The sequence below is a fragment of the Aegilops tauschii genome, chromosome 4 (genome assembly GCF_002575655.3).
Source record: "Aegilops tauschii subsp. strangulata cultivar AL8/78 chromosome 4, Aet v6.0, whole genome shotgun sequence".
NCBI lineage: Eukaryota > Viridiplantae > Streptophyta > Magnoliopsida > Poales > Poaceae > Aegilops > Aegilops tauschii.
The window spans coordinates 291,510,965-291,583,053 of record NC_053038.3 but is presented as its reverse complement, the minus strand read 5'-3'; positions in this window follow the sequence as shown (position 1 = coordinate 291,583,053).

The window sequence follows — 72,089 nt, the reverse complement described above, 5'->3', positions numbered from 1 at the left end:
GAAGGACAGGAAGTGCGACCAGGACGTGCGGATCGTCAGCTGATCGTACTCCCTCCGCCTTTGTTTATAGGGCGTGCACGTAGTTTATAGGGCGTGCACGTGAGTTGTATGTCACAAAAAGTATATCATTGGATTCTTAAGCGGATGTAGTTTCTAAACATATATTTTCCATCGCATATAATACATATATAGCTAGTTAAATTCCCAACCTACAATGACGTGCATGCCCTGTAAACCGAGACGGAGGAAGTAGTTTTCTTCACTAGTACGTTAAATAAAGAGCCTCCGACCCCTTCTTCCTCGCTGTCGTACATAGTGTGCGAAGATCCAGCCTCCCGCCCCACGCCTAGCCACATGCGGACGACCCTAGGTATAACTTTCTTTGAAACCGTCATTGCTCTAGCTGCATGCGGATCTTTTTCGATTATGTAGTCGAATATAGGTCTTGGTTCAAAGAGGAAAGAAGGGGGGTGGGGTGGAGCATGAATCTAGGACGTGGTTCAATGGGGAAAGGAGGGAGGGAAAGTAGTATAGACTGGCTATCCAGCCGCTTTGTTGGTCGAAAAGGGGAAAAAGGGATAACCCAGTACACACATCTGTAAGGAACCGATCTCTTTGTTGAAAAAAGGAAAGAAACTGGGGGGTCGGGTATTTTGTGCAGGACTAGATTTGCTACCCTCACATAGGAAAAAGGTTCAAAGAGAACAAATATGGGACCAACGTAGATATGCTACTTGGCAACATACTCTGCATCACCCATTTGTACGTGTGGACGCACATGGTGCTGCATGTCACATGTCCCATGTCCCATACAACTATTTTGCTGTTGTTAATCAAAGAATGCTGTTGGAAAATTGAAGTAATGCCACTGTTAAAAGTAAATTACATTTTTAACGAATGCTATTTTAAGAGAATGTCTCTGTTAATATGAATCAATGCAACCGTTTTAGAAATGCTACTGTACTACTTTGTTTTTCGTCAAGATAAGGTAGATGCTTCTTTTTCTGGCCATACTATTCATCCTCCTTTATTGGCCAGTAATTGTTTCTTTTTTTTACCTCTGAAAACAGGGATATCTATTCAACTCGTTGCTATTGCGACCTTTTGCTTCACTACACAAAACACTTCTGTATTAAGAGTGTTTTGTGTAGTTCAACTTAAATGTCACACCGACAACTTTGGTTGATTTATTTGAACTACACAAAACTAGATTGGATTTCCTATTCGTGTTTGCATATTCATATTTGATCTTGTCTGCCTCATGAAAGGTCAGTACCGGCATTCATCCACATGATTGTCCGGTGTGCTTTGAGATGTTGTGCTACTTGTAGTGGTACTTTTTTAAATAAATGTTGAATTGAAGCTATTGTATTGGTGTCTTTTCCCATTAAGTGAACAAAAATGGGACCAACCCAGACATGATGCTTGTTGCTTTGTTACAACAAACTCTGCATCACCTCCTTTATAAGTAGATGGAAGCACATGGTGCTGTTGCACCCACTCTCCCCTGTAACTGTTTATCCTTTTTGTTAATCTAATTCCACTTGTAAAATTAAGCAATACCACTCTCAGAATTAACTACTGAATCTTAGTTCAAAACTGCAACACTTGTTCGGGATCGGCGGGAGTACCATTTCTGTTAGGGGTCGGCGGGAGTACATGTTTAGGTTGTTGAGATAATGTCTCTGTTATTATATATCAATTAAAGTGTTTTACAAATGGTACTATCCTGCTTTGTAGTTCTTTCTACATGTTTAACCAAGGTATTGTTAAGATAATGTCTCTGTTAATATAAATAAGTTGCATTGTTTTAGGAATGGTACTTTTCTTCTTTCTCGTTCTTTATACATGTTGAAACAAGGTATTGTTAAGATAATGTCTCAGTTAATATAAATGAATCACACTATTTGATAATTGCTACAGTCCAGCTTTGTTCCGCAATGACCACAACTTTGATGAGAATACTAAAAAGGAAGGCTGTCCTTTGAATATGATCCAACAAGTTTCAATAGTGTTAATAGTCAATACTCTTGGATTGTAACCGGTAATCAAGGGGGATCTGCGGATGGACAAATTTGCTAATAATAAATTTCGACGGATGATGTGTTTTATATTACCTTTGAAAAGCCTCCTGATGAGAACGCACCCTTAGAAAAGGAGAAGAAAGATTACAATACTCAAAACTATGCATTATGCCTAGCCAGGGGTGTACAACAATAGCGCTAGTTGGGAGGCAACCAAATAGTTATCCTTTACTTTTTGTTTACTTTCTATTTTTCAATAAGCACACAATTATGTTGCTGTTATGATTATGTTTTAGTCTTTAAATTAGTGTTCGTGCCAAGCAAAGCCTTTGGGATGATTTGGGTGATAGTTGCTTTGATTATGTGCATAAATAGAAACTTTTGCGTAAGGAAGCAAAAAAATATAAAATTTGCTGGACATGATAAAATGATGATTTTTTGACACAAGATTAATATAAAAATTGTCGGCGTTATCCTAATTTTTTCAGAATTTTTGGAGTTACAAAAGTATGGTCAATGTTCAGATTGCTACAGACTATTTTGCTTTTGACAGATTCTGTGTTTGATGCATTGTTTTGCTTGTTTTGATGAAACTATGGATTGTATCGAGGTATAAGCCATGGAGAAGTTAGAATACAATAGCTATAATGTAAAAGTAAAATTTAAATGGGTTTGCAATAGTACTTAAAGTAGTGATTTGCTTTATTATACTAATGGATCTCATGAGGTTTTGTTGAGTTTTGTGTGATTGAAGTTTTCATGTTTTGGGTGAGATCACGATGGATGAAGGAATAAGGAGTGGAAAGATCCTAAGCTTGGGGATGACCAAGGCACCCCAAGCTAATATCAAGGACTTCCAAGCAACTAAGCTTGGGGATGCCCCAGAAGGCGTCCCCTCTTTCTTCGACCAACTATTGGTAATTTTACTTGGTTCTCCTACTGTATTATATGAGTCTTTGCTTTGTTTCCTTTTTAGTTTGTCACAATCATCCTTGCTGAACACACATATTTGAGAGATCCACACGCTATCATGATTTGCTAGAATACTCCATGGGCTTCACTTAAATCTTTTGAGCTAGGTAGTTGCTCTAGCGCTTCACTTATATCATTTTGAGATTAGCGGTGGTTATATTTTAAAGAAATACATACTCTCATGCTTCACTTATATTATTTTGAGAGTTGATAAGATTTTATAGAAATATTTACACTCTCATGATTCACTTATATCTCTTTGATAGTTGATAATAGTGATGGTAATTTGCACAAGATATGAATTTGGTCCCAATGTGGTGAATATCAAAGAGGGATATAATTAAAACTACCGTATAGATCATTGGATGTGATAAGCTTGATTCCTTCGAATAGTTTTGCGATATGAAGATGACAATATGTGAGTTATGCTAGTGAGTAATTGTGTTTTAGTAAGAATATCGGTGTTAAGGTTTGTGATTCCCTATGCATGCACATAAAGTCAATAGTTACGCAATGAAGTTACATCATACTTATGGTGCATTATTTAATGTTAGTTATGTTCAATGCATGTTTATGACCGTCTTCATTTTTTGGTTGGTCGCTTCTCAATCCATTTGCTAGCTTCCACTTGTAATAAGCGGAAATACTCCTTGTGCATCCAATTCCTTAAACCTAAAGTTGTACCAAATGAGTCCACCATACCTACCTATATGTGGTATTTACATGTCGTTCCAAGTAAATTTGCAAGTGCCAACTCTAATCGTTCAAAAAATATTTGTTTTGTGTACCCGTACCGCTCATGAAGCGGCAGGGGGTGGCCAATATTTTCCATGCTAGGTATTTTATTCTCACGATGAGTGTTTATTCACTTGTCATTGCACGAGATTGTGGCACGTAATAGGGATGCCCAATCGCAAAATGAAAAAATTAATTAAAAATAAATTCCTTGGAAAGTGTTGGTATGGAAGGCACCCGTGCATTCGGCTAGCCATGGGTGTGAAAGAATGGTGGAAAGGAAACAATCTTTACTTTATGTTTGGGAACCGCCTATAATTTGTCTAGCATGGAAGATATTGGGAATTTTCGGTCATTTTCGTTGACAGGAAAAGCATGCCTATCTCAAAAAAATTATCTCTATTTTAAACTTTGAGCTCTGGCACCTCTGCAAATCTCTGCTTCCCTCTGCGAAGGGCCTACCTACTTACTGTTATGCAATTTTTATTTTTATTTGGGTCTCCATCTTCTCTTATAAAGCACCAACTAGAGAACAGTATTGTCATACTTGTGTGTTTCATGAATGGATCAATGACTGAGCATAATGGGCTAGGGATAATTTTCTTTAGTGTTGATATTTTCAAAGATATGGTTCCTTATTAGCACACTTGAGTATTGATGTTTCCATGTAAAATTATAGACTATTGCTTTGAATGTGATAGGTAGCATTCCACATCAAAAATTCTATTTTTTTCGTTTACCTCCTCGAGGATGAGCAGTAATTAAGTTTGAGGATGCTTGATACGCACTACAAAAAAAGACACATCCGTGACATTATGGCCCAAACGGAAAAAATTATGCCATGGTTATGGCACTTCTATGACGATGATTGTGACAAAACCACATATCATCATAGACGTGGTGGGCTCCTACTTATATGAAAAAACATCATGACAGAAAATGGGCTTTTCGTCCTGGGCAGACTGGGGACGCACCTGCATGACATTCCTTGGGCCGTCCATGACATAAAAAATCATGGTAGAAAATTTTCGCGGAGTTCTTGGTTATGGTGGGTGGTCGGGGCCGTGCAATGCATTGTGGTTCGCGCGTTTCTCTCGTAGTAGGCATGTGTGAGGGAGTCCTGGATTAAGGGGTCCTCGGGCGTCCGGACTATGATAAGTAGGACAGACTGATGGGCTGTGAAGATACAAGACCGAAGGCTCTCTCCTTGGCGTGGAAGGCAAGCTTGGCGTCCCCATATGAAGATTCCTTCCTCTGTAACCGACTTTGTACAACCCTAGTCCCCTCCGGTGTCTATATAAACCAGAGGGCTTAGTCTGTAGAGGCAATCATAATCATACAGGCTAGACTTCTAGGGTTTTAGCCATTACGATCTCGTGGTAGAACAACTCTTGTAATACTCATATTCATCAAGATCAATCAAGCAGGAAGTAGGGTATTACCTCCATAGCGAGGGCCCGAACCTGGGTAAACACCGTGTCCCCTGTCTCCTGTTACCATCAACCTTAGACGCACAGTTTGGGACCCCCTACCCGAGATCCACCGGTTTTGACACCGACATTGGTGCTTTCATTGAGAGTTCCACTGCATCATTTTCAAGAGGTTCGATGGCCCCGTAAATCATCTACAACAATGCTATCCAAGGAGAACTCTTCCTCCCCGGACAGATCTTCGTATTCAGCGGCTTCGCACTACGGGCCAACTCGCTTGGCCATCTAGAGCAGATCGACAGCTACGCCCCTGGACATTAGGTCAGATTTGGAAGCTTGAACTACGTCGCTGATATCCGCGGAGACTTGATCTTCGACGGACTCGAGACCATGGCAGCCGCTCCCTGTCACCGCGATGAATATGACTTAAATCTTTTATCGGACCATACCCAGGAGATAATGCCTGTAACTGCTCTGGCCCTAGATCCGGAGCAGATCGCACCATCCGAGGACGGGAAGCTCAACCCCGCCACGGAAGCTGCAGACTCAGCGGCGTCGGACCCGCACACATACCCAACCTCGAGTGGAATATGTGTCACCGGAACCTCGGACTCATTTCCGGCTACTGGTTCCGAACCATGTGTGTCCGCATACGTCGAGCTTGACCAGACATCGATCGTCAAATTCAGCTCCGCGGACATCTTCCGGCACTCGCCTTTAGGCGATGTGCTAAACTCATTAAAATCACTCTCGTTAGCGGGGGACTCACAACCGAATTATATCCAGTTCGAACTGGAGGCTGATGACGGAGAATTTCGCTTCCCACCCACCACCCAATTCATAGCCACTGTCGAAGACTTAACCGACATGCTCGATTATGGCTCCGAAGACATCGACGGTATGGACGACGATGCCGAAGAGGAGCAGCGCCAAAACCCGCCATTTACCAGGCACTGGACGACCACTTATTCGTACGACGTGTACATGGTGGATACATCCAAAGAGAACAATGGCGATAACAAGAAGGATCTAGACGAGGATAAACCTCCTGAGATATAGCCAAAACGCTGACGTCAGCGGCGTCGCTCTAAGTCACACCATGGAAAAGACAGTGATACCGGCACAAGAGAAAACAATACTCCGGATGATGCCGAAGAAAAGGAATACCCCGCTGAGCCAACCTCCGAACAGGATGAACAGGAGGACGGGCCTGATGAACAGGTCGTAAACGAAGACTCGGAGGACAGTAATTATCTTCCACTCCCCGAGGACGAGGTGAGACTCGGCAACGAGGATTTCATCATGCCTGAGGAACCTCTCGAGCAGGAGCGCTTTAAGCGCCGGCTAATAGCCACTGCGAGGAGCCTGAAAAAGAAGCAGCAGCAGCTTCAAGCTGATCAAGACCTGCTCAACGACAAATGGACTAATGTCCTGGTAGCCGAGGAATATGGCCTCGATCTCCCAACTAAAAGTTACTCGAATCGCAAATTGTTACCTCAATTCGATAATGAGGCGTTGGAGCCCGTACCATCAGCGCGTAATGCGGCTAACCGACCACCACGTGGCCAGGATAAAGCGGCACCTCAAGCCGAACACCAGCCCATCCTACCTCACCGTAGAGGCAGAGATAAAACAGCTCGGGGTTATACATATGACCTGCGGCAGGACCTAAAAACAGAACAGGTCAGACTAGATCAATCTACAGATCGCGGGGGCGTGCCCTGATGCACGACGACGGCCATTTTGCCGGACACGGCAAACATAACCACGCCCAGGCCGAAAATCGCAGACAGACTACATCCGAACTACGTCGCGACTTGGCCCGATACAGAGGCGCCACACACCCCCTTTGCTTCACTGACGAAGTAATGGGGCATGATTTCCAAGAAGGGTTTAAACCCGTGAATATCGAAACATATGATGGAACAACAGATCCGCGGTATGGATTGAGGATTTTCTTCTCCATATTCATATGGCCCGCAGTGATGACCTTCATGCCATCAAATACCTGCCGCTAAAACTCAAAGGGCCAGCTCGACACTGGTTACACAGTCTGCCTGAAAACTCTATTGGCAGCTGGGAGGACTTGGAAGACGCCTTCTGTCATGGAATTGTCACGGCAGATGTCCTTAGTGTCAGGACTTAGTCGCAAGGCCAACGCATCTATGTGGTAGCTTGAGAGGGGTTGAGCGGAATCGAGAGACGCAACACAAGACTAGGATTTAGACAGCTTCGAGCCCCGGGAAACATCATCCAGTAACAACCCTACATGCTGTTTGAGGCTAGGTCTCATTATGATCATGGGAGAGTCGCCGGGAACCGGCTCTCGGTGTCTAGCCCTAGAGATCGTTTCTTGTTGCTTGTTGGGGAGCCCTGCCCCTCCTTATATATGTTAGAGGGGCGGGTTACATGTGGAGTCCTAGTAGGACTAGAACTAATCTATCTTTTCTTACAAGTTGAATACAAGTCCGAGTCTTGCTTCCTCGTAAAGGAAACATTCGTCATCCCTTTCTTATTAAGCCGACCCATCATAAACGTGAGCCGGCCTTCTGGGCCTTGGGCCTTGTCTTCTATCTGACCCGCCATCGGGACCATCCATGAGTCGTCACGTTCGTGAGTCGTCATTCCTCCGGCCGGTCATCAGTGAAGTGCCAAGTCCGGCCGGGTCATACTTCTGGCCGGGTCATACCGCGGGGTATATTCCCGACATTAGCCCCCAGTTTAATTTGGATTTATCCATGTTAAACTGATCCTGCAAAATAACTCAAGAACAAATTTGACAGGTTGTGTTCCGGGTTAAATATTCTTGTAAGCCGGCACCTGATCATCCTTAAGTCCTTGACATTTTCTCCTGGAATACTGGGTCAATAGGCCAGCTTCATAATCCATTTGCTGACATTGGCTCTTGTAAAGAAATATTATAAGAAATAATCCATTTGAGTCGACCTTCAATGCTCTGATTTGACAAAAATATTGGTCTTGAAATATTCAACTGATATTCAGCCGGCTTAAAGATGTAGATCTTGCCGATTTATGATTGCCAAAATTGCCGGGTTATAAATAAATGATGCCGGGTCATGATTGTTGCAGACACCGGGTTAATCTGGTCTGCTCCAAACTGAGAATTTGAAGATTTTTTCTCCCTTATATGCATATCACCTGTAGCCCCCAAGTGCCGGGTTGTCATGCTTGCAGCAACCTGGGACTTGTAATTGCCTTATGCTCATGAAAACTTCAACCAGTGTAGCCCCCAAGGGCCGGGTCACTATGCAATAATGAGCAGGGACTTTGTAGATATAACCATGTAAACTTGAACAGCAACGTGTAGCCCCCAAGGGCCGGGTCAGTAAGATAATACTGAGCTGGGACTTTGTATATAATTTATTGATAATAACATCATATAATATAATCTCCACCATGGGGCTTGAACCCACGTCCATAAGGTTAAGAGCTTTGTACTCTACCAACTGAGTAGTGGACCGTTCAATATAATGGATTAATTCTTGTGTACCTTGAATGTTTGACAGGAGCAATTGGTAGCCCCCAAGGGCCGGCTCATTACAATGTGATGAGTCGGGTCTTCAATAAGTTGAGCAAAAAATGACTTTGCATTAGCCCCCAAGTGCCATGGTACATGCAGGCAGTAACATGGGACTTGCATATTCGATGTAATATCAATTTGAATAATGTAGCCCCCAAGTGACAGGTCGTAAGCCTACAGCGTCTCGGGACTATTCCTTCCATTGTAGAATAAATCATATCCATTGATAAAATAATAGCCATTGCGCCAAAGCGACTTTGAATACCTCATCTTTTGATAAGTAAATCCGGAGTTTAAATACCCGACGGCTCTTGGCCGATGGCGATTTAATATGCCTCCATTGTAAGCCGGAATTTGTACAACCCGGCGGCTTATAGCCTTTGAGAAAATCAAGAATTGATAACCCTTTTGAGACACCAATTTCAATCTATGATGATGGGCTTGAATTTAATCATTTATGTAAGTCATAGCTCTGTAAATCCTGCAGAATTTAAACAACATATGCCCTGGCGACTTAACGTCAAAAACCAGGGCGGGTAACCACCCAAATGTAGTCTTATCCTGCACATAATTAGATCACAAGATCCCTTGGCGGTTTACCGCAGGGCGGGTCATAATATCTCACATATAACCATTGATGTGTAACAAGGAGTCACAGATAAGCCTGTTATGAATCATAACTTTGAAACATAACTATAATAATAATATTATACCTGTGATATTGAATTTTCACTGCCGGTTTATGTGACCTGTGCAGTAAGGGTGATAACCCAATCTTTAGAAATCAAGACTTCCAAATGTTTATGATTGTCATATGATGGTGACTTATCATCCAAAGTCAAGCCGGGTTAAACGAAGCCACATATATGCTTCAGATATGAACAAAAGGGGTCTGAAGACAAAATCAAAGATCGCTTTCAAAAAACTTAAGCCAAATAGAAAGAAAAATTGAGGCTTCTGATTCGAATACGATCAGTAAACCGTTCCAAAGGGGTTAAGCTAGGATTCGAATACGATCATGTAGCCCCCAGTGGCTTTGGTGTTGCGCCGATCAAGAGGGTACCGACAGCTATGTTCTCTTTGGTTCGAATACGACCTATGTTTGAACAGGAAGCCCCCTAATGATCTTGAGAGTTTTTTAACGACTCTGATTTGAATACGATCAAAGTCGGTTCCCAAAAGGGGTTGAGCTATGATTCGAATACGATCAAGAAGCCCCCTAGTGAGTTTGGCAGTGCGCCGATCAAGAGGGTACCGACAGCTATGTTCTCTTTGGTTCGAATACGACCTATGTTTGAACAGGAAGCCCCCTAGTGATCATGAGAATATTTAATGACTCTGATTCAAATACGATCAGGGTCACACCAAAAGGGTTAAGCTAAATTCGAATACGATCAGCTCCCAATGGTCATTAAAGCAGGGTACCTATATTTGAGTTGTGCTTTGTAACAGACTCTCTTTGGTCCCTTTAATTTTTTCTGAGAACTCAAACTTTGCGAGAGATAACTTCTTTTTGAACCGGAAATTTGTAAACCGGATATTGAGAGCTCCAAAGCTTTGTAAGATATAAATTTACCTTGAGCCGGATGTTTGAACCGGATTTGAGAGCTTCAAAACTTTGCGGGAGAGAGATATCTCTTGAACCGGATTTTAAACCGGAATCTTTATTTTGAACCGGCAATTTTCTGACGGCCTTTAAATTTTCATCAATATGGTAGTAGCCTCCGGAACCGGGTTATCATTCCCTCCAATGACCCGGAGTTCTTGAATGCATTGAAACCGACCAATGCTGCCGAGTCATATCATTGTAGCCCCCGAGTCTCAAGACGACTCGAGGAGTTGGCTTTGAGATTCTCCATATTGACCATAGCATAAGGGGTATATCATTGGTGTTGATAGCGTGATGTGAATCCATAGAAGGTTGAGGTGACTGCGGCGGGTTATAAATGATCCCGTATGAGCCGTGTCAGCAACTCGGCCAATGGTTCCTTCCAACTGGATGTTTTGAAGTTAACCAAACTGTAGTGGCGGCGACTTGTGCACATGCCCATTGAGCCGTCCAATGCCGACGGCGGCTGATAACACATGACAATTTTCCTCCAAGCTGTTGGAAGAAAAACCGGGCTTCCCAAGCAGTGACTTGCTCATATTCAATAATCTGCTTATGCAGACAGGTGCAGTCCTGGTGTGTCGATGTAGACCCGGCCGCAATAGACAGATGGAAAAGACGACCGCCGCATCAGAGGCAGCTCAAACAGATGAACCGGCTGCGGCGCTGTAAACCGGCGCGAGCGAGTCAACCATGTTTGTTTTGACGTAGTGAACAAATGTCCTACATCAACAATAGTGCAGACCAAGGCAAAGATAAACTGCTCTTTGACAAAAATATTATGTGTTAAGAACAAACTTGGATGAATATCACCTGATTCGCCCGGGCAATAGATGAGCTGGCCACGGCACTATAAGCCGGTGCGGACGGGCGAGTCGGCCGCGGGGGGTGAATCGGTCGCAGGAGCACACAGATGAATCGGCCGCGGCATTGTAAGCCGGTGCGGACGAGCAAATTGTCCTCCTCGTTGTAAGCCGATGCGGACGCGTGAACCGGTCGCGAGGGCGGGCAGGCGAGTCGTTTGTGGTGCTGCAATGCGGCGCGGACGGGCGAGTCGGCCGGCGCGTTGATGTAATCCGGACCATGACACACCAATCCGTGAAGCCGCGCGGTACCGCCGAACGTGCCTCCGTGGCATAACACCACTTTGTAATGGATAATTCTCCTACATACAAAAATATCGTAGAGCAGAGCAGTTGTGCTCATACTAATTAAAGTATACTAAGAAAATGCATAGGAGAAATAACACCTAATGTGTCTAGGCCGGAAGTAATCCGCCATGAAGTTAATCACAGGTGAGTCAACCGCAGCACTGTAAACCGGTGCGGGCGGGAGAGTCGGCCGCGGCATTGTAAGCCGGTGCAGGAATCCGTTGAGTAAGGACAACCACCTGTGCCAAATACCATTTGGCGTGTCTCCATCTCCGCGGTATAATGCCACTTTGCGACGGGTAATTTCCCTGCATACAAAATACAACAGGGCAAAGTACTTTTGCTCGGATGATTTAATATGTCGTGACAAAATACATAGAAAGGATAGCACCTGGTATTTTTTGTTGGACGGACGAGTTGGCCGCGGCGTTTGTAAACCGGTGCGGACGGGTGAGTCGGCCGCGAAAGCGGGCGGGCGAGTCGTCCGTGGTGTTGTAAGCCGGTGTGGATGCGTGAACTAGCCGCAAGGGCGAACGGATGAATCGTCCGTGGCGTTTGTAAGGCGGCGCGGACGGGTGATTCGGCCGGTGTGTTGATGCAATCTGGACTGCGACTCACATATCTGTGAAGCTGCACGGCACAGCCGAATGCGCATCTATGGTGTAATGGCGGAAATAATTGTCCTGTGTATAAAAATACAGAGAGGGGGTAGTTGTGTGTATAAAGAAATTAACATGCACTGAACAAACAATATATAGGATAAATATCACCTGATGTATCCGGACGACAGCTCTGTACGCCGACCCTGTCTCCAGGTCCTCTTGACCATCAAATTAATACGGAGAGGCTCCAAGGCAGGAGATCGACCCAGCAGCGACTCAATCAGTGGAACAAGCCGGCTCGATGCGGCGAGAAGCAGCAGTGGCCAGACGGCGCGGGGCAGAGCCGCTCCTGTGGGCCGAACAGAGTGCAGAGACTGCAGATACTTGGGGAGGCCACGGGCGGCTCGCAGTCACGTCTGTTCAATGGAGTAGGGGGCGGCGCAGACGCGGCGATAGCGACTGACGGACCGGCAGCAGTCAGCATGCGAGCGACAGGCTGGTGAAATCAGAAGTGACGCTGATGAGGGGAAAACCTCAGCGGCGGTTGAAGGCAGGCGTCCTTGCTTTTGTTCTGTTCGGATGCAATCATGTGGACTGGATGGTTGATGCGTGTGCTTGTGACCAGACATTAAATTTGCACTGTACGATGTCCAAATAACCATGTATTGAGAGTCTGCGTGCCTAATCCATATGTCAGGTGGTAGCACTACTAGCTCATGGCAACGTCTTATTCTTTTCCTTGGGCCCAGAGCTCTTTCCCATTGGGAATCTTTGCCACAGATTGATTTCTCCTTTTTTACGCTAGTCCAATCCGGACCATTTTCGATTCCAGTAACGAGCAGTAAACCAACCAGTCAAATACCCTGTAATTTGCTACTACAACGCTCGATCGCCTCGGGACTTGCCTTGCTTTGGTTGATGTTGTAGCAATGTACGGCGGCTATCCGGATCAGCGATCCAATGGAAAACCAAAACTCCTGTGGATCTTTAGACAGCTCAATCACGCTTTAATTTTACAGTAGCGCCAGAATCAATCTACCTTATGGGTCATGTGCGGCGGCACGCACGGATCCATAATCTCTTGATCACGATCTTCCATCTGTTGTTCCAAAGATTGACCACAATTTTGACCATAAAAACGATGATTTTGTCAGGCCTGTCTGAGATTTGTCAAGTACCGGTTCTTCTTTACCCGGCTGACCACGGACTTCTCGATCCTTGAGAAAAAGATCCCTCCAAGAACTCATCACCACCGTGCGCCTGGCCCTACGGTGGGCGCCAACTGTCGTGGAATTGTCACGGCAGATGTCCTTAGTGTCAGGACTTAGTCGCGAGGCTAACGCATCTATGTGGTAGCTTGAGAGGGGTTGAGCAGAATCGAGAGACGCAACACAAGACGAGGATTTAGAAAGCTTCGGGCCCCGGGAAACATCATCCGGTAACAACCCTACATGCTGTTTGAGGCTAGGTCTCATTATGATCATGGGAGAGTTGTCAATCCTCCGGCGGGTCATCGGTGAAGTGCCAAGTCCGGCCGGGTCATACTTCTGGCCAGGTCATACCGCGGGGTATATCCCCAACACCTTCCGCGAAAACTTCCAAGGTACATACGTACGACCTCCAGATGCCGGTGACTTAAGTCACATAATCCAACAGCCCGGAGAGTCAGCCAGGAAATTCTGGACCAGGTTCCTAACTAAAAAGAACAAGATCGTCGACTGTCCGGACGCTGAAGCCCTAGCGGCCTTTAAGCATAGCATCCGCGACGAATGGCTAGCCCGTCACCTCGTCCAAGAAAAGCCGAAGTCCATGGCAGCCCTCACGGGACTCATGACCCATTTTTGTCCGGGCGAGGATAGTTGGCTAGCCCGTAGCAATAACACTGCAAGCGAATCTGGCACCTCTGAGACCAAAAACAGCAACGGCAAGCCCCGATGCAACAGGCACAAGTGTCGAAGCAATGGTGACAATACCGATGACACGGCAGTCAACGCCGGATTCAGTGGCTCCAAGTCCGGTCAGTGGAAGAAGCCATATAAGAGAACCAATCCAGGCCCATCCAGCTTGGACCGCATACTCGATCGCCCATGCCAGATTCATGGCACCCTAGACAAACCAGCCAATCATACCAGCAGAGATTGTTGGGTTTTTAAATAGGCCGGCAAGCTAAATGCCAAGAACAAGGAGAAGGGGTCGCAAAGCGAGGACGATGATGAGGAGCCCCGGCCACCGAACACAGCGGGACAGAAGAAGTCCCCCCCCAAGTTAAAATAGTGAACATGATATATGCTACACATATCCCCAAGAGGGAGCACAAACGCGCACTCAGGGACGTCTATGCGATGGAGCCAGTCGCCCCAAAGTTCAACCCATGGTCTTCCTGTCCGATCACTTTCGATCGCAGGGACCATCCGACCAGTATCCGTCATGGCGGTTCAGCCGCACTGGTCCTTGACCCAATCATTGATGGATTCCATCTCACGCGAGTCCTCATGGATGGTGGCAGCAGCCTAAACTTTACTTTATGTTTGGGAACCGCTTATAATTTGTCTAGCATGGAAGATATTGGGAATTTTCGGTCGTTTTCGTTGACAGGAAAAGCATGCCTACCTCAAAAAAATTATCTCTATTTTAAACTTTGAGCTCTGGCACCTCTGCAAATCTCTGCTTCCCTTTGCGAAGGGCCTACCTACTTACTTTTATGCAATTTTTATTTTTATTTGGGTCTCCATCTTCTCTTATAAAGCACCAACTAGAGAACAGTATTGGCATACTTGTGTGTTTCATGAATGGATCAATGACTGAGCATAATGGGCAAGGGATAATTTTCTTTAGTGTTGATATTTTGAAAGATATGGTTCCTTATTGGCACACTTGAGTATGTATGTTTCCATGTAAAATAATAGACTATTGCTTTGAATCACTCAAGTCTAAATATCCATGTTGTAAAAGAAAAGATTATATGATGAATGTGATAGGTAGCATTCCACATCAAAAATTCTATTTTTTTCATTTACCTCCTCGAGGACGAGCAGTAATTAAGCTTGAGGATGCTTGATACGCACTACAAAAAAAGACACATCCGTGACATTATGGCCCGAACGGAAAAAAAATATGCCATGGTTATGACACTTCTATGACGATGATTGTGACAAAACCATGTATCATCATAGACGTGGTGGGCTCCTACTTGTATGAAAAAAACATCATGACCGAAAATGGGCTTTTCGTCCTCGGCGGGCCGGGGACGCACCTGCATGACATTCTTTGGGTTGTCCATGACATAAAAAATCATGGTAGAAGGGAGGGCTAGGAAATTTTCGCGGAGTTCTCGGTTACGGTGGGTGGTCGGGGCCGAGCGATGTATTGTGGTTTGCGCGTTTCTCTCGTAGTAGGCGTGTGTGTGTGTGTGTGTGTGTGTGTGTGTGTGTGTGTGTGCAAGGCGTTGGCTCTAACTGAACCCGAGGGAGTGGCGTTCTCTTACTGAACCTGAGTGATTGCACTAGCTACGTTACTGAACTGTAGTGATTGATCCCTTGGCTGTTAACTGAACCCGAGCGATTCCTTCGATGTTGACTAAACCCGAGCGATTCCTTCGCTGCTGCTACTAATTGAACCCAGGCGATCGATCACTGTTGCTGGTTACTGAAGCCGATCAAACCCCTGTGCGAGATGCAGCCAGCCGGTGTGTTGGGTTGCCACTCGATGAACAGTGTCGTTGCTACCGTGCGCGCGATACATAGAACTAGTCGAGACGTGGTGAGCCGAGTTGGTTGTTGGTTTGGCTGTGAATGAACAGTTCCCGGTGGGGGTTGGATGAACAGGACCCCGTTGTAGTAGGTGGTTGCCGTTGGATGAACCGGACCCTGAGGAGGCCGCTGCACCCCAGTCGGTTGGGGGTGGATGAACAGGACCCCGTGGAGGATGGATGAACAGTAGCTGGTGGAGGCTGGATAAATAGTAGCCCGTGGATGAACAGTAGTTGGTGGAGGCTGGAGGAAGATGTCACATCCCTAGCCCTGCTATGCACTAGGCTAGCTAGTCATGCTTGCATCATGTCTAAATTTATTGAAAGTTGAAATGGGGATGACAGAACCCCCAGCACCCCCTGAAACCAACTAGGGTTTACTAAAATTGGTTTCAATGAACCCAAAATGCCCTTCATAAAATGTTCATCATTTCTGGATTGGGCTAAAACCCCTGGCAAAAATGGTGCACACTTTTTCTAGGACATTCTGGATTTTTGAATTAAATCATAAGTATTTGAATTTGGACATTTAAATTCTATAAAATATTTTAACTGTCCAAATAATCTTGAAAGCATTTGAGGGCTGTTGGAAATAGTTTCAAAAGTGCCCACAATTATTTTTAGGATCTTACAAAATGAATTCGTATTTTTACTAATTCAAAACAGAGAAATAAAATAGAAAAAACAGAAACAATTAAGTAAGAGAGAGAAGGCCACTGGGCCCCTCACCTGGACTCACCTGGCGCCCCACCACGGCCCAGGAGCTGGCCCAGCCCACCAGAGCCACCACCGTCTCCCACCTCGCGCCAGAAGGACGCCAGAGGGACGCCGGGCGTGTGGTCGCCGCGCGCGAGGCCACCTCCTGCTTCCGCCGCTTCTGGACGCCTCCACGAGTGCCACGCCACCTCCCCGACCCCCTCTCACTTCTCCCTCGCTCTCTGGACCTCCCTTCCCCTCGCTCCTCTGTTCCCCCCCCCCCCCCATGGCCGAGTATGCCGTCGCCGCCGCTCGCTGTTGCCACGACCACCGGGCCTCCCTCGCCCTTCCAACGTGCTCGAGAGCTCCGCCACGCCGTCCCCATCTACCCCACCAAGCCACGTGAGCTGGGAAGCACCGCAACGCCCTCGACGTCCTCATCTTCTTCCTCGGCCACAGGAGATCGCCGCCGGGATTCCGACGCCGTCAAGCCTTCCCCGAGCCCGCTTCGACGACCTCTGCAACCACCGTGAGCTCCCGCGTCGTAACCCCCTCTCCCCGAGCTCGATTACGCCTCTAGTCGTGCCAGCCGCCGTACCCGAGCGCCGCCGTCGGCCATGGTCGTTGCTCTCGCAGCCACCGTGCATCTCCGCTCAAGATTGTGCCTCCGGCGTGCTCCTGGAGCAACGATGAGTCCAACGCAGCCCCTAACTAGCTCTCCCGTGCACCGGAACACCGAACCCCCGCATGTTCCCGAACTCCGGCCGCCGCCGCGAGCTCGTCTCCGGCGAGTACATCGCACCCCAGTCGCTGCTGCCTACCCCGTTGGATGCGGACGAGCATGGGCTCCCTCCTGGTGGTCGCACCGCACCTAACCGCAGCCCCTAGCGCCGCCCAGCTGCAGCTCCGCCGTGCGGAATGGTCGCCGCCAGCCAGAGTCCGGCGATGATGACGTGGCTTCGTCATTAGAGGCTAATCCCTTAACTAGCCACCTCACAGCCACTGACAGTGGGCCCTACCACAGGGTCAAACCCAATCAGCGCTGGTTTTGACCGGGATTAGTCCCCGTGTCACTGACGTGTGGCCCCCACACGTCAGGTTTGACCTGGACGACCCCGCTGACCAACTGACGTCATCCTGACGTAGTGCTGACGCAGTAATCTAATTACTGGAATTATTCTTATACAGGAAATTCCAGAAAATAGTGCAAACTTCTAAAATTCATAGAAATTCAAGCGTAGCTCCAAATCAAATAATTTATATATGAAAAATGATCAGAAAAATCCAATCTATCCATCTGTACCATCTCCATGCATGTTAGAACAACTTATGGCTGCTGTTTAGGCCAAGTCATATAAATGGCATTTAAACCCTCACATATGGAGTTTGAATTGAACCTAGGATTCAAGCCAACTCCATTTAACATGTTGCTAGCTGCATTAGCTCAATTCACAGCATATTGCCATGTCACATTCATGCATCATGTTGTTGCATTACATTGATTGTGTTTCCTCTCTGTTGCCGGTGTTTGTTCCCCCTCAGTAGACGATGTTCCGACGTTGTGATCGCTGACACTAATGAAGACTCAATGCTATCTTCAGAAGTGCCAGGCAAGCAAAACCCCCTTGTTCATTCCGATACAATCCCACTCTCTCGCTCCTGCTCTCTTTTACTGCATTAGGACAACAACGATTCATCTGTTACTTGCTGCGGTAGTTGAACCCCTTATCCTCTGCATGACCTGTCATTGCCACAGTAAATAGATGAAACCCACTAGCATGAGTAGGAGTTGTTTGAGCCCTGATGTGCCTACTCATTCATGCTTGTTTGTCATGCCTGCTATTGCTTAGAGTTGTGCCAGGTCTGATTCATCGGGAATGAATTGGAAAGTGGTGAGCATGTCCTACTGTGTGAGAGCTAAGGGTGTGAACACAATTTGGTAAAGGTAGCGGTGAGAGGCCATGTAGGAGTACATGGTGGGTTGTCTCATTGAAACCGTCCTCAGGAACTGAGTTCTGTGTTTGTGATCCATGAACAGTTACTACCACACATTGGGTTCCGGTAACTCGACCCCTCTCGGCTTATTAACCGCCTCGATCTCTGTCCAGGAGTTGCAACTAGTTTCTGGTGTTTGTAGGTTGTGTTAGTAGTCTACCAAGTGGTACCCGGTACAGGTGGGCTTGGGACAGACTAGGCACCATGGCACGGTGTACCAAGCATAGATCCATCCGTCGAGGTGGGCTTGGGAACCCTGTTCACATCGTTTGGGGCCGTGAGCGACACCCCGGCCGGATCTCCTTGTGAATGGAACCCGAATAGGCGATAAACCTGGACCAGAGACTTGTGTGGTTAGTTAGGTCGTGGCCGACTCCCTCGCCAGGCTTCCGCTTGAAGGTTGCTGAGGTACACGACGTGTACATGGTGGTAAGTGGCGAGAGCGTGTGTGACGAAGTACACCCCTGCAGGGTTAATATGATCTATTCGAATAGCCGTGTCCGCGGTAAAGGACTTTTGGGTTGCCTGTACAGTTCATAGACAAGTGAAAGTGGATACTCTAAAATGCGCAAGATAAGCGTGAGTGCTATGGATGGCGTTCTCGTAGGGAGACGGGAGCGGATCCATAGTGGTGTATTGATATGGTGAATATGTGGACTCGTGTGCGCCACCTCAAAAGAGTTACTTGCAGTCATAGTTCAGGATAGCCACCGAGTCAAAGCTGGCTTGCTGCAGTTAAACTCCACCACCCCCTTTGTTGATACCGATGCATATATGGATAGTCCTGATGTAAGTCTTGCTGGGTACATTTGTACTCATGTTTGCTTATGTTATGTTTTGCAGAGAGACGTCAGTCTCGCTAGTAGTTCCGTGTTGACTTCGACGTTTAGCTTGATACCTCAGCTACGATCTTGTGCCCTCGGCAGGATCTGGGAGATAGTCAGGCTTCGCAGCCTTTTTCTTTTGTAGATGTCTGTACTCAGACATGTTAAGCTTCCGCATGTGCTTTGACTTGTATGCTCTGAATGTTGGGTCATGAGACCCATGTTTGTAATATCTGGCTCTTCGGAGCCTAATGAATAAATACTCTGAGTCGTAGAGTCTTGTTGTGATGCCATGTTGTATTTGCACATATCAAGCATATTGTGTGTATGATTGAAATGCTTGGTATGTGTGGGATCCGACAATCTAGTTGTCTATCCTTAGCAGCCTCTCTTATGGGGAAATGTAGTCTAGTGCCTCCTTGAGCCATAGTAGTCCGCTACAGCCCGGTTCACCGGAGTCCTGCTAGCCCAGCACTACTGCTCTGGACACTTGACTGGCCGGCATGTGTTTCATATCGTTCATGTGTCTGTCCCTTCGGGGAAATGTCACGCGGTGACATCCGGAGTCCTGCCTAGCCTGCTACAGCCCGGGTTCCCGGAGTCCTGTTAGCCCAGTGCTACAGCCCGGATTCGCACGCTGCTGACCGACACGTTCGATGTTGATTCATGTATGCCTGTCCCCATACGTTAGTGCCGCTTTGGGTTCACGACTAGCCATGCCGGCCCGGGTTCTATGTCATATGGATGCTAGCGACATTGTCATATACGTGAGCCAAAAGGCGCAAACGGTCTCGGGCCATGGTAAGGCGACACCCGTGGGAGTACCGTGCGTGAGGCCGCAAAGTGATATGAGGTGTTACAGGCTAGATCGGTGTGACTTGGAATCGGGGTCCCGACAGCTTTGGTATCAGAGCCAGGCTGCCTGTAGGATTACCAAGCCAAACTGGTCGAAGTTGAGTCTAGAAATGCTTTAGTTATATAAGGGAATTGATTGTGGAAGGGAACGTAAGGTTCTTTTTACTCCTTTACCTTATAGCCTTCTGATCTGAGTCATCCTCTTCTCTTCTATGGGGATTAAGAACTAGGCTTCTCATCTTTCTATCAGGATCACGTGTTACTAATCCGTAGACTCGTAGGATTGTTGGTTTCAAGCCTCAGTTCAGTCTCTACTACTTCCGTATGTTCATAGTTGGTCTCGGAACCTTGATATTGTGATTCTGAATGGTTATGCCACCATTTTGCAGGATATCTCAAATCCTTTTTGAGCTTTTACAGCCGCTATGTTGTCCGAGTCATCCCAGGTCTCTAAATAGTTTGATGCATTTGCAAATCCCTTCTTTCCGTTCTCGATGTTCTTTGGGCCAGTTTATCCACACTAATCGGTGAGTTGAGGTACTCTGTTGTCTCGACATATATGTTGGAGCTATTATTATGACCCTAGGTGTTTTAGAGGATCACCTAATAATCCAGCCATGTTTTGTGTTCCCAGTGTGATAATTTTGGCCACCTTTCTCGAAAGCATCCCGTGATGTTATTAGTTAGTAGGCATTCTGTTTCTGGGTTCTTGAACCCAAGATTCACCCTACTTACCTCGTGTTGATAGTGTTGCTCGTTCCTTTAGGATATTAGCAACCTTTGCGATAGTCCTCGAGGTTCATGGTACATCCTTCTTCCAAACATCATGAACTACTTATGGAAGAAGTTCCTCGCGGAACCGAAAGATCACAACTAGAGTGCTCTTGAGGAGTACTCCATTCATATTGTGACTCTGCCAGTCCTTCCTCCTCTGCATGGATTATCCGGAAGAAATATGTTGAACTTGTTCGACATACTAATCCATGCATCCACAACTCAGATAATCATATGTTCTTTTGGGTTGTCCCTCTTTAGCTGTATTCCGACCTTCATCTATCAATTGATAGTCAGGAGTAATTGTGCATTTGTGTTATCGATGCCTATTATTCTTGTTGTTTGTCAAGCCATTCTATTTCACAATGACTAGGAGAAACTAACTCCAGAACCTCATCCATATCTAGGATCGGGTCAAAACAATTGTATTCCGCAGATCAAAATGCCAATCCAGTTTTTGTTCTGTTCTACCTTGGAGTGTAACCATCTTCATGTCAAGAGTGTCATGAGAATTGCACCAACTCTTATGAATTCTTGACGCAGTGATACTTCTCGCCATCATTATTCATTCCTCGGTCCCGTGTTGTCACAACCGGAATACCGACAATTGAACCGTGAGGTGTGAAATCAATACTCTGAGCAACTCGTTGCTTGGCAGTTAATGGCAATACTCTCATTCTTAGCGTGCTGGTTATCGAATCGTCATCCTAAGATTGATCGTCCTACCTAGTCCTTATTTTTGGTGCACTCTTCAATCAATGAGTTAGGATTTTGTTAAACCCTTGCTCAGTTGATCATATCGTCTTGCCCTGAAGAGCAAGATTGTTCTCGAGCTTAGTAACATATCGGTGGTTCGTGATTTTCCGAATATCTTCTTAGAAGTATCACCAGGTTGTCACCTGACCGCTATGTTGAGCTCGTGATCAAGTTGGTTTCTTGTAACCAACCCTTCTCCAAGAATCTGTGTTGCCTACCCTTGAGCTAGTTGGTTAAGCTAGACAACAACTTGGAGAGTTGGAAGATAAAAGCTTGTCTAACTTAGTTCATTTCCAAAGGGATATCCTTGTGTGTGTGTGTCAAAGAAAGGTGATATCTTCATCGATTGGTCCTTGTGATCAGTTGTTGGACCTATTGTCGTATCAAGACTTTGATTTGAACATGGGCTATCGTCAAATCAAATCAGAACCAACGATGTTCGTAATGTTGTCTTACTCGCGGTTGATCCCTCGAGCATACACCATTATATCTTTTGGGTCTGACCAATGCTATCACTTTTTCACATAATTATGGAAGTCCATCTCCATTGGAATTTTGATAAATTGTTGCTGAGCCCATCGGCAACATTCTTATCTTCTCCATGACTCGTGTTGAACATTAAGTTAGTGTTGGAAACTTGTGCTAGCATTTTCTTCATGCTATCTCATGAAGGATATGTTTGGATGAAAGAAGTGACTTTCTTTAATTCACGTGCACTTGATGTAAGGTGTCGCCGTGGATCCGAGAAAGATTGTTTTTGTTTTCTCTGGAACCATCCCAAGTCAATCATGCATGTGCGAAGTATGCTATGGTTTGATAGGCTCGCTACCTCCATTCTATATGTGTTCCTAGCACACCAAGCCACTGATTGATTGTTCAAGGAAAAGGAGCTTGTTGTGCTAATTCTAGATCATGCACAAGACTCCAATATCCTCGAGGATGGTTCCCCACCTGAACTCGGTAGTGTTTTATCATAAGACTACTATGTGGTCATGCTTGTCTGTGACAGCGTGTTCACATGTGTTTAGCAGAACCAACTCATGTTTTGGAGCTTGCTATCGTAGTTCATCCCCTGAGAATCTCGCAACGTCATCTCGTCGATTTGTGTTGCAAACTTTCATTTTTCCTTCTAGACTTGATGAGTCTGGAATATCCTGACACCAACCAGATCTGAATCTCGGGCAGATATGATGGTTGGAACCTTTTCCAAGAATTATAATATTGGTCTCTCTATAACCCGGTAAGTGGATGTCCTAGCCAACACACCCAGCCGGAAGACCTATTATTGTAGTATTCTGATTGATAAAGTTGGCCACCTCCCCATAAGGATTCCGTAGGATTTACTTCCGTAGTTATTCCTTATGGATTCTTGTGTTCCCGAAGTTCGACCTTTACTTGATGGCCGTGTTGATGTTTTAAGCATTGACCGTGTTACGCTAGCACATCAAGGAGAACATTAGAAGCGGAGTGCTAAATGTCTCTCGGTCGATCATCTAGATTTGCTTCTTTGGCATTGCTAAGGAAAAATCTGAGAAAGTGTTATCTTCCTTTGCATCTGCATCCTCCATCACCGTTCATCATGGTAGTATGATGTGTTGCCAGGATCCTCAGCACGGATGTTGGTAAAACCTTGATGAATATGGAAATGCTCAAGTTCTTGAAAGCACGCTCAGTCACTAGGTTATATCCTTGGTATCAACTGGAATGTGCCTTCCATTTGCCGAGTTGTTCTATAACCATAGTTTCCATTCCAAATTGAGTGCGCCATTCTTTCGAATTCTTTCAAACGATCATTTGTAAATTGCCTTACGCTGGTATGAAGAGTTTCAATGATCTCCGAATCAAAAGTAATTCTTTTTGCCACTTAAGGGATAATTCAACGAGTCACCTTTCCTAAGGTGCCCCGTTATGGAGTCATGGCAATTAACTCCTCACTGCCTTGGAACCCATGCACCATATTATCTAAGCGTGGGATTGTTGCCCACCAAATCAAACCTCATCGTTTGTTCTTCCATCCCTCTCGATGTGTTTGGTGTCTCAACTCGAGATGTTTCAACATCTCATTCCGCGAGTTGGTCTTGTATAGCTCGATCTTCGAGATGATCAATCCTGTAGAGTTTCCCTCTCTTCCGTCATCATAGTTGGATGAAGCTCTCGAAAGAAAAGATGTCAATATCAGGATGATGCAATGAGTCAACATCTTCGAGAAGAACAATTGGATCGTGAAGATTATGTTACTTTGCGTTCCCCTTTCATCTTACCCTACGCTTAAATCTCGGGACGAGATTTTTGTTTAGTGGGGGTGAGTTGTCACATCCCTAGCCCTGCTATGCACTAGGCTAGCTAGTCATGCTTGCATCATGTCTAAATTTATTGAAAGTTGAAATGGGGATGACAGAACCCCCAGCACCCCCTGAAACCAACTAGGGTTTACTAAAATTGGTTTCAATGAACCCAAAATGCCCTTCATAAAATGTCCATCATTTCTGGATTGGGCTAAAACCCCTGGCAAAAATGGTGCACACTTTTTCTAGGACATTCTGGATTTTTGAATTAAATCATAAGTATTTGAATTTGGACATTTAAATTCTATAAAATATTTTAACTGTCCAAATAATCTTGAAAGCATTTGAGGGCTGTTGGAAATAGTTTCAAAAGTGCCCACAATTATTTTCAGGATCTTACAAAATGAATTCGTATTTTTACTAATTCAAAACAGAGAAATAAAATAGAAAAAACAGAAACAATTAAGTAAGAGAGAGAAGGCCACTGGGCCCCTCACCTGGACTCACCTGGCGCCCCACCACGGCCCAGGAGCTGGCCCAGCCCACCAGAGCCGCCACCGTCTCCCACCTCGGGCCAGAAGGACGCCAGAGGGACGCCGGGCGTGTGGTCGCCGCACGCGAGGCCACCTCCTGCTTCCGCCGCTTCTGGACGCCTCCACGAGTGCCACGCCACCTCCCCGACCCCCTCTCACTTCTCCCTCGCTCTCTGGACCTCCCTTCCCCTCGCTCCTCTGTTCCCCCCCCATGGCCGAGTATGCCGTCGCCGCCGCTCGCTGTTGCCACGACCACCGGGCCTCCCTCGCCCTTCCAACATGCTCGAGAGCTCCACCACGCCGTCCCCATCTACCCCACCAAGCCACGTGAGCTGGGAAGCACCGCAACGCCCTCGACGTCCTCATCTTCTTCCTCGGCCACAGGAGATCGCCGCCGGGATTCCGACGCCGTCAAGCCTTCCCCGAGCCCGCTTCGACGATCTCTGCAACCACCGTGAGCTCCCGCATCGTAACCCCCTCTCCCCGAGCTCGATTACGCCTCTAGTCGTGCCAGCCGCCGTACCCGAGCGCCGCCGTCGGCCATGGTCGTTGCTCTCGCAGCCACCGTGCATCTCCGCTCAAGATTGTGCCTCCGGCGTGCTCCTGGAGCAACGATGAGTCCAACGCAGCCCCTAACTAGCTCTCCCGTGCACCGGAACACCGAACCCCCGCATGTTCCCGAACTCCGGCCGCCGCCGCGAGCTCGTCTCCGGCGAGTACATCGCACCCCAGTCGCTGCTGCCTACCCCGTTGGATGCGGACGAGCATGGGCTCCCTCCTGGTGGTCGCACCGCACCTAACCGCAGCCCCTAGCGCCGCCCAGCTGCAGCTTCGCCGTGCCGAATGGTCGCCCCCGGCCAGAGTCCGGCGATGATGACGTGGCTTCGTCATTAGAGGCTAATCCCTTAACTAGCCACCTCACAGCCACTGACAGTGGGCCCTACCACAGGGTCAAACCCAATCAGCGCTGGTTTTGATCGGGATTAGTCCCCGTGTCACTGACGTGTGGCCCCGACACGTCAGGTTTGACCTGGACGACCCCGCTGACCAGCTGACGTCATCCTGACGTAGTGCTGACGCAGTAATCTAATTACTGGAATTATTCTTATACAGGAAATTCCAGAAAATAGTGCAAACTTCTAAAATTCATAGAAATTCAACCGTAGCTCCAAATCAAATAATTTATATATGAAAAATGATCAGAAAAATCCAATCTATCCATCTGTACCATCTCCATGCATGTTAGAATAACTTATGGCTGCTGTTTAGGCCAAGTCATATAAATGGCATTTAAACCCTCACATATGGAGTTTGAATTGAACCTAGGATTCAAGCCAACTCCATTTAACATGTTGCTAGCTGCATTAGCTCAATTCACAGCATATTGCCATGTCATATTCATGCATCATATTGTTGCATTGCATTGATTGTGTTTCCTCTCTGTTGCCGGTGTTTGTTCCCCCTCAGTAGACGATGTTCCGACGTTGTGATCGCTGACACTAATGAAGACTCAATGCTATCTTCAGAAGTTCCAGGCAAGCAAAACCCCCTTGTTCATTCCGATACAATCCCACTCTCTCGCTCCTGCTCTCTTTTACTGCATTAGGACAACAACGATTCATCTGTTACTTGCTACGGTAGTTGAACCCCTTATCCTCTGCATGACCTGTCATTGCTACAGTAAATAGATGAAACCCACTAGCATGAGTAGGAGTTGTTTGAGCCCTGATGTGCCTACTCATTCATGCTTGTTTGTCATGCCTGCTATTGCTTAGAGTTGTGTCAGGTCTGATTCATCGGGAATGAATTGGAAAGTGGTGAGCATGTCCTACTGTGTGAGAGCTAAGGGTGTGAACACGATTTGGTAAAGGTAGCGGTGAGAGGCCATGTAGGAGTACATGGTGGGTTGTCTCATTGAAACCGTCCTCAGGAACTGAGTTCTGTGTTTGTGATCCATGAACAGTTACTACCACACATTGGGTTCCGGTAACTCGACCCCTCTCGGCTTATTAACTGCCTCGATCTCTGTCCAGGAGTTGCAACTAGTTTCTGGTGTTTGTAGGTTGTGTTAGTAGTCTACCAAGTGGTACCCGGTACAGGTGGGCTTGGGACAGACTAGGCACCGTGGCACGGTGTACCAAGCGTAGATCCATCCGTCGAGGTGGGCTTGGGAACCCTGTTCACATCGTTTGGGGCCGTGAGCGACACCCCGGCCGGATCTCCTTGCGGATGGAACCCGAATAGGCGATAAACCTGGACCAGAGACTTGTGTGGTTAGTCAGGTCGTGGCCGACTCCCTCGCCAGGCTTCCGCTTGAAGGTTGCTGAGGTACACGACGTGTGCATAGTGGTAAGTGGCAAGAGCGTGTGTGATGAAGTACACCCCTGCAGGGTTAATATGATCTATTCGAATAGCCGTGTCCGCGGTAAAGGACTTCTGGGTTGCCTGTACAGTTCATAGACAAGTGAAAGTGGATACTCTAAAATGCGCAAGATAAGCATGAGTGCTATGGATGGCGTTCTCGTAGGGAGACGGGAGCGGATCCATAGTGGTGTATTGATATGGTGAATATGTGGACTCGTGTGCGCCACCTCAAAAGAGTTACTTGCAGTCATAGTTCAGGATAGCCACCGAGTCAAAGCTGGCTTGCTGCAGTTAAACTCCACCACCCCCTTTGTTGATACCGATGCATATATAGATAGTCCTGATGTAAGTCTTGCTGGGTACATTTGTACTCACGTTTGCTTATTTTATGTTTTGCAGAGAGACGTCAGTCTCGCTAGTAGTTCCGTGTGGACTTCGACGTTTAGCTTGATACCTCAGCTACGATCTTGTGCCCTCGGCAGGATCTGGGAGATAGTCAGGCTTCGCAGCCTTTTTCTTTTGTAGATGTCTGTACTCAGACATGTTAAGCTTCCGCATGTGCTTTGACTTGTATGCTCTGAATGTTGGGTCATGAGACCCATGTTTGTAATATCTGGCTCTTCGGAGCCTAATGAATAAATACTCTGAGTCGTAGAGTCTTGTTGTGATGCCATGTTGTATTTGCACATATCAAGCATATTGTGTATATGATTGAAATGCTTGGTATGTGTGGGATCCGACAATCTAGTTGTCTATCCTTAGCAGCCTCTCTTATGGGGAAATGTAGTCTAGTGCCTCCTTGAGCCATGGTAGTCCGCTACAGCCCGGTTCACCGGAGTCCTGCTAGCCCAGCACTACTGCTCTGGACACTTGACTGGCCGGCATGTGTTTCATATCGTTCCTGTGTCTGTCCCTTCGGGGAAATGTCACGCGGTGACATCCGGAGTCCTGCCTAGCCTGCTACAGCCCGGGTTCCCGGAGTCCTGTTAGCCCAGTGCTACAGCCCGGATTCGCACGCTGCTGACCGACACGTTCGATGTTGATTCATGTATGCCTGTCCCCATACGTTAGTGCTGCTTTGGGTTCACGACTAGCCATGTCGGCCCGGGTTCTATGTCATATGGATGCTAGCGACATTGTCATATACGTGAGCCAAAAGGCGCAAACGGTCTCGGGCCATGGTAAGGCGACACCCGTGGGAGTACCGTGCGTGAGGCCGCAAAGTGATATGAGGTGTTACAGGCTAGATCGGTGTGACTTGGAATCGGGGTCCCGACAGAAGACGACGGTGGATGAACAGTAGCCCCGTGGAGGCTGTAGCGAGGTAGTAGATGGTGGATGAACAGGACCCCGTTTCGACCGTAGGCGCTCGAATAAAAGTCTGTTTCCCCTGTTTTGCGATATGCCACACCCTTCCCGATCAACAGGACCCCGTTTCGATCGTAGGCACTCGAACTGAAGTTTGTTTCCTTCATTCTGCGGTACGCAGGATCCTTCCCAATAAACAGGACCCCGTTTCGACCGTACGCGGTCCAACAGAAAGCCGTTTCCTCCGTTCTACAGTATGCGAGATCTCCTTTCGGTTGTTCTGTCCATGTCGGTTGGCTCCCGATGTACAGGACGTATTCTGACCCAGTCGGTTGTCTCCCGATGAACACAACACTGTTTCCTCCGTTCCGACCCAGCCAGTTCACTACCGATGAAAAGGTCGTCGCTGTTGTATGCGTTCGAGACCCCACCAGTATGTACGTATGTAACCGTAGTTACGTTATTGCAGCGTGTTTGTACGTATGTGTACACGATATACACGGGACTGCATGACATGCTACATCGGCGGCTCTACTAGGACACGTGCTGCTCCTTACTCGGCCACGGTTCATTGCTGCAGAAAGACCGATCAACCGCTATGTATGTACACGTTCGCAACCATACAAATAACGCTACGTATGCGACCTGGTGGGTCTCAGCTCTCAGGGGTCATCAACTTTTTTTGCATGTAATAAGGAGGCACTTCCTTGCGTGTGAAGATAAAGCTGGTGGGTCCCAGCTGTCAGGGGGACTTTTTTTGCGAAATACAGAGGCCCTTTTGGTGGGTCCAAGCTGTCAGGTGGAGGAATCATTATTTTGCATAATAAGGAGGCACTTCCTTGCGTGTGGCCATGGACCCAGCTGTTAGCTTCTCCATGTACAATCCTCTTCTGATGGCTGTCATTCATTGACTGCATTGACGAGGCCATACCATCCGAGAGCACCAAGTTGGTGGATGACGGCATGACCTAGGAAGGGAACGACACGGAGCCAGGGGAAAGACGGCAGAGGATGCCCATGCGGAGGGGAGTATGAGGGTTGACTGGTTCAGGTGCGATTTGAGCCTGCCATCACAGAGAATAACAGGGGGTATGGGTGATTAGAGGGGAATGCCTGGCCAGCAGTGGGAGTAGGGTGGGGCGGTGAGGCCTGCGCGGTAGCGCAGCTGGCCACTGGAGGCAGGAGCGGGCGGTCTCGCCGGCGCTAGTTTGGGCGGCTGGTGCAAGAAGAACAGATATTGAAGAAGCCGCAGGGCCATTCGATAACATCCAACGGTCACTGCTTCTAGAATTGTTTGTTGACTAAGTTTACAAAGCACTATGCACGCGTCAACTTAGTAGGCCCACCGGTCAGCCTCCAAATCTGGGCCCCACATGCCAGGGGGATGAATCATTTTTTCGCAAAATAAGGAGGCAGTGGCTTGCGTGCGGCCATGGACCATGGGGGTCCCTACTGTCAGCCTCTCCACATACGTCCCTATTCCGATGGTTGTCGCTTGTTGAATGTTGACCATGTTGAGCACGCCGCATCTAGAGCACCAACACGGTGGACGACGATGAGGCCTAGGAATGGAACGACTCGGAGCCAGCGAAGACACAACAGTGGACGCCCATGCTGAGGGGAGTATGACGGTTGATTGGTTCGGTTGCGGCGTGACGCTGCCGTCACCGAAGAATAATAGGAGGTGCGGGTGGATAGAGGGATGGTCAGGCCAGCAGAGGGAGTAGGGTGGGCCGGTGAAGCCTACGCGGCATCACAGGTGGCCACAATAGGAGGGAGGAGGCAGTCCCACCGGCGCTGGTTTAGACCGCTGGAGCAGGAAGATCAGAGATTGAAGAAGCACGTCGGCCATTGGATGGACATCCTATAGTCACTGCTGCTAGAATCGTGTGCTGACTATAAGTTCACAAAGCCTTGAGTAAAGAAGTTAGCCTAGAAATATGTGGCATGTACAACCCATTTGCTATTATTTTTATAATTAATAGCCCATTTGCTAATTCATATGGAATTTATTCCAACCCATTTTCCATTTTTAGAATTGCTGCCCATTTTCTGGTTAGTGCCAGGGTTAAAATTTTGAACTAAAAAATATGCGAAATTTTAAAAATTCGCATATTTTTGCTGGGGTACGAAATATTTTTAATCCCAAAATTAGGAGCCATACTAAAACTAATTTAAAAATGAAGTAATACCATCATATGTTAAAATCCAATGAAATATGAAATATCAGTGAAGAACAAAAACAAAAAAGAAACTAATTGCCCATTTGCTTTTTTGGAATTTGCAGCCCATTTCATATTACTTTTCAGATTTACTGCCCATATTTTGGCCAGGGCGGAATGCATCCCTCCTCATCTTGAAAGATTTGTAGCCCCGTAAGTCGGAGAAAACAAATAGGCCTAGGTTGGGTATTCTTCAAAAAGAAATGGTGGGCTACCTATTTTCCCATAGAAAACCCTGCTAGGCTGGTCATGTTGTTAGACGGGCCATAGAGACCACACAACCCAGTTTATACCCTGCTCCGTCTAAACAAATCCTAAAAAAATGTGTTGTGCAATTCTGTCATTAATTGACTATTCGTTGTGCAATTCTGTCGTTAATTGACTATACGTTGACAATGAGGTGGGTCCTAAATATCAGTAGGGTAGAGTAGAGTAAAAAAATTGAGGGGTGCATCTGAGTAGTAAAGAGGCACTTGCTTGCATTCGGGAGTGGACCTGGTGGGTCCATACTTTCATACTCACAACTACAGTCCTCTCCCGATTCACTATATTGACATGGCTGGACGGCGGCGCCGCTACGAGCGCACCAAGGTGAAGGACGACGGTGAGGCCTCGGACGGGAATGAACAGGAGCCGGGGAAGATGCGGTAGTGTGGGCATAGGCGGAGGGGAGTACGAGGGTTCACTGGTTCTGGTGCTGGCTGGGCGGTCGTCACTGGAGAAGAATAGGATGTTGGAGTAGAGGGATGGCCTGGCTAGCATTTCAGGGTACAACAGGGCGGCGATGCATGCACGGCAGCGCAACCAGTTGTAGAAGGTGGGAACAGGCCCTCCCGCCGGCGCATGTTTGGTTTTGGCGGCTGGACCGGTCAGACTCAAAAACTCATTATGCTGGATTATAAGAATTAATTTTATATGGCTACAACTTATTGTAAAATGCTGCGTATCACCTTTTTCTTCTTGAGGTTTTTCTAGACAATTTTCTTCTTGAGGTGTGAAACCAAGCACATTTAGAAGCCCTAGGGTAAAGTGGTGTCGCCAATGTGTTGGGCTGGGTTGGGCATTCTTATCAAAAAATAATAATGGGCCAGAACTATGTACCTCGTTGACTACGATTTGCATGGGCTTCAACCTGGTGGGGACACGATAATAGTCCACTGGTTGCAGGAAGAAAATGGCGGGAGAAAAAAGGTTGGTCGCTATCTTTGCCTAAGAATAATATCAACTGAATGTAACGACACTCTCATAGGAAATAATATCCTCCTGTTAAAATTTGACTTTTCAAATCATAAATTTAAAGAACGGGTGCATGAGCATTTACCTTTATTTATTTATTTATGTTTAGGGGACCATGAGCATGTACCTAGGCCGGATTCATGTGAGAGCCTTCCTTCCAGATAATTATGGGCTCCTCTGTTCCGCTTTCATCACTAGGGTTCATGTGATTGACAAGTGGAAAATGTGTTCCACACCAAAAAATAGTATGCGCTATGTATGGGGCACTAAAGGATCGGACCATGCAACGACTTCCAAAACATTGTGTTTGTCGTTCAAACAACACATTTATTCAACCAACAGATGAAATATATTACTGATTGTACACTGAAAAGAGCAGCAGCAACCAGGGCTGGGGGTGCAATAGAAGCAGTAAGCAGGTGATACGTCTCCATCGTATCTATTTTTCCAAACTCTTTTGCCATTGTTTTGGACTCTAATTTGCATGATTTGAATGTAACTAACCTGGACTGATGTTGTTTTCAGCATAATTGCCATGGTGTTATTTTTGTGCAGAAATAAAAGTTCTCGGAGTGACCTGAAACTTCACGAAGAATATTTGTGGAATAAATAAAAAATATTGGCGAAAGAATCAACAGAGGGGGACACCGGCTCTCCACATGGGTGGAGGGCGCGCCGCCCCCTAGGGCGCGGCCCTCTGCCTTGTGGGTCCCACGAAGCTCCACTGACCTCAACTCCAACTCCATATATTCACGTTCGGGGAGAAAAAAATCAGAGAAAAGGGTTCATCGCGTTTTATGATACGAAGCCGCCGCCACCTCCTGTTCTTCCTCGGGACGGCAGATCTGGAGTCCGTTTTGGAATCTGTCGGGGATATACCCCGCGGTATGACCCGGCCGGACTTGGTGCTTCACCGTGACCCGCCGGAGGACTGGCGACTCACGAGTCTGGCGGCTCACTGTCAGACGACTCACGAGCCTGACGACTCACGGATGACCCTGACGGTGGGTCAAATAGAAGACTAGGCCCAAGGCCCAGATGGCCGGCTCATGTGATGGTGGGCTGGCTTAAGAAGAAAGGGATGACAAATATTTCCTTTACAAGGAAGCAAGACCCGGACTTGTAAGAAGATAGACTAGTCCTAGTCCTACTAGGACTCCACATGTAACCCGCCCCTCTAACTTATATAAGGAGGGGCAGGGCTCCCCAAAGACAGACAGGCAACAAGAAATAATCTCTAGGGCTAAACACCGAGAGCCGGAGCCGGCGACTCTCCCGTGATCATAATGAGACCTAGCCTCAACAGCACGTAGGGTTGTTACCGGATGATGTTTCCCGGGGCCCGAAGCTGTCTAAACCCTTGTCTTGTGCGTTGATCCGCCCTGCGTCTCTCATCCCAATCAACCCCTCTCAAGCTACTACATAGATGCGCTGGCCTCACGACTAAGTCCTCACGCTAAGGACATCTGCCGTGACAATTCCACGACAGTTGACGCCCACCGTGGGGCTCGCGCACGGTGGTGTTAAGTTCTTGAAGGGATCTTCCCAGGGATTGAGAAAATTCGTGATTGATAAGACGAAGAAGAATTCGTGAGAAGCTAGGATTAGGTTGGTTTGCGTCATAGCAAGTCGCCAAGCCCGACCAAGGAAAGAATATATATAAATCCGGATTAGCACGTGACACGATCCGTTCTGATGCAGCCCAATGCGCTGATCACTGCAATGGATGAGTATTTATTACGCATGGCTGTTATTACACCCGGCCGAGAAAATCAGGTGGATCTGTTTTTTCGTCAAGTCAACGTCTACTCCCGAAGAGATCAGGCGTGGTTTTCTACTGCTACTTTTCATGAAACCGATTGCTACTAGACAACCAGGAGAAAACCTACTACTAGGAGGATCACTGTTTTCCTTCGGTCCCGATGGGAGGTCCCAGCCCGTGTATGCTTCGGACATTAAAATCAAAACATTGCTAGTCCACATCCACAACCTGGAAAAGATGCCCACGACCCGTTGCTGGTCTGGACTCCGCCTTCCCGTCCGAGTCGCCATCGTGTCTCGTCTCCCATCCGAGCGGCGGTCGCGCCTCGTCTCCGGTCTGAGTCTCCGTCACCGACCTGTTTTCGTGGCCGACGAGTCGCTTCTACAACGCTCGCTTCTGCGAGCCGCCTACTCCGCAGTGGCCGAGCACCGCCTACCCTCACGGCCAGGGCTAAAGTCGCCGTCTACTGACACTCTAGCCGCGGCCGATGCACCAAACCGCCCGTCTCCGTGATTACAGGCTCGCCTCCGCTGTTTGTCTCCACCAATAGCTAGCCGCGGGTTCATCCTGCGCCGAGCTGCCCGTTCCGCCGAAGCCTCTGTTGCAATGAGCTACTAGTCCGTCATCAAGTCGCCTTTGCTGTCGGGCCTTTTTCTGAGCTGCCGAGCCCGCGGGCGCGCGTTGAGCTGCCGAGCCACTTCAGCTGTCTCTGCCACCATTGCGACCCACCGCAGTTGCGGCCTTGCCTCGCCGGCCTACTACCTCAGCACCCGTGAGCTGCCCTGCCAGGTGCCCAATGTTGCGCGTCAAGCGCACATCGAGCCGCCCTCACTCCCGCCTGCGGCCTTCAGCCGTCGCTTCCGCCGTCGCTCGCGCGCGACCGGTTTAGGCCATGGCCACAGCCATCGTCCGCAAGCCGCCATTTGTCTCGTGCACGCCGGACGAGCGCCTGTCGTCCGAACCGCGACTTGAGTCGCCCCGGCCAGGCACCCTCGTCATCCACCCCGTCACCGCTAGCTCTGCCGTGCTGCGGTGCCCCTGCCTTCATCTCTGTTGCAGGCTTGTTTTGCTCGCCGTGGCCTCAACTCAGAGCCGCTGCTTCCGCCAAGCTGCTCGTTTCCGCCTCGCTTCTGCGGGCCTCACGCCTTCCAAGCTGGCCGCTCACCTCTGCCTCTAGCACTGAGGTTGCAACCCGCCCGTCACCGTCGGCTCATCTCACGACGAGGTGCCAGGTTCAGCTGCTGCTTAAAGTTCAGTGCGCAAGGACCTAGCAAAAGCAACGGAGAGAGCAAGCCCACTTCACGAGAAGATTGGTTATCCACGGAGGAGAGAGCAAGCATTCAGACTATATATATATATATATATATATATATATATATATATATATATATATATATATATATAAACTGCAGTAGCAGTATTACATTCAAAGTACTGTTACAAGTACTGCATCAGTCCGAAAAGCATGTGGAGCGCTACCATTACTACGTGCAAAGATTCTGCGTACAGATCATCAGCTGTCTGGACAAATCAGGTGATATCCGTCCAAGTTTATCTTATTAACACATATTGTTTTCATCAAGAAACAATTACTTTGGACTGTGATATTTCTTTGCAGGATCATTATTTATTACAAAGGTGTCGCAAAGGGCGTGCGCCAAATTATTTTTGCACTAGTGCTTGTCCTTACCGTGCTGCTTGACGGATACGTGCGCAAGTCGTGGCCTCCACCACATCAACACACGCGATTGACTCGTCGCCCATGCCTGCGATTGACTCACCGTCCACGCGGCTTACCGCGAATCAGCGATTAACCCGCCCGACCGCACCGCCTTACAACGCCACGGACGACTCGCCAGTCCGTCCTCGCGGCCGGTTCACGTGTCCGCGCCAGCTTACAACGCCGTGGCCGACTCGCTATCCGCGCCAGCTTACAAACGTCACGGTCGACTCACCCGTCCGCACCGGTTTACCATGCCGCGGCCGGTTCACCCGTGAGCGACTTCAACTTCACCTAGCGATCATCAATTTCATGGCGGATTATTTCCGGCCTGGCACATCAGGTGATATCCATCTAAAATATATTTTATTGGTACATACTATTTTTTATCAAAGAGCAGTTTATCTTTGTCTTTGTCTGCAATATTGTTGATGCAGGACAATTGTTCAGTACATCAAAAGGATGTGGTTAACTCGCTCATCCGCACTGGTTTACAACGCCACGGCCGGCTCATCTGTCTATGCCGCCTCTGATGCAACGGTCGTCTTTACCATCCGTTTCTCGCGGCCTGGTCTATATCAACATACCGGGCCACACCCGTCTGCGTGAGCTGATTATTGGGTATGAGCAAGTCACTGCTTGGGAAGTCCGGTTTTTCTTCCAACAAAATTGGAGGCAAATTATCATGTATTATCAGCCGCCGTCTGCACTGGATGGTTCAAATGGGCAGGCGCACAAGTCGCCGCCACTACAGTTTGGTTAACTTCAAAACATCCAGTTGGAAGGAACCATTGGCCGAGTTGCTGACATGGCTCATACCGGATCATTTATAACCCGCCGCAGTCACTTCAACCTTCTGTGGATTCACATCGCGCTATCAATACCAATGATATACACCTTATGCTATGATCAATATGGAGAATCTCAAAGCCAACTCCTCGAGTCGACTTGAGACTCGAGGGCTACAATGATATGACTCGGCAGGATTGGTCGGTTTCAATGCATTCAAGAACTCCGGGTCATTGGAGGGAAAAATAACCCGGTCCTGGAGGCTACCGCCATATTGGTAAAAAGTTTAAAGGCCGTCAGAAAATTTCCGGCTGAAAAAGAAAGATTCCGGTTTAGATCCGGCTCAAGAGACTTGACATCTCCCACAAAGCACTGAAGCTCTTAAATATCCGGTTTAAAATCCGGTTCAAGGGAAATTTATCTGCCACAAAGTTTTGAAGCTCTCAAATCCGGTTCAAGGTAAATTTGTTTATCACAAAGCCTTGAAACTCTCAATATCCGGTTTTTCCGGTTCAAAAAGAATTTATCTCTCGCAAAGTTTGAGTTCTCAGGAAAAATTAAGGGGACCAAAAAGAGTCTTTACAAAGCACAACTCAAACATAGGTACCTTGCTTTAATGACCATTGGGAGCTGATCGTATTCGAATTTAGCTTAACCCTTTGGGTGTGACCCTGATCGTATTCGAATCAGAGTCGTTAAATATTCTCATGATCACTAGGGGGCTTCCTGTTCAAACATAGGTCGTATTCGAACCAAAGAGAACATAGCTGTCGGTACCCTTTTGATTGGCACACTACCGAGCTCACTAGGGGGCTTCTTGATCGTATTCGAATCATAGCTCAACCCCTTTTGGGAACCGACGTGGATCGTATTCGAATCAGCGTCGTTAAACAACTCTCAAGGTCATTTGGGGGCTTCCTGTTCAAACATTGGTCGTATTCGAACCAAAGAGAACATAGCTGTCGGTACCCTCTTGATCGGCAACGCCAAAGCCACTGGGGGCTATATGATCGTATTCGAATCTTAGCTTAACCCCTTTGGGACGGTTTTCTGATCGTATTCGAATCAGAAGCCTCAAAATTTTTGAAGTCTCTTTTTGCAAATAATTTTTGGGGTTTTATTTGAAAGCTCTTTTGAACACATCTAAAGTGTATATGAGTGGTTTCTATTTAAACCCGGCTTGATTTTCGATGATAAGTCGCCGGCTTATGACAATCATCATCTATGTGGAAGCATTGGCTTCTAAGGATTGGGTTATATCACACTTACTGCACAGGTATCATAAGCCGGCAGTGCAATTCAATATCACAGGTATGATATTGTTTATACATGATTATGTTTAAACTGGCCCTGGCTATGGACTTTAAGCCGCCGGTATGTTTTGAATTGCGCCATTGGAATCATGCGCGTATCAAAGATTGGGTTGTCACCCTTATCGTGCAGGTCATATAAACCGACAAATGAAAATTCAATATCACAAGTATGATATTATAGTTATGTTTCAAAGTTATGATTCATAACAGGCTTATCTGTGACTCCTTTTTTACACATCAGTGGTCATATGTAAGATATTATGACCCGCACTGCGGTAAACCGCCAAGGGTTCTTGTGATCTACTTGTGTGCAGGATAAGACTACATTTGGGTGGTTACCCGCCCTGGTTTTTGACGTTAAGTCACCAGGGAATATGTTGTTTAAACTTTGCAGGATTTACAGAGCTATGACTTACATAAATGATTAAATTCAAGCCCATCATCATAGATGGAAATTGGTGTCTCAAAAGGGTTATCAATTCTTGATTTTCTCAAAGGCTATAAGCCACCGGGTTATAAAAGTTCCGGCTTACAATGGAGGCGTATTAAATTGCCATTGGCCAAGAGCCGCCGGGTATTTAAACTCCGGATTTACTTATCAACAGATGAGGTATTCAAAGTTGGTTTGGCGCAATGGCTATTATTTTATCAATGGATACAATTTATTCTACAATGGAAGGAATAGTCCCGAGTCGCTGCAGGCTTACGACCCGGCACTTGGGGGCTACATTATTCCAATTGATATTACATCAAATATGCAAGTCCCATGTCACTACCAGCATGCACCATGGCACTTGGGGGCTAATGCAAAGTCATTTTTTTGCTCAACTTCATTGAAGACCCGACTCATCACATTCTAAATGAACTGGCCCTTGGGGGCTACCAATTGCTCCTGGCAACAATTCAAGACAATTCTAGGATGACCCGGCTACACTACTATGACTATAGCCGACTCATGGGGGCTACACAACTGGATTTTATTTAAAGCCATGGTGATAAGTCCCGGCTTATTCTTGCTGATTAAACCGGCCCTTGGGGGCTACAGGTAATATGGATATAAGGGAGAAATATTTTCAAATTCTTTGTTTTGAGCAAACCAGATTGACCCGGCGTCACCAATCATTATGACCCTGTGTCTACAACCCGGCGTCATCAATAATCATGAACCGGCGTTGGCAACAATCATGACCCGGAAGTATCAGCTTTTATAACCCGGCAATTTTGGTACTCATAAACCGGCAAGTTTTACATCTTTAAACCGGCTGAATATCGGATGAGTATTTCAAGACCAATATTTCTTAAGCCGGCGCTTTGAAAGCCGACTCAAGTGGATTATCTCTTACAATATTTCTCAACAAGAGACCAATGTCAGCAAATTGACTCTGAAGCTGGCCTGTTGACCCGGATTTTCAAAGGAAGTATCTGGATTTTTTGCATTGGCAAAATTTGAACATATCTGTTAAAAGAGATTTGCTATAAGATCTTGAGTATGCATCCAGGAGGAAATGACAAGGACTTAAAAGATGACCAGATTCAGGAGAATATTTAACCCGGAACACAACCTGTCAAATTTGTTCTTGTGTTTATATTGCAGATTAGTTTAACATGGATAAATCCAAATTAAACTGGGGGCTAATGTCGGGGATATACCCCGCAGTATGACCCGGCCGGACTTGGCGCTTCACCGTGACCCGCCGGAGGACTGGCGACTCACGGGTCTGGCGGCTCACTGTCAGACGACTCACGAGCCTGACGACTCACGGATGACCCTGACGGCGGGTCAAATAGAAGACTAGGCCCAAGGCCCAGATGGCCGGCTCATGTGATGGTGGGCTGGCTTAAGAAGAAAGGGATGACGAATATTTCCTTTACAAGGGACCAAGACCCGGACTTGTAAGAAGATAGACTAGTCCTATTCCTACTAGGACTCCACATGTAACCCGCCCCTCTAACTTATATAAGGAGGGGCAGGGCTCCCCAAAGACAGACAGGCAACAAGAAATAATGTCTAGGGCTAAACACCGAGAGCCGGAGCCGGCGACTCTCCCGTGATCATAATGAGACCTAGCCTCAACAGCACGTAGGGTTGTTACCGGATGATGTTTCTCGGGGCCCGAAGCTGCCTAAACCCTTGTCTTGTGCGTTGATCCGCCCTGCGTCTCTCATCCCAATCAACCCCTCTCAAGCTACTACATAGATGCGCTGGCCTCACGACTAAGTCCTCACGCTAAGGACATCTGCCGTGACAATTCCACGACAGAATCCGGAGAGGGGAAATCGTCGCCTTCATCATGATCAACCTTCCTCCATCACCAATTTCATGATGCTCACCATCGTGTGTGAGTAATTCCATCATAGGCTTGCTGGACGGTGATGGGTTGGATGAGATTTATGATGTAATCGAGTTAGTTTTGTTAGGGTTTGATCCCTAGTATCCAATAGGTTCTGAGATTGATGTTGCTATGACTTTGCTATGCTTAATGCTTGTCACTAGGGCCTGAGTGCCATGATTTCAGATCTGAACCTATTACGTTTTCATGAATATATTTGTGTTCTTGAATCGCAAGTTATAGTCGCCTACTACATGTTATGATCCGGCAACCCGGGATGACAATACTTGGGACACTTCCTGGTGATGACCGTAGTTTGAGGAGTTCATGTATTCACTAAGTGCTAATGCTTTGGTCTGGTTCTCTATTAAAAGGAGGCCTTAATATCCCTTAGTTTCCATTAGGACCCCGCTTCCACGGGAGGGTAGGACAAAAGATGCCATGCAAGTCCTTTTCCATAAGCACATACGACTATATTCGAAATACATGCCTACATTACATTGATGAATTGGAGCTAGTTATGTGTCACCCTATGTTATAACTGTTGCATGATGAATGCCATCCGACATAATTATCCATCATTGCTCCATTTCCTACGATTTCGTTTCATATTGTTCTTTGCTAAGTTACTTTTCCATTGCTACTGTTACGGTTGCTAAAAACGGCTACTGTTAATTTTGCCACCGTTACTGTTACTTCCATACTACTCTGCTACTAAATACTTTGATGCAGATATTAAGTCTTTCAGCTGTGGTTGAATTGTGAAAGTGCAACTAATCCCTAGGTGGTTTTGGTAATTCATAACAGCATATAGCTCATTGAACTAATATCCATTCAAGTTAAATATTTCAGAAAGTTCAATGATTGGCATTGCATGGACTAGAGATGTGGACCCCTCAAAAATGCTAAGGACAAAGATTGGCAAAAGCTCAAGACTCTTCATTTCTATTTTAGTGATCCAATATCACACTGAGTAAATAGGAAAAGCCAATACTATTAAAAGGGGATGAGGTGTTGCTTAGTGGTCTACTTGCTCAAGTCCTTAGTGATATTGCTCCAAAACCCTCAGCCACTTTCTCATTTCCACATATGTAACGCCCCGGATCCGATGCGCCAGGTGCCCTCCAGTTATTCGCCGTCGTTTCCATGTCATTCGCTTGCGTGTTGCACTTTGCCATGCCATCATCTGCATTTCTTCTGCATGTTTTTCAAAACTTGCATCCGGCCTTTTTCCCCGTTGTCTGTTTCGCGATCCGACACACTCGCCGCACCCGTCGCCCCTCTCAAACCTTGTTTCGTGAGCGGGAGAAAAATGTTCTTGGAATGGGCCGAGATTTGCCGAGTGGCCTTGGTATATCACCGGTAGACCACCCGTCAAATTTCGTTCCAATTGGAAGTCGTTTGATGCCCCAACGGTTAACCGAGTTAACTGAAACCCCCTACTCTTTGCAGCCCAGCACCCCTTCACACAGCCCACCTAGCCCATCCAACTCCCCTCCATGCTCTCCGTCGTTCGATCACGATCGTGTGGGCGAAAACCGCACCTCATTTGGACTCTCCTACCTCCCTCTACCTATAAATAGACCACCCTCCCCCGAAATTCATGGATGAACCCTAGCCTAGCCCCTCCTCCGCGCTGCCGGACGCATCTGCGCCGCGCCGGACATGTCCGCCTTGCTCGGCCACCTCACCCCAGCCAATCCCGAGCCTCCACGTCAGCTCCGCCGCGTCCCGTGGCCAACGGAGCGCGCGACGCGTCGCCCCGCGCCTCTCCGCGCCACCGTCGGCCCGCGAGCCCGAAGCGGGCCCTCGGAGCCCATCCGCCGCCGCCCGCGCCCCGAGCGCCCCTGCGCACCCCGCGCCGGCGCCCAGTCGCCGTCCAGCGGCCGCCCCGCCTCAGCCCCTCGGCCTCTCGCCTCCCGCGCCTCTCCTGAGCGCCTCCCTCCGCCTCCTCGTCGCCGGCCTTCCCGCGCCCTAGATCGCCGGACTCGTCGCCGGTCGGATCCACTGGATCGGGACGAGATCCACCGGTCCCTCCAACCAAACGGCCTCCCCACGCCCTGGATCCCTCCGTCCCGCTCGCCCTCGTCCCGCGTTGATTTTTCCCGGAGGGTATATTTTCTCGAAGTCCCCAGATCTGCTACATTTTGTACTCATGTTCATCATGCCATAACTTCATGTGTACTGCTCCGTTTTGCATGTATGATATGTCAAAATGCTCATCATGAGATTCTCTTCATTTTGTTCCAGTGCGCCATGCTTGTTTGATTTCATCGTGATGCCCTAATCATCGTTGCAAGAGTGCTATATGATGTTAACTGTTGTCTGTTATCAGAACTTGGTGATTTGTCTTTTTCGTTGCATTTTGTGTGTGCATACTATGAGCATGAGCTCTACATGAGTTTTGAACTACATAATTCCATCTTTACAGAGGTGCTTGTCTTGTATTTTGTGGTCTATGTGGTGACTAGCACAAGCATGCAAAGTAGCCTCCATGATGTTGCTGATTTCAGTGACTTGGTCATTTCTGCTGTAGCATTGTGATGCCATGTAAACCTGCTGCCATCATGAGTTCTATGCTTAATCTGGAGATGTTCACAAATAGTGTTTTGTTATAAATGTTATGCTCTATCCATCCACGCCCTTGTTTGCATTTATAGCCTGCTGTAGCTTGTTGTAATCTTGCTCTCAAATTGCTAAATAATATTGTTGTCAGCCTGTTAACATGAAGTTCAGTTTTAACATGTGTTTTGCTAGTGATCCGTGCACCCTATGGGCTTGCTCTTGCCATGCTTAGATTCATGAACATGCCTTCTTACTGTTTGTTACCTCTTCATGCCATGAAATGCTTTGTGATGAGTGAATTGAGCTCGCAAAGATGCCTTCATAATTCTGTTCATGCCATGCTCAGTTTTTCTGCCAAGTCTGAATCTGTCATATCATTTACCATGATTGCATGGGTGCTACCATCTTTTCTGTTGATCTTTGGAAATAGATCAGTAAGGGAGTTCTGTTAAGTGCATTTCGTACTAGCCTGTCATGCTCTAGTTGGCCATGATAGCTTGTCGCAGCATGTTGTTTGATAGCTCTGAACTTAGCAGCCTGATGTTATTTCTGCCATGTCCAGTGATTTCCTGCCAAGTCTGTGAATCGGTTATTATTTGCAATCTTGCCATGTCCTTTTGCGCATGTTCTAGTGATTTCTGGGAATATCTCAGTGTTCATGTTTTGTAATGCTTTACCTATACTACATGTCCATGCCTTTTGTGTTATGTTGGAGTGCATTAGCTTGTTGTTTCGATGCTTGCTAGATGCCTAGTTGCTGTGTTAGACAGATTGTTGCTATGTCTTGTTTGGAGTGTATGTGTTGCACCGTTGCTCCGTTTTGAGCATGCTCTATATGTAACTTGCTTAGTTTTGCATGTAGTTTCATATTACCTTGTTACATCCTTGTTTTGAGAGTGTTTGCTTGATGTTTGGATGCATTTTGCATCAATGCCATGTTTAACTTGTTGTGCTCATATCTTCTAGGCCGTACCTCCGAATCTAATGAACCTTATAGGTAACTTGACTAGAATTTCGTGTAGATCATCTTGGTGCATCTTAACCTGCTGTTTAACAACTTGAACATAAGGCTTATTCAGTTCTGGACCAATTCCAAAATTTGCATATGGGGACTTACCGGAATTGTTATATGTTGTTTCCGGCCTCATTTAGACTTGCTTGATGTGTTGCTCTTGTATGCATCATCCCTTGCCATGAGTAGCTTCATATAGCCTTTGTGATGCATCATGCTTGGTTGAGCATCATGCATTGTTTATGTGTTGAGTGTTTACCGTGTTGTTTGCTTCTTTCTGGTTGTGCTTCTTCTCGATAGTTCCTGTTTCGTTGCGTTCGTGAGGATCCGTTCGACTACGCTTGGTTCATCTTCGTGGCTTCATCTTCTTCATGGACTCATTCTTCTTCCTAGCGGGATTTCAGGCAAGATGACCGTCACCTTGGATCTCATTACTATCATTGCTATGCTAGTTCCTTCGTTCTATCGCTACGTTGCGCTACCTATCACCTGTTTATCAAGCCTCCCAAATTGCCATGAACCTCTAACCCTTGTCACCCTTCCTAGCAAACCATTGTTTGGCTATGTTACCGCTTTGCTCAGCCCCTCTTATAGCGTTGCTAGTTGCAGGTGAAGATGAAGTTTGTTCCATGTTGGAACATGGATATCATGAATTTTGTTGGGATATCACAATATTCTCTTATTTAATTAATGCATCTATATACTTGGTAAAGGGTGGAAGGCTTGGCCTTATGCCTGGTGTTTTGTTCCACTCTTGCCACCCTAGTTTCCGTCATACCGGTGTTATCTTCCTTGATTTTGCGTCCCTTACGCGGTTGGGTGATTTATGGGACCCCCTTGACAGTTCGCTTTGAATAAAACTCCTCCAGCAAGGCCCAACCTTGGTTTTACCATTTGCCTATCACCTTTCTTTTCCCTAGGGAGTCGCTCTCCCGAGGGTCATCTTTATTTAACCCCCCCCCCCCCCGGGGCCAATGCTTCTCTAAGTGTTGGTCCGAACTAGAGCCACTTGCAGCGCCCCCTCGGGGAAACTTGAGGTCTGGTTTTAGTTGTACGTAGTGCTCATCCGGTGTTGCCCTGAGAACGAGATATGTGCAGCTCCTATCGGGATTGTCGGCACATCGGGCAGCTTTGCTGGTCTTGTTTTACCATTGTCGAAATGTCTTGTAAACCGGGATTCCGAGACTGATGGGGTCTTCCCGGGAGAAGGAATATCCTTCGTTGACCGTGAGAGCTTATAATGGGCTAAGTTGGGACACCCCTGCAGGGTATAAACTTTCAAGAGCCGTGCCCGTGGTTATGTGGCAGATGGGAATTTGTTAATGTCCGGTTGTACAGAACTTGACACTTGACTTAAATAAAACGCATCAACCGCGTGTGTAACCGTGATGGTCTCTTTTCGGCGGAGTCCGGGAAGTGAACACGGTTTCTGGGTTATGTTTGACGTAAGTAAGAGTTCAGGATCACTTCTTGATCATTGCTAGCTTCACGACCGTTCCGTTGCTTCTCTTCTCGCTCTTATTTGCGTATGTTAGCCACCATACTTGCTTAGTCGCTGCTGCAACCTCACCACTTTACCCCCTTCCTTACCCATTAAGCTTTGCTAGTCTTGATACCCATGGTAATGGGATTGCTGAGTCCTCGTGGCTCACAGATTACTACAACACCAGTTGCAGGTACAGGTTTCACGATGATCATGACGCGAGAGCGATGTTACTTGTTTTGGAGTTCTTCTTCTGCTTCTTCTTCGATCAGGGGATAGGTTCTAGGTCGGCAGCCTGGGCTAGCAGGGTGGATGTCGTTTGAGCTTCTGTTTGTGTTTCATCCGTAGTCGGATGTTGCTCTTATGTATGATGCATTGATGTATTCTTGCGGCATCTGTATGCCTTGTATGTATCCTCATCTATTATGTAATGTTGATGTAATGATATCCACCTTGCAAAAGCGTTTCAATATGCGGTTCTATCCTTGGTGGGACCTTCGAGTCTCTTTAGGATAGTATCGCATATTGGGCGTGACAAGTTGGTATTAGAGCCTCGACCGACCCTAGGATCCCCCCTTGATTGATCGTATAGTTGGCCGTTGTCGAGTCTATAAGAAAAATGTTTTCTGAGTCTAGTTATATCGGAGAGTAGGAATTCTTTTTACTCCTCAGCCCCTTCGTCGCTCTGGTGAGGAATCTTGACGTAGATGTTTTGACTTACTCCTTTTCCCCTTAAAATTTTTCCTTAGGATCACGCGGTTAGTTTTTCGATCGTGGGTTCTCAGCTCTTTTCATCCGGTGCATTTTCTCGTCAAGTCGATTCGACCTCTTTGTTTTTGCAAGTTCAATCCTAAATTCTCTCTCAACGAAGTTGTTTCTTTGTCCTCAGTTGTCTTCTTTTCCCACCCGCCCACCCTTCTTCTTCTCGGAGCCGGAGTCCGTGATCGAGTATCCATCCTACTCGTGCGAAGTCTTTGCATTCTTCCCTAAATCATTTCAACCGGTGCTTTTCTCTTCAAGTTATTCGTCGATTCCTCGTTCAAGTTTCTTGTGTTTTTCCCACCCTCCCACCCCTTTTATTCTCGAAGTCTGAGCCTCTATTTGAGCATCAATTTCATTCGTGTGGAGTATCTTCAGTCTTTCCTCAATTGTCTCAACCGGCGAATTCTCGTCTTGTTAATCATTGTTCGTCTCGTTTTTCTTTCCGATGGATCAAATTCAAGTTCTCGGGTTGATCATATTCCTCAAGTGTTTCCCCTTGCTTGTTCGCCTCTCGCCACTTATTCGTTCCGGAGTGATGAAGACATCTCAGAAGATTCGGCTGTGTTCAAATTAATTCGAGGTTGTCACCTCATTCAAATATTTCAATTGTTCCGATGCATCATCTATCTCTTCAACAATCCTTTTTCAACGGTGATTTCTCTTCAGTGGGCCCATAACCCACAGGTGTTTTCCCAGGATCTTACCTGACTCTTCTAATTATTCCGGAGCCATTCCTAATTCTTTTCAAGTTTGACGTAAGAATGAATTTCATCAGTCACTTGCCTTCTCCAAGATCGTTCTCAAATTCTTTCATGATCGGGTCAACCTTTTCCTCTTTTCATTCTCCCGGAGTATCTCATCAATTTTGGTGTTGTTTCTCGTTGTCATTCTCAACATTTGAAGACCGAAGTAGAGTTTTCCCTAAATCTTGTCCATTCTCCCAAAGATTCGTGGCGCTAGCTTGATGTTATCCTCTCAAGTTGTTTCCAGTTGTGCAATTCTTTTCATCCATCCGGAGTATTTCAGGAGTTGCTTTCCCTCTCGATTATCCGGAGGCCTCCATTTCAGAATATTTCTTCGTTCTAAGTTTTCAAATCCGTTCTCCGATTATTCTATATTCATGTCTTTTCATTCGTCTCCATATTCTTCTGGTGCTTTGCTCTTTAATCAGTTTGCGATCTCTTCGTTCTCTTGTCTCTAGATTCCCTCAAGTATATTCGTGCTTTTCCTATTTTTCCCGGTGAGTCATTCTCCTTCGTCATTCAATTTTGAATTCTAACGGTGGTTCGTTCAAGACCCCTTGTCATTTGTAATCATATCAATTAATTCGTTCTTTCCAAATCCTACCGGTGGTTCACGAAGACTTTCTCAAGTTTTGCACTATATCCCCCCTTAATATTTTCCAACGAGAATAAGTAGTATGCAAATCCATTGTTTCTCATCAATTTAATTGGTGGAAGATAAGCATAACGTAATCCTTATTTTTGTTTCTTCAAGTGGTTTTATCTCTTCTTTTCGGAGATTGTTCATATTATCACATTCTCGGTTCAAAGTGTTTTCATCTTTTCTTTTCCGGAGTTTCAAGCCTTCTCGCTTGTCTCGTCGTGAAGCTCCATCCAAATCATCGCAAGGCTTTAATCTTACCCCTTTCATCCTTCAATTCTATCTCGTCATTCTTTTGTTACTGGAGTTCATCACGGTGGCTCGTCATGATTTAAGTCATTCTTCAAGTGTTCATCAAGATTCTTGTACGCGTAGATCAAGTATCTTCTGCTTGCTTCTCAAAGTGCAATTAATTCTCCATATTCTTCTGAAGTGGAGTTTTGCATTTCCTCGTTCTTCTCGGCTTTTCAATCTTTTCCGCTTGTGGTAGGTTACCACCTCATAATTTTGAGATGTTATCCATAAGTCCACAACAAGCTTATTCTTTTGTTGTTGAATTTCCAACAACTCCGTTCAATGTTTCCTTCTAAGGATGCTCTCTATTTCATTCATGGTAGAAGTTGTCATCTTCTTCCCCGTTCTTCTCATTCCACTCTTTCAAGTCTTCCGGAGGTTTTGTGTTGTTCCTTAAGTCAAGTATCGTTCCATTTCTCAAGTTCATGTTATATTCTTTCCTTGTTCAGCCGGAGTGCTGCATAAATTCCTTCGCTATTATTCCTTTTCTATCTCGTCCTAACCGGGGTGGTTTCAAATTCAGCCTTATTCCTTGAGCTTTTGCTTCATGTCTCATTCAACATTCTTCTTTCCTACTCGAGTGTTCTTGACTTTGTTCATCCTCACTGTTTTGTTCTTATTTCACCTCATCCCTTTTTCCTTCCGTCTCGGTCCTAAGATCTCGGGACGAGATCTCTTGTTAGTGGAGGAGTGTTGTAACGCCCCGGATCCAATGCGCCAGGTGCCATCCAGTTATTCGCCGACGTTGCCATGTCATTCACTTGCGTGTTGCACTTTGCCATGTCATCATCTGCATTTCTTCTGCATATTTTTCAAAACTTGCATCTGCCTTTTTCCCCGTTGTCCGTTTCGCGATCCGACACACTCGCCGCACCCGTCGCCCCTCTCGGACCTTGTTTCGTGAGTGGGAGAAAAATGTTCTCCGAATGGGCCGAGATTTGCCGAGTGGCCTTGGTATATCACCGGTAGACCACCCGTCAAATTTCGTTCCGTTTGGAAGTCGTTTGATGCCCCAACGGTTAACCGAGTTAACCGAAACCCCCTTCTCTTTGCAGCCCAGCACCCCTTCACACAGCCCACCTAGCCCATCCAACTCCCCTCGATGCTCTCCGCCGTTCGATCGCGATCGTGTGGGCGAAAACCGCACCTCATTTGGACTCTCCTAGCTCCCTCTACCTATAAATAGACCACCCTCCCCCGAAATTCGCGGATGAACCCTAGCCTAGCCCCTCCTCCGCGCTGCCGGACGCATCCGCGTCGCGCCGGACATGTCCGCCTTGCCCGGCCACCTCACCCCAGCCAATCCCCAGCCTCCACGTCAGCTCCGCCGCGTCCCGTGGCCAATGGGAGCGCGCCACGCGTCGCCCCGCGCCTCTCCGCGCCGCCGCGAGCCCGAAGCGGGCCCTCGGAGCCCATCCGCCGCCGCCGCCGCCCCGTCGCCGTCCGGCGGCCGCCCTGCCTCCGCCGGCCTCGGCCTCCGGCCGCGCCGCTGCCCCTCGGCCTCTTGCCTCCCGCGCCTCTCCTGAGCGCCTCCCTCCGCCTCCTCGTCGCCTCCGGCCGCCGCGCCGCTCGCCGGCGTCGCCGGTCGGATCCACTGGATCGGGACGAGATTCACCGGTCCCTCCAACCAAACGGCCTCCCCGCGCCCTGGATCCCTCCGTCCCGCTCGCCCTCGTCCCGCGTTGATTTTTCCCGGAGGGTATATTTTCTCGAAGTCCCCAGATCTGCTACATTTTGTACCCATGTTCTTCATGCCATAACTTCATATGTACTGCTCCGTTTTGCATGTATGATATGTCAAAATGTTCATCATGAGATGCTCTTCATTTTCTTCCACTACGTCATGCTTGTTTGAGTTAATCTTGATGCCCTAATCATTGTTGCAAGAGTGCTATATGATGTTAACTGCTGTCTGTTATCAGAACTTGGTGATTTGTCTTTTTCGTTGCATTTTGTGTGTGCATCCTATGAGCATGAGCTCTACATGAGTTTTGAACTACATCATTCCATCTTTACAGAGGTGCTTGTCTTGTATTTTTGTGGTCTATGTGGTGACTAGCACAAGCATGCAAAGTAACCTCCATGATGTTGCTGATTTCGGTGACATGTAAACTTGCTGCCATCATGAGTTCTATTCTTAATCTGTAGATGTTCACTAAGGGTTTTTTGTTATAAATTTTATGCTCTATCCATCCATGACCTTGTTTGCATTTATATCCTGCTGTAGGTTGTTGTAATCTTGCTCTCAAATTGCTAAATAATGTTGTTGTCAGTCTGTTAACATGAAGTTCAGTTTTGACATGTGTTTTGCTAGTGATCCGTGCACCCTATGGGCTTGCTCTTGCGATGCTTAGATTCATGAACATGCCTTCTTACTGTTGGTTACCTTGTTATGCCATGAAATGCTTTGTGATGAGTGAATTGAGCTTGCAAAGATGCCTTCATAATTCTGTTTATGGCATGCTCAGTTTTTCTGCCAAGTCTGAATCTGTCATATCATTTACCATGTTTGCATGGGTGCTACCATCTTTTCTGTTGATCTTTGGAAATAGATCAGTAACGGAGTTCTGTTAAGTGCCTTTAGTACTAGCATGCCATGCTCTGGTGGCCTTGATAGCTTGTTGCAACATGTTGTTTGATAGCGCTAAACTTAGCAACCTGATGTTATTTCTGCCATGTCCAGTGATTTTCTGCCAAGTCTGTGAATCTGTTATTATTTGCAATCTTGCCATGTCCTTTCGAGCATGTTCTTGTGATTTCTGGGAATATCTCAGTGTTTATGTTTTGTAATGCTTTAACTGTACTTCATGTCATTGCCTTTTGTTTTATGTTGAAGTGTTGTAGCTTGTTGTTTTGATGCTTGCTAGATGCCTAGTTGCTGTGTTAGACAGATTGTTGCTATGTCTTGTTTGGAGTGTATGTGTTGCACCGTTGCTCCGTTTTGAGCATGCTCTATATGTAACATGCTTAGTTTTGCATGTAGTTTCATATTACCTTGTTGCATCCTTGTTTTGAGACTGTTTGCTTGATGTTTGAATGCATTTTGCATCAATGCCATGTTTAACTTGTTTTGCTCATATCTTCTAGGCCGTAGCTCCGAATCTAATGAACTTTATATGTAACTTGACTAGAATTTCGTGTAGATCATCTTGGTGCATCTTAACTTGCTGTTTAACAACTTGAACATAAGGTTTATTCAGTTCTGGACCAATTTCAAAATTTGCATATGGGGACTTACCGGAATTGTTATATGTTGTTTCCGGCCTCATTTAGACTTGCTTGATGTGTTGCTCTTGTATGCATCATCCCTTGCCATGAGTAGCTTCATATAGCCTTTGTGATGCATCATGCTTGGTTGAGCATCATGCATTGTTTATGTGTTGAGTGTTTACCGTGTTGTTTGCTTCTTTCTGGTTGTGCTTCTTCTCGATAGTTCATGTTTCGTTGCGTTCGTGAGGATCCGTTCGACTACGCTTGGTTCATCTTCGTGGCTTCATCTTCTTCATGGACTCATTCTTCTTCCTAGCGGGATTTCAGGCAAGATGACCGTCACCTTGGATCTCATTACTATCATTGCTATGCTAGTTGCTTCGTTCTATCGCTATGCTGCGCTACCTATCACATGTTTATCAAGCCTCCCAAATTGCCATGAACCTCTAACCCTTGTCACCCTTCCTAGCAAACCATTGTTTGGCTATGTTACCGCTTTGCTCAGCCCCTCTTATAGTGTTGCTAGTTGTAGGTGAAGATGAAGTTTGTTCCATGTTGGAACATGGATATCATGAATTTTGTTGGGATATCACAATATTCTCTTATTTAATTAATGCATCTATATACTTGGTAAAGGGTGGAAGGCTTGGCCTTATGCCTGGTGTTTTGTTCCACTCTTGCCACCCTAGTTTCCGTCATACCGGTGTTATGTTCCTTGATTTTGAGTCCCTTGCGCGGTTGGGTGATTTATGGGACCCCCTTGACAGTTCGCTTTGAATAAAATTCCTCCAGCAAGGCCCAACCTTGGTTTTACCATTTTCCTATCACCTTTCTTTTCCCTAGGGAGTCGCTCTCCCGAGGGTCATCTTTATTTAACCCCCCCCCCCCCCGGGCCAATGCTTCTCTAAGTGTTGGTCCGAACTAGAGCCACTTGCAGCGCCCCCTCGGGGAAACTTGAGGTCTGGTTTTAGTTGTACGTAGTGCTCATCCGGTGTTGCCCTGAGAACGAGATATGTGCAGCTCCTATCGGGATTGTCGGCACATCGGGCGGCTTTGCTGGTCTTGTTTTACCATTGTCGAAATGTCTTGTAAACCGGGATTCCGAGACTGATGGGGTCTTCCCGGGAGAAGGAATATCCTTCGTTGACCGTGAGAGCTTATAATGGGCTAAGTTGGGACACCCCTACAGGGTATAAACTTTCGAGAGCCGTGCCTGCGGTTATGTGGCAGATGGGAATTTGTTAATGTCCGGTTGTAGAGAACTTGACACTTGACTTAAATAAAATGCATCAATCGCGTGTGTAACCGTGATGGTCTCTTTTCGGCAGAGTCCGGGAAGTGAACACGGTTTCTGGGTTATGTTTGACATAAGTAAGAGTTCAGGATCACTTCTTGATCATTGCTAGCTTCACGACCGTTCCGTTGCTTCTCTTCTCGCTCTTATTTGCGTATGTTAGCCACCATACTTGCTTAATCGTTGCTGCAACCTCACCACTTTACCCCCTTCCTTACCCATTAAGCTTTGCTAGTCTTGATACCCATGGTAATGGGATTGCTGAGTCCTCGTGGCTCACAGATTACTACAACACCAGTTGCAGGTACAGGTTTCGCGATGATCATGATGCGAGAGCGATGTTACTTGTTTTGGAGTTCTTCTTCTGCTTCTTCTTCGATCAGGGGATAGGTTCCAGGTCGGCAGCCTGGGCTAGCAGGGTGGATGTCGTTTGAGCTTATGTTTTTGTTTCATCCGTAGTCGGATGTTGCTCTTATGTATGATGTATTGATGTATTCTTGCGGCATCTGTTTGCCTTGTATGTATCCTCATCTATTATGTAATGTTGATGTAATGATATCCACCTTGCAAAAGCGTTTCAATATGCGGTTCTATCCTTGGTGGGACCTTCGAGTCTCTTTAGGATAGTATCGCATATTGGGCGTGACAACATATGTCTAAAACCTAAAGTCAAACTCGGCCCCACCAATTTGATCTATCAGGCGCCATTGAGTTCCTTTAACATAGCCACTGCCAGTAACCCTAGACAATTCGGTCTCACCGATAGGTATCTCGATCTCACCGAGATGGCAATGCAAACTCTCTGTTTCCCTTCGTAATGTTTCGGTCTTACCAAAATGAGCGATCGGTCCCACCGAGTTTGCAATGCAAACTCTCTAATTCCCTTCGTAACGTTTTGGTTTCACCGAAATGAGCGATCGGTCCCATCGTGTTTGCCTGAGAAACTCTCTGTTGAATCATTGCTGAAATCGATCTCACCGAGTTCATGCAATCGGTCACACCGAGATGAGATTTTGTGCTAGCCCTAGCACATCGGTCCCACCGAGTTGATCATGTCGGTCCCACCGAGATTCTTAACGTTCACATTTTGAACTGAATCGGTCTCACCGAGTTCTTCTATTCGGCCTGACCAAGTCGGGTCAATTGTGTGTAACGGTTGGATTTTGTGTGGAGGCTATATATACTCATCCACCCCCTTCTCTATTCAAGAGAGAGCCATAAAAACGTGCCTACACTTCCACTACTCATTTTCTGAGAGAGAACCACCTACTCATGTGTTGAGACCAAGACATTCCAATCCAACCACAAGAATCTTGATCTCTAGCCTTCCCCAAGTTGCTTTCCACTCAAATCATATTTGCACCATAGCCAAATCTGTGAGAGAGAGTTATGTGTTGGGGATACTATCATTTGAAGCACAAGAGCAAGGAGTTCATCATCAACACACCATCTATTACCTTTTGGAGAGTGGTGTCTTCTAGATTGGTTAGGTGTCACTTGGGAGCCTCCGACAAGATTGTGGAGTTGAACCAAGGAGTTTGTAAGGGCAAGGAGATTGCCTACTTCGTGAAGATCTACCCGAGTGAGGCAAGTCCTTCATGGGCGATGGCCATGGTGGGATAAACAAGGTTGCTTCTTCGTGGACCCTTCGTGGATGGAGCCCTTCGTGGACCCTTCATGGGTTGAAGTCTCCATCAACGTGGATGTACGGTAGCACCACCTATCGGAACCATGCCAAAAATCTCCATGTCTACATTGTGTTTGCCTTCTCCAAACCTTCCCTTTACCTTCATATGCAATGTTTTACTTTCCGCTGCTACACTCTTAGAATTGCATGTGTAGGTTGATTGCTTGACTTGTGCTAAGTTGCTAAAATCTGCCAAGACTTAAAATTGGAAAAAGGCTACATTTTTATTTGGTCAAGTAGTCTAATCACCCCCCCCCCTCTAGACCCACTTTTGATCCTACAAGTGGTATCAGAGGTTTGGTCTCCATTTGCCTTGATTTCCATAGTTCTGGTGATCATAGCCTTGGTTTCACAACCTAGGATAGTATGGTGTCTAGCGAGGGAAATTACCACCGTAGAGGTCCTTACTTTGATGGTACAAATTTTGCTAGTTGGAAGCATAAGATGAAAATGCATATTATTGGTCATAACCGCACTGTTTGGGCTATTGTGCGTATTGGCTTGCAAGGTGAATACTTTGAGGATGGAAGAGAACCGGGTCGTGAACCATCCGCGAAAGAATTGAAGATGTTGCAATACAATGCACAAGCTTGTGATATCCTCTTCAACGGATCGTGCCCCAGAGAATTCAACAAAATCAGCTGCCTTGAGAATGCAAAGGAAATTTGCGATACTTTGGTTGATATGCACGAAGGTACCGAGTCCATCAAGGAATCCAAATTGGATGTGCTTCAAAGTCAACTTGACAAGTTCAAAATGAAGGATGGTGAAGGAGTCGCTGAGATGTACTCTAGGCTTGCTCTCATCACAAATGGGATTGCCGACTTAGGAAGCGAAGAGATGACTGACAGATTCATCATGAAGAAGATCCTAAGGGCCTTGGATGGAAAATATGACACCGTGTGCACCTTGATCCAAATGATGCCCAATTACAAAGATCTCATGCCAATGGAAGTCATTGGAAGAATTGTTGCTCATGAGATGTCACTCAAGGATACGGAAGAGCTTCACAACAAGTCTAGTGGTGCTTACAAAGCTTCATGTGATGCTCCTACAACATCAAGTGAGAAACAAGTCTTCAATGAAGAATTGAGCTTAATGGTGAAGAACTTCAACAAGTTCTACAAGAGTAGAAGCAAAGAGAGAAGTTCCAAGTCAAGGTCCTACAATGAGAAAAGATCTTCTAGTCGTGATCGCAATTGCTACAATTGTGGAAGATCCGGACACTACTCCAATGAGTGTACGGCTCCTTACAAAAGAAGAGAAGACTCACCTAAAAGGAGAAGTAAAAGAGAGGAATCACCACCAAGAGAGAGAAGGAGTAGATATGATCTTTATAAACAAAGACCCTCTCGTAGAAGCAAGGATTCAGAAAGGAAGGACAAGTCATCAAAGAGCTACACAAGACAAAGACATCAAGCTCATGTTGGTGAATGGGTATCCGGTTCCGACTCCTACAACTACTCTGAGAGAAGTTATCACTTCGACTCCAAATATACTCAAGATGAAGGTGTTGCCGGTCTTGCACTTATGTCATCCAACTCGTACGACATATTCGACTCACCAAATGAAGGGATTGGAAGATGCTTCATGGCAAAAGGCCCCAAGGGAATTATAGAGAAAGGTGTTTACAAGAGCCTTGCCGGAAGTAAGCAATTTGAGTAAATTGTATGCAAGCAAGAAAGGTACCGGAAGAATCAAGGTGTTGGTTTTGAACGCAAGTTCAATGCCAATGGAGTTGAGTGGGAAGAAGATAAATACCCCAAGAAGAAGTTTGTTCCTCAACAAGAGAAGTATGATCCCACTTCTTTCAAGGGAACACAAGCTCAAGATGATCTTTCACCACAAGACCACAACCTAAAAGGCAAGGACAAGCTTCAAGAAGAGATTGATTCATTTGAAGAAGTTCCCAAGGCCTTGGTCAAGTGGGTTCCAAAGACTACATCAAGTTCTAGTTCATCAAGTACGGCTACAACTCCAAGGATTCCCATCAAGTTGATATGGGTCCCAAAGAAGAAAAACTAGAGAGTTCTTGAGGGTGACTCCGCCAACATACTTCACTCAAATTCACTTTGGCAAGGACAACTGCAATCAACTTTCATATCTTGCACTAGTTCAAGGAGTCACAAACCCTCTTGTTGGTAAGACACGGGACAAGGTAACTGATACCTCTTGAGCTTGCATTGGTTTTCCCTTGAAGAGGAAAAGGTGATGCAGCAAAGGAGCGTAAGTATTTCCCTCGGTTTTGAGAACCAAGGTGTCAATCCAATAGGAGACTATGCAATAAGCCACCGAATACCCGCACACAAGAACACCAACTTGCAACCAACGCAACAAAGGGGTTGCCAATCCCTTCACGGTTATTTGCAAAGTGAGATCTGATAGAGGTGGATAAACGGTAAAGTAATATTTTTGTATTTTTGGTTTATGGAACGGAAAGTAAAGATTGCAAAATAAAGGCACGGCGACGGAAATTGGCAAGTTTAACGGGAAACTAATATAATGTAAAATAGACCCGAGGGCCATAGGTTTCACTAGAGGCTTCTCTCAACGTAGGAATTTTTACGCTGGGTGAACAAATTACTACCGAGCAATTGATTGAAAAGCACAAAGATATGACGACATCTAAGCCAATGATCATCAATATAGGCATCACGTCTGTGTCAAGTAGACTGAAATGATTCTGCATCTACTACTATTACTCAACACATCGACCGACTCTTGCCTACATCTAGAGTACTAAGTTCATAAGAACAGAGTAACGCATTAAGCAAAATGACATGATGTAGCGGGATTAACTCAAGCAATATGATAAAAACCCCATATTTTTATCCTCGATGGCAACAATACAATACGTGCCTTGCTGCCCCTACTGTCACTGGGAAAGGACACTACAAGATTGAACCTAAAGCTAAGCACTTCTCCCATTACAAGAAAAAACAATCTAGTTGGCCAAACCAAATCGCTAGTTCAAAGAGACTTGCAAAGATATCAAATCATGCATACAAGAATTCAGAGGAGATTCGAATAATATTCATAGATAAAGTTATCATAAATCCACAATTCATCGGATCTCGGCAAACACACCGCAAAAGAGTATTACATCGAATAGATCTCCAAGAACTTCGAGGAGAACTTTGTATTGAGAATCAAAGAGAGAGAAGAAGCCATCTAGCTACTAGCTATGGACCCGTAAGTCTGAAGTAAACTACTCACGCTTCATCGGAGAGGCAATGGTGTTGATGTAGAAGCACTCCGTGATCGATTACCCCTCCGGCAGGATGCCAGAAAAGTCCCCAAGATGGGATCTCATGGGTACAAAAGGTTGCGGCGGTGGAAAAGTGGTTCCGTGGCTCCCCTGGATGTTTTTTGGGTATAAGAGTATATATAGGATGAAGAATTAGGTCAGGAGAGCTACAAGGGGCCCACAAGGTTAGGGCGTGCGCCCTCCACCCTTGTGGCCGCCTGGAAGCTTCCTTGACTTGTACTCCAAGTCTCCTGGGTGTCTTCTGGTCCAAGAAAAATCATGGCGAAAGTTTTATTCCGTTTTGTAACATCCCAAATTTTCAATTTGGAATGTTATACATTAGATCATCATTGCATAGCATATTTATTTGCATTTTGGCAAATCCTCGATAAATCCTAAGCAACTCAAGGACCCTCGGAGAGAGTTGGGGATTTTCCCGGTTTTTCATACTTGATTTTTATCAAATAATAAAACGAGGATTTTGGTTTTAATTATTTTTCTCTCCGAAAAATATTTCGTATTAAAATAAATGAGAGGAGAAAATATGACTTCTCCAAAATAACTGAAATATTGGAGGTAAAAATATTAAAATCCAATATTGGATTTTATTCGGATTTTTATTTGCTATTTTAATTGCATTAAAAAAAGTGCACGTTTTCAAAACTGCATTTTTGGGCCAAGGAAATGTTCATCTCATTCTAATTATTTTAATTAGACGGGAAAATTTTGTTTTAGAATTTTTGGATTTTTATTTACTTCTCTGTGATTTTTTTTTCGATTCGGCGATTTTTAAAAAAACGCCGAGCGCGCCGACTGGGCCGAAGCCCAGCCGACGGCCCAGCCTGCCCCGCGCCCCGTCTCCCTCCCGAGCACGGCTCCCACCGCCGCAGAGTCCGGCTCGAGGCCGACGCCGCCGCCGCCTTGCCCCCTCCCCCACGGCACCCCCTCCCCTCCTATACGTACCCCCCTGCCCCGCCGCCTCTCCTCACCCCGCCGCCCCGACCCGCATCCGCTGCCGCCGCCAGGAGCGCCCGCGCCGCCGCCGAAGACGCCGCCGCCCCGGAGCCCGTACGCCGCCGCCCGCCGCCTCCCGTCGTCGCCCCGTCGAAGCCCGAGCCCCGCCGCCCTCGCCGCCCCTAGTCCGACCCGCCGGAAGCCCCGCCGGAGCCCCGCCGGAGCTGCTCGCCGAGGTAGCCGAACGCCGTCGCCGTGTCCGGTTTCTAAAAAAAACGCCCCGGTTTTTTTCTCTAAACCCTAGTTTTTTTATATAGATCGGTTTATTTTTTCGGTTTTATTACTTAGTGAACGTTCACCGATCCGTTCGTTTTAACGAACGCGTTCGTCGGTTTGACGCTGTTAACGAACGTCCGTTCGTTTAACTGTTCGTCAGTTTTCTTTTTCGTCGGATTTTTCGCGATTATTCCAGATCGCGATTTCTGATCAGATTTTCGTTCTGGTTTAACTTTTCGCTCGTTTATTGGAATCAGGCGATTCAAGCGCCCAGAGTTTCATATCGAAATTCTCTTTCCTATTAACCAACTCAAACAAGTTTTTGCTACTATAAAATTTGACTTAGATCCAGATTAGTAAACGAAGCTTGTTTCTTTCGCCGTTTGACTGTCGTTGCTTCGTTTGAGTTGAATCTTTTTGCAAACCGGAGTTCTTAAGTTGAACTTTCTGGTTAGATCTTTATTTGAGTTTTACTTGTGCATTAGATGAGTACTTATTGTTTGCTCGTTTTTTGCGATAGAGTACCCGCACTGCGCCGCTTGCTACTTCGAATCTCTAGGTTTCACGGATCATCAGCAAGGCAAGTAACACTTTGATCATATCCCTTCTACTACCCAGTTTTATTGCATTAGATCAACCCTCAAACATTGCATGGTTAGGATCTAATTAAACTGTGGGAATTGGGAAGTAGATGAGGTAGTACCTATCGCCCGTTTCATTATCAAACCCTTGGGAGTTACTTCTACGTTGCTTATATTGCTATGCTATGCTTGTAGACGTGGATTGGGTTTGAGAGATATTCACGACAGATGTGAGATTGTTAATTAATGGTTTACTTAAGGTGGCAACTAAAACTCACATCTGGGTGGATTGAGGTACCTGGGTATTCCAGGATTGCCTGTTTTTCTTTTGGACCGCCACCCAGGTTCAAAGGGATCATGAGATTATTCATGCTAGAAACTTCCGTGTGCAGCCGCAAGCTATTATGGGCTCTAGCATAGTTGATTAAGTTGTGTGAACTCTTACAGTGGTAGACTAGCAGATGTAGGGGATGTAGGTGGTACGGTCTATCACATCGTAAGGTGCAAACGCTTCTGAAAGACTATGTCTCGGTCATCCGTTTCTCAAACATCATGTAGTGCGAGAACCAAGCGGAGGCGATCGAGTCTTGTGGGAAAAGTGCACAAACCTCTGCAGAGTGTATAAACTAATCATGGTTAGCCGTGTCCCCGGTTATGGACAACTTGAGTATCTAGTACTTGGATTATCATATGAATCTCATCACCATGTTACTTTAATAAATTTTGTTGGGTTAATGATGATACTTAATTGGGATTGAGATGCTGTCAACCATCTCAATGTTTAACAACCACCATGATAATTAAATAAAATTTATTCCTTCGAAGTAGGGAAAAACTGGTTTTTCGCAAAACTGTAACCATAGAGCTTTGTACCAGCCATATATGCATGTAGTATATTATTATTCTGTTCATTACTCTCTATGTGTTACATTGCCAGCATATTCCATGTGCTGACCCGTTTTCGGGCTGCAACGTTTCATGTTGTAGACCTTTCAGACGACGAGTAAGGTGCCTTAGGTCATGGTCTTATACTCAGTGATGCCGTTGGAGTTGATGGACTCACTTATCTTCCAAGCCTTCCGCTGTTATCGTATTAGATGGCCTTAAGCCATATTTATCATACTTATTCTCTTTTGAGATATTCGTTGTAATAAGTGTGTGATTGCTACTCTGTTATAAATCCTCCATTTGTACTGTGCGTGTCAGCATTACTGATCCAGGGATGACACTGGTGCACAGCAGCATAGACTGTTTGAGGTCTGGTCGCTACAAAGGTGGTATCAGAGCAAACGCTGACTGTAGGACACGACCACTAAGCTTAAACCCTAGAACACTACTCTCTTCTCATTTCTGACTCCTCTCCACTTTCTACTCTTTTAGGAATGGCGGATGCAAGAAACAAGTTCATGCAACCAGATGAAGATACGCCTTTTGGACGACACTTGAAGGAAGTCACTAAGTACTTGAACATTGGAATACCAAGCATCACCGGAACCTACAACGCCATATTACCAGAAGAGGAGAGATGGAAGATTTAAGTTCAAGTTCCAGGAAGGACGTTTACGCCAGTCACTGAGCCTATAAAGTTGTCTTTTGAAGCACCAACCTGGAGTTGAGGGAAGAGCATGGCAGCCCAGATCTCTATGGGACGCATTGGAGAAGTCTACCACAGGGAGCTTAAGGATACTATTTATCAGATTTGTGGACGCCGAGACGAGCAATGGGAGATGATTAGCACCAAGAAGGATGGATCAATTGCAGCTTTCATCCAGGAGCAAAACCAACACATTCGTCGCCAGGAGAACCAGATGTGCTCAGACATGATAGATCTGAAGAAGGCATTGACTAAGATCAAGAGGTTGGAGGAAGAACTCAAGGCTACACGCGAGGATTATTTGGAGGAAATCGTCGCACTAGTAGGGAAGAATGACCACCTGGAGAAGAAGTTTGGAGTATTCATGGGAAATCCAGTATCAAAAGGAGAAGATGATGAATGCGCTTGCCCGGATAACATCATCATCGACGACACCGACTCGGACCCCAGTGAAGATGACTTTGTTGATGAAGCTGGAGCAGATATCATGGAGTCTTCGACTGATCAAAATTTCTAGTAGACCACCATATCAGTAGTAGTATTCCCCCATATATACAATATAGTTCGAGCACTTTTGTAACGCTAGTTAGATCGATTGTATGCCTTGTTTGATTTGATTGAGTGATATTGATTGTGTTTGTCTCATGAGCGTATGGGTAGTGTTTTCTATCTAGACCTCATTCTATTCTAAACTCTCATCTTTTCTAACCTATCAGATGCCTCCGAGACGCGACACCGGATTTGTTTTCCCACCGGAGATCACACAGTTGATTCAGCAACAGAATGCCCTGATGCAAGTGTTAGTACAGAACCAAGGCAACAACAACAACAACAACAACCCACCACCACCACCTGTTGATCACCTAGCCCGTTTCTTGAGGCTAAATCCGATGGTGTTTTCCAGCAGCACCGAGCCGATTGTTGCAGATGATTGGCTCCGCAAAGTTGGAAGGGAGTTGACCACTGCAGGATGCACAGATGCGGAAAGAGTGCGTTTTGCCGCACATCAGCTTGATGGACCCGCAGCATCATGGTGGGAGAATTACACAGCCACACACCCTATTGACACTGTCACATGGGACCAGTTTCAGCAAGCTTTCCGTACAGCCCATGTTTCAGCAGGAGCTATGGCTATGAAGAAGCGTGAGTTTCGCAACCTACGCCAAGGAGGACGCACCGTAGGCCAGTATGTGGAGGATTTCAGTAAGTTAGCACGTTATGCACCAGATGACGTTGCTACAGATGCAGCCAAGCAGGAGAAGTTTTTGGAAGGACTGAATGATGAGCTGAGCATGCAGCTAATGGTAGCAACCTTCAACAACTACCAGGAGTTGGTAGATAGAGCACTCATGATTGAGGGGAAACAGCAGCAGATTGAAAACCGTAAGAGGAAGTATGGACAAGGGAAGTATAATTCTGGAGCCCAGCAGAAGCCACGTTTTACCCCGAAATCGGGAGGACAGTTTCAGCATACCCATGGAGGAGGTAGTTCGCACAACCATAATGGCTCCAAGAATGGAAATGGGAACGGAGGAAGCAACGGACAGAACCGTACCAACCCTTCAACCCTAGCTAAGAGAGACCTGAGTCAAGTCACTTGCTTTAAATGTCAAAAGACTGGACATTATGCCAATGAATGTCCTGAAGCCCAGAATGGTAATGGAAATGGAAGCTCTGGGAAGAAGCTGAACCCTTTCAACAAAGGACATGTGAACCACGTTAGCGTGGAAGAGGTTGAAGCACAGCCTGATGCAGTAATAGGTAAGTTTTTGGTTAAGTCATTTACTGCACTCGTTCTTTTTGATACTAGTGCATCGCATTCATACATATCAAGGGGATTTGTGGATAAGTATAAACTGCCAACCCAAGCCCTTAGGTCACCCATGTTAGTAAACTCGCCAGGAGCAGAGTATATGGCTAGTTTATGGTGTGATCGGTTACCATTAAGGATTGGTAACTACGTGTTTCCCTCAGACCTAATAATATTGGAATCGCAAGGATTGGATGCGAAACTAGGCATGGATTTTATCACGGGATTGCCCAGGACTCGTTCAGGCTATGACTCAATATGGGTTGTAGTCGACCGTTTGACGAAAGTAGCTCATTTCATCCCAGTGAAGACCACTTACACCAGTGCTAAGTTGGCAAAGATAAACATGACCAGAATCGTATGTTTGCATGGAGTTCCGAGGACCATTGTATCAGATAGAGGAACCCAGTTTACCTCAAAGTTTTGGAATCAGTTACATGAAACCTTGGGAACCAGGCTAGAATTCAGTACAGCCTTTCACCCACAGACAGATGGACAGACCGAGAGAGTCAATCAGATTTTGGAAGACATGTTGAGAGCTTGTGCGCTAGATTATGGATCTAGTTGGGACGACAATTTGCCATATGCAGAGTTTTCTTACAACAACAGTTATCAAACCAGTTTGAAGATGGCCCCTTTCGAAGCTTTGTACGGAAGGAGGTGTAGAACACCATTGTTATGGGACGAAGTTGGGGACCGTCAGTTGTTTGGACCAGATTTGATTAAAGAGTCTAAATAGAAAGTGAGGTTGATTCGTGATAGGCTCAAGGTAGCCCAGTCCAGGCAGAAGAGTTATGCGGATTCTAAACGTAAGGAGACAGTTCACGAAGTCGGAGACAGAGTTTATCTTCGAGTATCACCACTTCGAGGAGTGAAGCGCTTTGGAGTTAAGGGAAAGTTAGCGCCTCGTTTTGTAGGACCATACAGAGTTTTGGAGCGTATGGGAGAAGTTGCCTACAAGCTGGAATTACCTGAAGGATTGTCAGGAGTTCATGATGTATTTCACGTTTCCCAGTTGAAGAAGTGCCACGCAGAGATGGCTGAGATACCACTGAGAGATACAGTGCCACTGGAAGCGATTCAGCTGGAAAGTGATTTGACCTATGAGGAGAAACCAGTTAAGATTCTTGAGTATGCCAGCTGAGTCACCCGCAGTAAGGTTATCAAGCTTTGCAAAGTCTAGTGGAGTCACCATACTGAGGATGAAGCCACCTGGGAGCGAGAGGAAGATCTACGGAAGAACCACTCTCACCTATTTTCTAGCCAACCCGAATCTCGAGGACGAGATTCATCTTAAGGGGGTAGGTTTGTAACATCCCAAATTTTCAATTTGGAATGTTATACATTAGATCATCATTGCATAGCATATTTATTTGCATTTTGGCAAATCCTCCATAAATCCTAAGCAACTCAAGGACCCTTGGAGAGAGTTGGGGATTTTCCCGGTTTTTCATACTTGATTTTTATCAAATAATAAAACGAGGATTTTGGTTTTAATTATTTTTCTCTCCGAAAAATATTTCGTTTTAAAATAAATGAGAGGAGAAAATATGACTTCTCCAAAATAACTGAAATATTGGAGGTAAAAATATTAAAATCCAATATTGGATTTTATTCGGATTTTTATTTGCTATTTTAATTGCATTAAAAAAAGTGCACGTTTTCAAAACTGCATTTTTGGGCCAAGGAAATGTTCATCTCGTTCTAATTATTTTAATTAGACGGGAAAATATTGTTTTAGCATTTTTGGATTTTTATTTATTTTTCTGTGATTTTTTTTAGATTCGGCGATTTTTAAAATAAAAAAAACACCGAGCGCGCCGACTGGGCCGAAGCCCAGCCGACGGCCCAGCCTGCCCCGCGCCCCGTCTCCCTCCCGAGCACGGCTCCTGCCGCCGCCGAGTCCGGCTCGAGGCCGACGCCGCCGCCGCCTTGCCCCCTCCCCCACGGCACCCCCTCCCCTCCTATAAGTACCCCCCTGCCCCGCCGCCTCTCCTCACCCCGCCGCCCCGACCCGCATCTGCCGCCGCCAGGAGCGCCCGCGCCGCCGCCGAAGACGCCGCCGCCCCGGAGCCCGTACGCCACCGCCCGCCGCCTCCCGTCGTCGCCCCGTCGAAGCCCGAGCCCCGCCGCCCTCGCCGCCCCTCGCCCGACCCGCCAGAAGCCCCGCCGGAGCCCCGCCGGAGCTGCTCGCCGCGGTAGCCGAACGCCGTCGCCGTGCCCGGTTTCTAAAAAAACGCCTCGGTTTTTTTTCTCTGAACCCTAGTTTTTCTTTTATATAGATCGGTTTATTTTTTTCAGTTTTATTACTTAGTGAACGTTCACCGATCCGTCGTTTTAACGAACGCGTTAGTCGGTTTGACGCTGTTAACGAACGTCCGTTCGTTTAACTATTCGTCAGTTTTCTTTTTCGTCGGATTTTCCGCGATTATTCCAGATCGCGATTTCTGATCAGATTTTCGTTCTGGTTTAACTTTTCGCTCGTTTATCGGAATCAGGCGATTCAAGCGCCTAGAGTTCATCTCGAAATTCTCTTTCCGTTTAACCTACTCAAACAAGTTTTTGCTACTGTAAAATTTGACTTAGATCCAGATTAGTAAACGAAGCTTGTTTCTTTCGCCGTTTGACTTTCGTTGCTTCGTTTGAGTTGAATCTTTTTGCAAACTGGAGTTCTTAAGTTGAACTTTCTGGTTAGATCTTTATTTGAGTTTTACTTATGCATTAGATGAGTACTTATTGTTTGCTCGTTTGTTTGCGATAGAGTACCCGGAGTGCGCCGCTTGCTACTTCGAATCTCTAGGTTTCACGGATCATCAGCAAGGCAAGTAACACTTTGATCATATCCCTTTTACTACCCAGTTTTATTGCATTAGATCAACCCTCAAACATTGCATGGTTAGGATCTAATTAAACTGTGGGAATTGGGAAGTAGATGAGGTAGTACCTACCACCCGTTTCATTATCAAACCCTTGGGAGTTACTTCTACGTTGCTTATATTGCTATGCTATGCTTGTAGACGTGGATTGGGTTTGAGAGATATTCACGACAGATGTGAGATTGTTAATTAATGGTTTACTTAAGGTGGCAACTAAAACTCACATCTGGGTGGATTGAGGTACCTGGGTATTCCAGGATTGCCTGTTTTTCTTTTGGACCGCCACCCAGGTTCAAAGGGATCGTGAGATTATTCATGCTAGAAACTTCCGTGTGCAGCCACAAGCTATTATGGGCTCTAGCATAGTTGATTAAGTTGTGTGAACTCTTACAGTGGTAGACTAGCAGATGTAGGGGATGTAGGTGGTACGGTCTATCACATCGTAAGGTGCAAACGCTTCTGAAAGACTATGTCTCGGTCATCCGTTTCTCAAACATCATGTAGTGCGAGAACCAAGCGGAGGCGATCGAGTCTTGTGGGAAAAGTGCACAAACCTCTGCAGAGTGTATAAACTAATCATGGTTAGCCGTGTCCCCGGTTATGGACAACTTGAGTATCTAGTACTTGGATTATCATATGAATCTCATCACCATGTTACTTCAATAAATTTTGTTGGGTTAATGATGATACTTAATTGGGATTGAGATGCTGTCAACCATCTCAATGTTTAACAACCACCATGATAGTTAAATAAAATTTATTCCTTTGAAGTAGGGAAAAACTGGCTTTTCACAAAACTGTAACCATAGAGCTTTCTACCAGCCATATATGCATGTAGTATATTATTATTCTGTTCATTACTCTCTATGTGTTACATTGCCAGCATATTCCATGTGCTGACCCGTTTTCGGGCTGCAACGTTTCATGTTGCAGACTTTTCAGACGACGAGTAAGGTGCCTTAGGTCGTGGTCTTATACTCAGTGATGCCGTTGGAGTTGATGGACTCACTTATCTTCCAAGCCTTCTGTTGTTATCGTATTAGATGGCCTTAAGCCATATTTATCATACTTATTCTCTTTTGAGATATTCGTTGTAATAAGTGTGTGATTGCTACTCTGTTATAAATCCTCCATTTGTACTGTGCGTGTCAGCATTACTGATCCAGGGATGACACTGGTGCACAGCAGCACAGACTGTTTGAGGTCTGGTCGCTACACGTTTGGACTCCGTTTGGTATTTCTTTTCTGCGAAACTCTAAAACAAGGAAAAAAACAGAAACTGGCACTGGGCTCTAGGTTAATAGGTTAGTCCCAGAAATCATATAAAATAGCATATTAATGCATATAAAACATCCAAAACAGATAATATAATAGCATGGAACAATAAAAAATTAGATACGTTGGAGACGTATCAAGCATCCCCAAGCTTAATTCCTGCTCGTCCTTGTGTAGGTAATGATAAAAACATAATTTTTGATGTGGAATGCTACCTGACATATTTATCCATGTAATTCCCTTTATTGTGGCATGAATGTTCAGATCCATAAGATTCAAAACAAAAGTTTAATATTGACATAAAAACAATAATACTTCAAGCATACTAACAAATTAATTGTGTCTTCTCAAAATAACATGGCCAAAGAAAGCTTATCCCTACAAAATCATATAGTCTAGCTATGCTCCATCTTCATCACACAAAATATTTAAATCATGCACAACCCCAATGACAAGCCAAGGAATTGTTTCATACTTTTGATGTTCTCAAACTTTTTCAACTTTCACGCAATACATGAGCGTGAGCCATGGACATAGCACTATAGGCGGAATAGACGGTTGTGGAGAAGACAAAAAGAAGGAGATAGTCTCACATCAACTAGGTGTATCAACGGGCTATCGAGATGCCCATTAATAGATATCAACGTGAGTGAGTAGGGATTGGCATGCAACGGATGCACTAGAGCTATAAGTTTACGAAAGCTCAAAAAGAAACTAAATGGGTGTGCATCCAACTCGCTTGCTCACGAAGACCTAGGACATTTTGAGGAAGCCCGTCATTGGAATATACAAGCCGAGTTCTATAATGAAAAATTCCCACTAGTATATGAAAGTGATATCATAGGAGACTCTCTATCATGAAGATCATGGTGCTACTTTGAAGCACAAGTGTGGCAAAAAGGATAGTAACATTGTCCCTTCTCTCTTTTCTCTCATTTTTTGGCCTCTTTTTTTCATCCGGAGTCTCATCCGGACTTGTGGGGGAATCATAGTCTGCATAATCCTTTCCTCACATGGGACAATGCTCTAATAATGAAGATCATCACACTTTCAATTTCTTACAACTCAAGAATTACAAGTCGATACTTAGAACAAAATATGACTCTATGTGCATGCCTCCGGCGGTGTACCAGGATGTGCAATGAATCAAGAGTGACATGTATAAAAAATGATGAACGGTGGCTTTGCCAGCAATATGATGTCAACTACATGATCATGCCAAGCAATATGACAATGATCGAGCGTGTCATAGTAAACGGAACGGTGGAAAGTTGCATGGCAGTATATCTCGGAATGGCTTTGGAAATGCCATAATAGGAAGGTATGGTGGCTGTTTTGAGGAAGGATATGTGGTGGGTTTATGGTACTGGCGAAAGTTGCGCGGTACTAGAGAGGCTAGCAATGGCGGAGAGGTGAGAGTGCGTATAATCCATGGACTCAACACTAGTCATAAAGAACTCACATACTTATTGCAAAAATCTATTAGTCATCGAAACAAAGTACTACGTGCATGCTCCTAGGGAGATAGATTGGTAGGAAAAGACCATCGCTCATCCTCGACCGCCACTCATAAGGAAGACAATCAATAAATAAATCATGATCCGACTTCATCACATAACGGTTCACCATACGTGCATGCTACGGGACTCACAAACTTTAACACAAGTCTTTCTCAAATTCACAACTACTTACTACCATGACTCTAATATCACCATCCTCATATCTCAAAACAATCATAAAGAATCAAACTTCTCATAGTATTCAATGCACTCTATATGAAAGTTTTTATTATATCCCTCTTGGATGCCTATCATATTAGGACTAATTTTATAACCAAAGAAAATTACCATGTTGTTTAGAGACTCAAAATAATATAACTGAGTACGAGAGTTCATCAATTTCTATAAAACAAAGCCACCGCCGTGTTCTAAAAAGATATAAGTGAAGCACTAGAGCAAATTTGCCTAGCTCAAAAGATATAAGTGAAGCACATAGAGCATTCTAATAAATCACGATTAATGCGTGTCTCTCTCAGAAGGTGTGTACAACAAGGATGATTGTGGCAAACTAGAAATCAAAGACTCAAATCATACAAGACGCTCCAAGCAAAACACATATCATGTGGTGAATAAAAATATAGTCTCAAGTAAAGTTACCGATAGACGAAGCCGATAGAAGGGATGCCTTCCCAGGGCATCCCCAAGCTTAGGCTTTTTGACATCCTTGAATATTACCTTGGGGTGCCTTGGGAATCCCCAAGCTTAGGCTCTTTCCACTCCTTATTCCATAGTCCATCAAATCCTTACCCAAAACTTGAAAACTTCACAACACAAAACTCCAACAGAAAATCTTGTAAGCTCCGTTAGTATAAGAAAACAAATCAAAACTTTAGGTACTGTTGTGAACTCATATTTATTTATATTGGTGTAATATCTACTGTATTCCAACTTTTCCATGGTTCATACCCCCCAGTACTAGCCATAGATTCATCAAAATAAGCAAACAGCACGCGAAAAACAGAATCTGTCAAAAACAGAACAGTCTGTAGCAATCTGGATAGTCCATATACTTCTGTAACTCTAAAAATTCTGAGAAAATAGGACATCCTAGATAATTTGTCTATTAATATTCTGCAAAAATAATCAACTAAAAATCACTCTCCAGCTAAAAATAAGAATTGTTTTTGCGAGCGCAAAAGTTTCTGTTTTTCAGCAAGATCAAATTAACTAGCATCGTAGGCTATCACATAGGTCTTACTTGGCACAAACACTAATTTAAAACACAAAACCACCAAAGAAAAATAGGACCTAAAAAGAAAGAACAAAAATAAAATTGGGTTTCCTCCCAACAAGCGCTATTGTTTAACGCCCCTAGCTAGGCATAAAAACATGAATATATCTAAGTGTTGTCATCTTTGGCATGCGATCCATAAGTGGCTCTCATAATAGATTCATAAGGAAATTTAATTTTCTTTCTTGGAAAGTGTCCCATTCCTTTCCTTAATGTAAATTGAAATCTAATGTTTCCTTCTTTCATATCAATAATTGCACCAGTCGTTCTAAGGAAAGGTCTACCAAGAATAATAGGACATGTAGGATTGCAATCTATATCAAGAACAATGAAATCTACGGACACATAATTTCTATTTTCCACAATAAGAACATCATTAATTCTTCCCATTGGTTTCTTAATAGTGGAATCCGCAAGATGCAAATTTAAAGAACAATCATCAAATTCACGGAAACCTAACACATCACATAAAGAAAGGAATCATGGAAACACTAGCACCCAAATCACACAAAGCATAGCATTCATAATTTTAATCATGATCTTAATAGTAGGTTCCCACTCATCATAAAGTTTTCTTTGAATAGAAACTTCCAAATTTAGCTTTTTCATAAGATTGCATCATAGCATCAACGATATGTTTAGTGAAAGCTTTGTTTTGATTATAAGAATGAGGAGAATTCAACATGGATTGAAACAAGGAAATAAAATCTATCAAATAAAAATTATCAGAATTAAAGTCCTTGAAATCCAAAATAGTGGGTTCATTGCTATCTAAAGTTTTGACCTCTTCAATCCCACTTTTATCAATTTTTGCATCAAGATCTAAGAACTCTGAATCATTGGGACACCTTCTAACTAAAGTTGACTCATCTCCAGTCCCATCTTTATAAATATTTATATTGGAAAACAAAGATTCAATAGGAGTCACATCAATCACTTTTAGATCTTCATCATTATTTTCACGGAAACTAGAAGAACATGTTTTTATAAACCAATCTTTTTTAGCGCGCACTTAGCGGTTCTTTCTTTGCACTCATCAATGGAAATTCTCATGGCATTGAGAGACTCATTGATATCATGCTTGGTTGGAATAGATCTAAGTTTCAAATAATCAACATCAAGAGAAATTATATCCATGTTCCTAGCCAAATCATCAATCTTAAGCAATTTTTCTTCAATCAAATCATTGAAATTCTTTTGCAAACTATAAATTCTTTAACACTATTCTCAAATTAAGAGGGCATCTTATTATAATTTCCATAAGAATTGTTGTAGGAATTACCATATTTATTAGAGGAATTACTAGGAAACGGCCTAGGATTAAAATTACCTCTATACGCGTTGTTACCAAAATTGTTCCCACCAACAAAATTAACATCCATAGATTCATTATTGTTTTCAACCAAAGTAGACAAAGGCATATCATTAGGATCAATAGAAGCACTCTTACTAGCAAACAATTTCATAAGCTCATCCATCTTTCCACTCAAAACATAGATTTCTTCAATTGCATGCACTTTTTTACTAGTGGAAGATCTTTCGGTATGCCATTGAGAATAATTAACCATAATATTATCTAGGAGTTTAGTAGCTTCTCCTAAAGTAATTTCCATAAAATTTCCTCCCGCGGCCGAATCTAAAAGATTTCTAGAAGCAAAATTTAATCCGGCATAAAAAATTTGTATAATCATCCACAAATTCAAACCATGAGTAGGGCAATTTCTAAGCATCAATTTCATCCTCTCCCGAGATTGTGCAACATGTTCATGATCAAGTTGCTTAAAATTCATAATATCGTTCCTAAGGGGGATGATCTTAGCGGGAGGAAAATACTTGGAAATAAAAGCATCTTTACACTTATTCCATGAATCGATACTATTTTTAGGCAAACATGAAAACCAAGTTTTAGCGCGATCTCTAAGCGAGAACGGAAATAGCTTCAACTTAACAATATCATTATCCACATCTTTTTTCTTTTGCATACCACACAAATCAATGAAATTATTAAGATGGGATGCGGCATCTTCATTGGGAAGGCCGGAAAATTGATCTTTCATAACAAGATTCAACAAAGTAGTATTAATCTCACAAGATTCCGCATTAGCACGGGGAGCAATCGGAGTACTAATAAAATCATTGTTGTTGGTGTTGGAAAAGTCACATAATTTAGTATTATATTGAGCCATCGTGACAAAGCAAGCAATCCAACACACAAGCACACAAAAAGCAAGTGAAGAAGACGAAAGGAAGAGGGGTGAAGAAAAGGCGAATCTTTTCGAAAATCGTTTTAGAAGTGGTGGCGAGGGAAATGAGAGGCGAATGGCGAATAATGTAATGCGAGAGATGAGAGTTTATGATGGGTACTTGGTATGTCTCGGCTAGGTGTAGATCTCCCCGGCAACGGCGCCAGAAATCCTTCTTGCTACCTCTTGAGCTTGCGTTGGTTTTTCCCTTGAAGAGGAAAGGGTGATGCAGCAAAGGAGCGTAAGTATTTCTCTTAGTTTTGAGAATCAAGGTATCAATCTAGTAGGAGACTACGCAACAAGCCACCGCATACCTGCACAAACAAACACCAGCTTGCAACCAACGCGACAAAGGGGTTGTCAATCCCTTCACGGTTATTCGCAAAGTTAGATCTGATAGAGATGGATAAACGATAAAGTAATATTTTTGGTATTTTTGGTTTATGGAACGGAAAGTAAAGAATGCAAAATAAAGGAACGGCGACAGAAATTGGCAAGTTTAACGGGAAACTAATATGATGAAAAATAGACCCGGGGGCCATAGGTTTCACTAGAGGCTTCTCTCAAGATAGGAATTATTATGGTGGGAGAACAAATTACTGCCGAGCAATTGATAGAAAAGCGCAAAGTTATGACGATATCTAAGGCAATGATCATGAATATAGGCATCACATCCGTGTCAAGTAGACCGAAACGATTCTGCATCTACTACTATTACTCCACACACCGACCAACTCCTGCCTGCATCTAGAGTATTAAGTTCATAAGAACAGAGTAACGCATTAAGCAAAATGACATGATGTAGCGGGATTAACTCAAGCAATATGATGAAAACCCTATCTTTTTATCCTCGATGGCAACAATACAATACGTGCCTTGCTGCCCCTACTGTCACTGGGAAAGGACACCACAAGATTGAACCCAAAGCTAAGCACTTCTCCCATTGCAAGAAAAACCAATCTAGTTGGCCAAACCAAATCGGTAGTTCAAAGAGACTTGGAAAGATATCAAATCATGCATATAAGAATTCAGAGGAGATTCAAATAATATTCATAGATAAACTTATCATAAATCCACAATTCATCGGATCTCGGCAAACACACCGCAAAAGAGTATTACATCGAATAGATCTCCAAGAACATCGAGGAGAACTTTGTATTGAGAATCAAAGAGAGAGAG